This window comes from Miniopterus natalensis, chromosome 8 (assembly GCF_054644295.1).
Source record: "Miniopterus natalensis isolate mMinNat1 chromosome 8, mMinNat1.hap1, whole genome shotgun sequence".
NCBI classification, from domain to species: Eukaryota; Metazoa; Chordata; class Mammalia; order Chiroptera; family Miniopteridae; genus Miniopterus; species Miniopterus natalensis.
This window is the reverse complement of record NC_142088.1, coordinates 3193928-3254851: the sequence shown is the minus strand read 5'-3', so window position 1 is coordinate 3254851 and position 60924 is coordinate 3193928. Positions and strand designations below refer to the sequence as shown.

The window sequence follows — 60924 nt, the reverse complement described above, 5'->3', positions numbered from 1 at the left end:
GGGCCTGGGGCCTGGCATGAGACCCAACCCCCTGAGCCACACCGGGGGGCAGGTCCGGTGATTTTATTTTTAATATATTTTTTTAACCTCCTGGCACACCTGTTTTGCTCATATTTCTTATTGCACACTCGGCCTCTTCGTGGATGCTGTTTGTAGTGTTTTCTCTAAAGCACAGAAAGATAATTGTCTTTCCTCGGGTATGGGTGATCGAAATCCATGCATACTTTAGAAACGTCGTCTTTAACTTCATAACTTAGTGATATTCATGGGCTAGTGCTCATCCCATTACCATAGCATGCGATAGGGGGCTCTTCACCCCCTCAAGGCTTGCTCCCCAATCCTATCATGCCGGCCAGCAGAAGTTAGGGGAGAAGGGGGGAGTGAGAAGAACTTCAGGGCTCTCCTAGTGCGAGTGTCCAGGAAAAGGATTGCAATGGACTCGCAGATGTGCTGCCCAGATGCACCTTCACCATGCCCCGGCTGCTGGGAGGGCTGTGTGCAGGCGCCTGCTCAGCTGCAGAGAGCCCCTCAGCCGGCCTGCGGCCCCCGAGCTCCCTGTGGACTCCTCGAGGTGGCCTGTCCAACCCATCCAGTCTCGATTCCCTCCCTCCCTTCCACAGGTGCCTGCCCGAAGGGCACTTCGTTGTTGTTGTTGTTGTTTTTAATATATCTTTATTGATTTCAGAGAGAGGAAAAGAGAGGGAGAGAGATAGAAACATCAGTGGTGAGAGAGTCATTGATCAGCTGCCTCCTATAAGCCCCTGACTGGGGATCGAGCCCGCAACCCAGGCATGTGCCCTGATGGGGAATCGAACCCCGATCGCCTGGATCCTAGGTCGACGCTCAACCACTGAGCCACGCCCAGCCAGGCAGGGCACTTCTTAATAAACCTCCTACACACTACCCCTGTCTCAGTCTGCAACCTGGAGACTCCAACCTGTAACAAGGACCTGGCTGCAAGTGGCCACAGAATCTACACATTCAGTTTGTAGCTTTTTCAATTTTCACAAATAAGCTGAGGTTCTTTCCCTCCTGCCTCCTAGGGAGTGTTGAGAAATTGAACATGCCATTCCTTCCACCCCGTCTGCACACTCAGGTTAATTTTCAAACATGTAACTGCCATATTTAGAGAGGAGGCCTTGGATATCATTTTCTTATCTTTATGGCTTGGAAAACTTTCTCTTCCATGACTAAAAAGTTGATTGTGACACTTCTCAAAATTGGCCTCTCTTAGGTCCCGGTCCTTTCCCTTGGGAAACCAACTGCACCCAGGTTCCAGGATCTGCCTCTGTCCCAGGGGCTCACAGGCAGATTCAGGAGAAGGATTTCTCAACTTCAAGTTCACATCTTAAATTGAAGGTCCAAAAACATACCCGCGTTGACCAATCCTCCCTGAACCAGCCAACGCCAATGCATTGGCCCTCGTCCTTCCAGCCTGCTGGTCCCCCAGTCCCCAACCCATGGCTCAGAGTGGTGGCCCAGCAAAGGAAGGAGCCCTGAACGATGCTCCTAACTTGACATCATTCCCTACAACCCCTCCTCTCCCTCACACACACCTTAGCAACCAACACATGTGCCCCAGACCCACTCCCCACCCCCACGTAACAGGGAAGGATCATGAGTCAGCTCCTTCCCTGGCAGTGGAAGTGTCTGGGTGCAGCACCTTGGGGTCTAACGGGGTTCAGTGGCCTGCAGGGATGAGGGGTGCTCAGCCCAGCAGCAGAATCTCTACTTCTGGCTGTGCCTGCACAGCACCCTCTGCTGACCTGGGCAGAATTTTCAACCACCAAAATGCTGTTTAAAATTATGTACATAGGAAATAATTTTCACTAAAATGATTATATGTCTGCTCTCATAAAATGTGCCTGAATTTTATAAAATTTTATATAATAACTGGGGATTTGACTTTGGGTGGTGGGCACACCATGCAATACACAGATCATGTATCACCGAAATGAACACTTGAAACCTATATGACCCTATTAACCAATGTAGCCCCAATACATTTAATCAAATTTTTAAAAATTGGTACTTATTCTGCATAGAGTTTCCATGTACATGATTTTATGTTGGAAAGCTGTGAAAATGTCACCACCTGTCTGTGGTTGGAGAAGCACAGCTTTTGGCTGGTCCCAGTGTTGACATAGAAACGGCTATGTGACAGTGAAAACGTCCCTCTGAGATGAATTATCAACCACAGGCATCAAGCCCGCCAAGAAAAGGGCTCCCATTCTCTTCTGTCACCCCAGGGCTGATGGAAACAGAGGGACTGGGAAATAGCCAAAAAGCTGACCTTCCAAAAGGTGTCCATCAGAGCTCACAAGGTGTGTTTATTTGACTTAATGAGTCTCCTTTTTGACATCTATCCTGAGTAACCCAGGATGCTGGCAAGGATTTAGCTGCCGGGTCTGTTCTGAAGCATGTTGATAAAGTCCAATGTGAGGAGGAAGGTGAGTACATGGTGATACCTACCTATGCCCATTAACAATTTTGAAGGACTACATTGTCATCTTCAATGTATACGATCTTTAATTGGTTTAATGGAGGTTACAAACATATGTATTATACATCTGCATTTAAAAGACATCCATTGCATGTTTTAAAACTCTGAGTATGTACATATCCAAATGTTTCCAGTGTTACCACTGGGGTGTGTGTGTGCTATGGATTGTTTTTAGTATTAGTTTTCCTGAGCTGCACTTTCTGGAATGAACGTATATTCTGCAATTATGAGCGTGCATTACTCATGTAATAAAAACACAATGGAACCAGCCGTGTGTTTTTACCTTGGCTCTACTAAATTAGAGACCATTTACCCAAATAGGACACGCATGGCTCAAACACCCCAAAACTGCTATCGTACAACGTTTTATCATAATGATACCTCACCTCCCAGCTTTTACCCAGAAATGCTTTTTCCCGGGAAAAGTAGGGCTCTAGCTCCCCTGGTTGATGTTCCCACCTCAGGCTCATGTGGTGGGAAAATGCTTTTTATTCTCCACCTTAGGCTTTTTGCAACACAAATACACTCTTCGGGTCATGATTAATGTGTTTTAATGGGCTACCCATTTAAAAAAAAATCAATAAAAATAATTTACATTAAAAATAGAAGGCAATTAGATTGATTTGGATGACCTATTTTTAATCAATCCCATTATTTATGGATCTGAAAACTCTCAGGGCCTCTTTCTCCGGAGCCTTCAAGGATCAGCTCTTCTGTTATTATGTGTGGACAATTTTAAAACAGGAGGCACCAGGTTAATTGAGAATTTGCTAAATACTTATTTTAAAAAAATGACCTACCTTAGAAATGTTCCCGGATTGCCTCTCTCCCTTCTTTTATCAACCCATTTCAGTTCCTTCTTACTGCCTGTGGTTTTACCGGAGTAAGTTTGAAAAAAGATAGAAGAAAGTTTGTTCTTGAAAAGTTTTGGTGTATCCAGTCCTTACTTAAGATTAGATTTTATGTTTATAATGTTACATCTTTTCCCAACTGTCTTTAACTTTTTATATTCAACCAACGTTACTACTGCTTCTAATGTTCTTTTTTAATAAGAATTTCTGTGTCTCTCTCATTTATCACAACTCTTTAACATTGTTATAAAATGTGCAGAATTTAGTGCGGCGTTTCTTTGTGTTTTTTTGTGTGTTTTTTTTAAGGAATTCTCACTTATTTTCTAATTTTAATTATTATTATTATTATTTTACCTTTATTGATTTCAGAGAGAGGAAAGGAGAGGGAGAGAGAGAGAGAGAGAAACAGCAATGATGAGAGAGCCATTGATCGAGCCCTCAACTCGGGCATGTGCCCTGACCAGGAATCGAACCCCGATCGCCTGGATCCCAGGTTGACGCTCAACTGCTGAGCCACGCCCGGCCGGGCTATTTTCTAATTTTAAATGTCTTGCTCATATCCCAGATTTTTTCCTACCACTGAATGGAATGTATACTTTAGAGCTCTATGAATTCTCTTCATTCTATAGTTTTGGAAGTATTTGACAGAAAAAAAAATACTAACTCCCATTTCAACGCCCCATCCCTTCTATGGCCTATAAGTAGTATTTTCACCACATACTTGAATTCAATATCAAAATGTTATGTTCTTCCCTTGCAGCTATTCTAAAATTAATAATAAAATTTGCTGGTGTTCAGAGGAAAAGACATCATCTCTATGTCCCTAGAAGTCACAACACAAACAAAGCGGCCGCTGTGGTCACAGGGCGTGTGACTCGGAGAAGGCAAGGGCAGAAGTGGCCGGGGCCACCTTCAAGGCCAAGCGCAGGAGTTAGCCAGGCGAGGGGGGCCGAGAAAGCGCCCACGCAAAGCCCAGGGAGAGAGGGAGTGTCAGGTGACAGGGTAGGGACGGGGCCACTGGCGGGAACCCCGGTCCAAGGCCCTTGCGGAGCGGGAGATGTGTTGGGGGCCAGCTCGCCGGGGCTCAGGCACAGTGGGGGGGGGGTTTGTAAGGTGGGCAGGGATCCCGCAGGGATCCCGCAGGTTGAGCCCGTCTCGCCAGCCCTCCAGCTAGCGGGCGGTGCCCTCGAGCTCATCTCGAAGTCAAGGCGTCCTCCCTGCCGTGGCCACTGCCACAGCTTCTGCCTTCGGGCCACCTTTACCGTTTTCCCTGATTCTTGGTCCCTGACATGCAGAAGTTCCCATTCTGCCCAGAGCAGGCATTAGACATCGAAGAACAGAAAACAGCCCCAAAGTAAAAAGAGACCGTAATGAAGCGGCTGTGTGTTAACTGTCATCAGCTGGGCCTGAGGTTCGAGTCCGTGTTGACCGGATGTCACGAAGAAACCGGGAAAAGGTCAGATGTCGGCGCTATGGGTGTGGCCAGGACACACGAGCCATCTGCTCGGGAATATATCCGAGCTGGGACAATTCCTAAAATGCCCATCGTGTCCAACTACCAAGGATGTTCTTAAGATTAGCATCATCTCTGGAATCAGGGGAGCTCGAGGCAAAAGAGTGGAAAAAAAAAAGTCGTAAAAATTCTCACCCTAAGTTTAGGGGGTGGAAGGTGGCGGGGGGGGGGACCTCACTGTAAGCATCAGGTTGATTTCGATCCTAAGCAGCTTAGTCCGTCTTCCCATGTCAGCCACAGGCGAGAAAGAAATTCCCAAAGCGGAGTCTGTAACCCATCCCTCTAAAGAAACATTAAGCACCCAGTCCTAAGTGGTTGTCAGCCCAGGCATCACAGGACTCGCTAAATAATTGATATAAATTAATGGCCAATGAAAGAAGCATATCCTCACTGATCTATAATTACTGGAAGCATCCTCATATATTTTTCATAAAAGTGTCGTCTCATGGAAGTTTTTTCCCCCCTCTAAAATTCAGCATTTTTAGAATTTAAATTGCTTTCAACAATTACTTTCAACAGCTTTCACCGGCGGGCACGTCTCTGTCAATCTGGGCGTCTGTGATGTGGGTGCTCCCGGCCCGTCTTCTGATCCGGCCGGGCTCTCTGGCGATACCACAGGGGACTGCGATGAGCAGGACAGCCTGTGGGCACGCTTCAGCGCCCGCCCGTCCCTCACTCTGTCACCCGCGCCTTGGGGGACGGCCCTGCCTCAGGAGTCTGCGGGGGGGAGCAGGGTCCAGGGCCTGCGAGGGAGCGTGCAGCCGACCCGCCCACGGCTCCCTGCCCCCCCCTTCAGGGCGAGGGGTCGTGCTGTGGAGGGAAGTCCTCACTCGGCCACATTTCGAGGCCTCCTGCAGCAGGAGTGGGCCCGGGCCCGTGGTTGGCCCACGGTCGCTGACTTCCTCTTACCTGGCCCTAGAAGCAGAATTGTTTGCAGACAAGAGTGTGCGGATAAAGGCGGCTTCTTGTAGAGGTCAGGAGGGAGCTCAAGGTCCAGGGAGTTGGAGCTCAGGCCGAGAGCTCGTGTTTGACCCTAGTTCCACGTCACGGTGTGCAGTGTGGCCATTCGAAGTCCCCGTGGGACTCAGTCAACCAATTGTCACTGGGCACCGGCTGAGCAGGGAGCTGGGGGGTGGCGCAGGGGTTGTGCCGGTCGCCGCCTCCTCTAAGGCTGCAGGTTGTTTACACCTGAGATATCACGTCACAGGGACTTTTCATTTAATTTTCCATTTGTCGCTGGTCTGCAAGAGGCACTGAACATATTCGAGTCTGGATTACTTATCTCATTCCAGGGTTAGAGGGAGAGTCGGGAGGCCAAGGAGTGACAGCTCGCACCGCTGTGCCCGCAGTCACCGGGGCTCCGCGACGGTGCGCCTTCAGGCCCGGTCGCTGGCGGTTGTGACACTTTTTGTGCAAAGGCTGATGATGTATACACTGGAGCTGGCCCTTACCCCGCGGTCTGCAACTGACCTGAGACGGGGTATTCAAAAGCACGTTCAAGGCCCGCGTGGGTTTCGCGGGACTAAAATCAAGGTGTCGGCGGGGCCGTGTTCCTTTCTGGAGGCCACAAAGGAGAATCCATTTCTTAATTTTTTGGGGCTTCCGGGAGCTGCCCACATTCCTTGGCTCCTGGCCTCTTCCTGTAGCATCTCTCTGGTTGCACCCATTGTCGCATCTCTGGCTCTGGCTCTCCTTCCTCCCTCCTCCCCTTAAAAAGATCCTTATGATGGCATTGACCCCTTGGACAATCCAGGGAAGTCTCCTGCCTAAGGCCAGCTGTTTGGCAGCCTTCACTCCTCTTTGCCACGCAACCTGACATGTTCTCGGGTCCTGCACGTTAGGACATGGCCACCTTTGGGGGGCCACGGTTCTCTTTACTGGAGCAATCTAAACTGAACGCTTCTCAAGAGTCTACATTTTGGCTGCTCTTCCAGGAGACGAACATCCTGCCGGTTCTGATGGTTGGTGAGAGGGCTTCCATTGCGCAACGACAGTGAATGAGAAATGACAGACGTCACTCCCCAGGCCGGAACTAGACAGCTCAGTGGATTCCTCCCTTCTCGCATCCTGTCACCCAGGCTTTCTGATACTATAAAACCCAGCCCTCCTCTCTGCCATCTCCTGTTGGGGTCGAATTGTTCCTTTTTTACCATTTTTTTAAATATGTCTCTCTTTTTTTATTGATTTAAGAGAGAGAGAGAGAGAGACATCGATGATGAGAGATTCATCATTGATCGGCTGCCTCCTGCACGCCCCCCACTGGGGATTGAGCCCACAACCTGGGCGTGTTCCCTGACTGGAAATCCAACCAGTGACCCCCTGGTTCATGGATCGACACTCAACCACTGAACAACACTGGCCGGATCCTTTTTCTCCATTTTTAACCTGACTACTGGGGAGACTCAAGGAGAACCTTCCTAAAACACAGATCTGGCAATGACCCTAAGATAAAAGCCCTTTGATGCCCACGTGCTTGTGAGATAAAAGCCAAACTCCTCTACCAGGCTCGGGAAAGTCCCTGCCACGTGCTCAGTCTCGCCTCTTGCGTCCCAGTCCCCTCCTGGACTCCAGACTCCCTCTTCCCCTTAAAAAGATCCTTATGATTGCATTGTCCCCTTGGACAATCCAGGGAAGTCTCCCCGTCTAAGGCCAACTGTTTGGCAACCTTCACTCCTCTTTGCCACGCAACCTGACATGTTCTCGGTTTATCTATTTGCTGACTTGCCTCTGTGTTTTGGTTCCTAGAATACCTGGAAGGGCAAGAAATGGATTCTCCCTTGTGGCCTCCAGAAAGGAACACGGCCCTGCCGACGCCTGGAGCAGACAGGCGCTCAGTGAGTCAGCTGTTGCCACGTTGCACATAATTGTACTGAGTTTCTGGTTGTCAACTTGTTGAAAACAGGAAATCTTTACTGGGTGAATGGTCCGGTACTTTCCTACTTGAGATTCACCTGCATAGATAGAATGGCTGGAAGGGGAAAGCTGAGCAGAAAGCCTGGCCTTGGTCGTTGGGTGGAACGCCTCAGGCACGCAGAGCAGATCCCCACCATCGCAGCCCCGGTTTCCTCATTACCCAACGCGACTTTCACTGGACTGAATTCCTCACGCCTGTGTGATTTCTCAGCCCCCGGCCCAGGGACCGGCCGCCAGCCTGTCCCGGTTGCATGGATGGGGTGGGGCTTCTAGGGTCATCACACTGTGGTACCCACCTTCCCCTCGGAAAATATCCTTCCCGTCAGCTTACTTTGGGGGCAAATATTTCGTTATCATCTAGGGTCACTGGTCTAGGGCCTCTCTGACCTTTGAACCCTTCCCCACTCAGGAACCACTCTGTGGGCTGGTAATACTTCTGATGATCCTAATTGTCCGCCGCGGCGCATGGTCTCTCTCCATTACGCTCCCCACCCACAGCTGCCGCACTTTTAAGCCGCATCCAGGCGCCCTCCTGCCTGGGGGGTGTTTCTCACCCCCGAGCAAAAGGCAGGCGGGGCAGTTCTGCGAACCCAGGTGGGCCTGCGATGTGTTTCTTCCCGTCCTGTTACCACGGAAAAGCGGTCACAAATCACTCAGAACTTGTCTCCTCAAGCGAAGTTTCGGTAATTTGGATAAAAGGGAAGAAATGGGTTCTTATTGCCTGGACTCTAAACTGGGGCAGAGCGGGGTCAGATAAGCCAAATCGGCCGCTTGTGCATTTCCAGGGCGCTGAGTCTCTCCTTCCTCTCTGGCGCAGGAGCCGGGCCCTCTCGGCCGGGGTCCAGGCAGAATGTTGCCTCAAAGGACCCCCTCCGCTCCCGCCGGGCACCCGGTTCGCTTTGTCTATTTGAATTGCAGATTTTAAACACAGTTTCCTCTGAGGTGCCTTGAAATGACCTCCTTTAAGTCTCAAACCCTGTTTCTAACCCCTTGTTCGTCGACATGGCTGACGAGCTTGTCGTGGCGTCAAGGAACGTTCATGCATTGCTGGGAGCGCCTGGGCGGGTGCCAGGAGCCTAACCCCCAGCCCGCACACTCACCCACTCTTTGCTCTGTCCTGGCACCTGAGCTGAGAACTTCACAGCTGGTGCTCTTGTTTGAGGGGAGGACACTAGGCTCAGAGAGGTCCGGGGCCTTGTCCAAGGTAGCCCTGGAGGCGGGACTTGAATCCAGACCCACCCTCTAGAGATGGCATGCTTAACGCCTACAGTATTCTGCCTTATTCTGAGGGATTTACTATAAACGCACAAGGAAAATTGTCATTGTTTACATTTATATTAGTGCCTATCAAATACTTGGCCTGTGAGTCTGAGCAACTCTTGGTCCTTGTCACTTTAATATCTCTGTCGTCTCCATCTCTATCTCTGTCTCTCCCTATGCCCATCCCCATCCCCACCCTCATCTCTATCTTCATCTGTCATCCCCATCTCCATCACTACCATCTCCATCTCCATCATCTCCATCATCTCCATCTCCATCTCCATCATCCCATCTCCATCTCCATCATCTCCATCATCCTCATCTCCATCACCACCATCTCCATCATCCCCATCTCCATCATCTCTATCTCCATCATCTCCATCTCCATCTCCATCTCCATCTCCATCATCTCCATCATCTCCATCTCCATCATCCCATCTCCATCTCCATCATCTCCATCATCCCCATCTCCATCACCACCATCTCCATCATCCCCATCTCCATCATCCCCATCTCCATCTCCATCATCTCCATATTTATCTCTGTCTTTACCTCTATTTCTATCTTCGTCTCTATCTCTGTCTGTATCAACTATTGTTCATTCTTGTTTTCGGTTCCAGTGTGGGTTTTCATATGCAAAGAAACTTGGATACCTGACAGGAGAAACATTGAGGACCTTCCTTGAGCCCCTTATGTCTGGCATAACTGAGGAAGGTTCCCCAGGAGCACAAAAGAGTTTTGAGCTTCTACTTTCAAGTTCCTACTTCTTACCAAATCACTCAGTAAAACCTTGATCTCTAAAGAGGTGTCAAGCCCCACAGTTCTCTGGTGAGGTCACCTTCAGTGGCTTTGGGAAGATGTGAAGTTTAAACCAGCTGTCCAGGACAAGCCAGGTGGAGGCTGCCAATGCTGAGACACCTTGCACTCAGGGAAAGATCGGGAGCTTCTCACTTGAGACCAGAGCAGAGACAAGTGCCCAAAGGAACTGGCTACATCTGATTCTGTCAGGGGGAGCAGAGTTCCAGGGGCTGGGGAAGAATCAGAAAAGCACCAAATCTAGAGGGGCCTTTCTCCCCTGGGCAGTGATGGTCCCTGGGCTCACTAGATGGGCCTTCTTCAGGTGGGTGGCATGTTATCCTGACCACCTTTCTGGCTCCTGCTTTTTTCATGGTGGCCGGCCTTGGAGTTGACCATGGTGCTGGCAGGAATCTGGTTCTTCCTGGGCCCTTGCTATGCAAAGAGTGACCGTGGACCAGTGGCATTGGCTCACGGGGAAAGACCCCGTGAGAGATGCAGCACTCTAGGTCCCGCCCTATATCTGCTGAACCAAAATCCACATTTAACAAGATCCTCCAGTGATTCATGTGTACGTGAAAGTTTGAGAAGTGAGCTTTTTATCACTGCACTACAGATCGCCTGGGATGGGAGGTGCATGCAGCGTCTCTATTGCAGCTGCTGATTTTGCTCAGAGATGCCACATCCTGGCACTGAGAGGTAATGCAACAACCTAGCTGTTAAAAAAATCTTTTTTAAAAAAATGTCATGTTTGCCTCGGTAGAGGAGTTTGGGCATTTCGTTAAGTCTTGGATAAAATGGCAAGTCTGTAGGTTATACACCTGTACATCTATATGTTCACTTATACATCTCTCCCTATACCCGTATATCTCTGTGCCTCCCATTGCCTGAGGGCGTTTACTTAGAGCAAAGACAGAACTTGATGAGGCCAGATGATCATTTTATATAACGAGTTTGGAATTCGGGTAAAAATTGGGATAGAACAAAGTACTTGATGGTTTAATAGTCAGAAAACGAAGGAGGAAAGTCCACACTTGTTTAATTAGCCTCACTTAGAGACCAGGACAGGGTCCTCCGGCTCCTGATATTTCTGACAGTTACAGTAAAAGCCCATTTTGCTGCTCCTCAGATGGACCGGTGCGGTTGTGCGGTGCTGAGGATGCAGGTCTGGGGGGGGGCAGGGAGGTACCAAAGACTTTTGAGAGCGTTCTCTGCTCTTCCCTTGGGTATCCGTGGTGGTCCTGGCTGTCTCAAGGGAGGGGTTGACAACTACGCCCAATCTCAGGGGCTGTGTCAGTTGCTAGGCCTCCTGGAACAAATACTGCAGACTGGGGCTCAATCCACAGAAAGGTATTTCCTCACAGTCTGGAGGCTGGAAGTCCCAGATCAAGGTGTGGGCAGGGCTGGCTTCTGCTGAGGCCTCTCTCCTTAGGTGTACACAGCCGTCTTCTCCCTGTGTCCTCACATGGTCACCCTTCTGTGTGTGCCTGGGTCCCGGTCTCTTCTTCTCATAAGGACACCAATCATATCAGACCAGGGCCCACCCTAATGACCTCATTTTAACTTGATGACCTCTATCTAGACCTATCTCCAAATGCAGTCACATCCTGAGGTCCTGGGGGTCAGGACTTCACCATATGAATTTGGGGGGGAGCATAAGCCAGCCCCTAACAGGTGGGATCCACCCTTCTGGGGGCAGCAGCAAGGCTGACGCATGGTCACAGGAAGCATACAGTAGGCGCTCAGAAGCACCCGCTTCCCGAGACTTCACAGGGGCTGCATTCGCTCAGAGACTCTGCCCTCCGCACCACTGACCCCTCCACTTTCTGCTACATGTCACTTCCAGTGTGCGTGCAACTCTCGCTGTCCCTACTGAGGCCCTACAGGGGATGCCCCCCCCGGTCAAAGCCGAGGCCCCCAGCCTGGCGCTCAGGGCCTGCCATTCTATTCCGTGGTGCCACGGCATCCTGCCAGTCCCAGCTCAGGGGCTTCCCGGCCCGTCACCTGCTTCAGTCCCTAAGCCGGCCACCTGGTCCCCTGGGTCTTTCTCTCTAGGTGTATTTTATCTTTTTATTTATATTTTAATCCTCACTTGGGGCTATTTTTTTCCATTGCTTTTCAGAGAGAGTGGAAGGGAGAGAATGGGGGGGAAAGAGAGAGCGTGTGAGAAACTTCGATTGGTTGCCTTTCTAATGTGCCCCAACCAGGGCCGGGATAGAGCCTGCAACCGAGCTGAGTGCCCTTGGCTGTGCTCGTTTGACCGTAAAGAGACTTACCCTCCGGTCCTCGGGCCGACACTCTAGCAGCTGAGCCCAGCCGCCTGGGGCTCTCCAGGTATATTTTAGACGCAAGGTGAAAGCGTAGGCCTTGTTCTGCCACCTACGCCAGCCACTCGGCAACACGTATTTTTAATCTTTCCCTGTGAATACAGCTCTAAATCGAGGTGAATTGAATGTCTCTACAGAATTCCATCCGAGGAAGGTGTCATTCTTCCCCCATTCTAATCCCCCCCTCCACGCCCTTTCCCCTCCGGCCACCAGCTTCCTCCTGCTCGCCGGGGTCCTCTGGGGTCACTGCTCTGTCACCGTCCACAAGGGGTTCCTTCAGTACGCACTGTGTTCTGCTGTCTCTATAGTTTTTAGCTTTCTAGTTCTTTTTTTTCCAAACTAGATTTTAGGTTCTGCTTTGCAATTCCATTTTGTTTTCTGAAAATACCTGGAAGGCTGCTGTGTGGCCTGCAGGCTTAGGAGGGAGAGGACCAGATCCACTGGCTCTGCGTGGCCTGTGCATGGGGGTAGGGGAGGAAGTCAGGGGGGTAGGGGAGATTTTAGACCTGGGATCCACATTAAGGTTGATTTTGAGATTTCTCTGATTCTCTCTCTAGTTTTTTCTCTTTCTAGCTTTAAAATCTGATTTTCTTCAGTTCTTTCAGTTTCTGGCTAGATCTTTTCTGACATAGGTTCTCATTCAGATCAAGCACCTGTCATTGCCAATTTTCCACAGTCTCTACCCTTCCCTGTTGCCTTATACTCCATTCACTTTCATTATCTGTCCTAACCTTGGAATACTTGAGTTCGTGATCCTATTTTAAGTTCTTCTTTCTTTATATCAAAGGGGATTTCTCCCTGAATTGAATATGCCCTTGGCAGGAGTTACCACTGTAATTAATTGCATCTTATCTCTCCTTTCAGGTCTTCCTCAAATCCCTCTGCCTTTTCAAAATTCCCCTCGACACTCATTCTGTCCAACCCATTTGCATTTGTTTGCACTGTATAATCAATTTTCAAATTACGCTTTCTTATTTCTACTTGTGTGTAGCATAGACTTCACATATAAATACATAAGAGAAATAGTCACCGACACTCAGGAGCATTAGCTATCACAAAACTATTCCAGCGGTGTTTGTGGTGCATCGGTTAAACAGAACGACTGGGAGTTGCCCACTGGTCACCACTGCTTCATCTCTCCTGTGGAGTTTTCACAGAGACACAGAGTCGTCTCAAGGCGCGTGGGAATTACTCTGAGTCAATAAAGCTAGCCCCTCTGAGCCTCATGCCATGCCCACCACCCCTGCCTGGCTAGGCCGATGCTGAATATCTGACGGAGAAAGTGAACAAAGTCTGCAAAAACAAACAGACAAACAAACCCAAGATTGTTAAATTTCCTCTATTTAAGGTCCGCCCCCTTCATTAAAACCTTCTAATCTACTAATTATTCTTGTCATTACTTTCCATAATGAACGTTCCCTATTTTATCTGTGGTTTTAAATACACACCGCTAATTGTAGAAAGGAACTGTCGTATGTTTGAGGACTGTGGCACTGTTGCCAGCCAGGAGTGGGGGTTTCGGGCCCGCACTTTAGGAGCAGTTAAAATGCCCCCTTGGCACGGCTGCCCACCTCCCTCACGCGCCCTCTCGGAGCTGCTGCTGCGCCCCTGGCTCCAGGAGTCCTCTTTCAGACGCTTAATTTTTTCTGCTCCTGCTCCCGAAAGGACCTCGGAGAGGAAGGCGGGGCGAGGGAGCTGGGTTATAAAAGCCCGTTGCTCCTGCAGGAAGCGGGACCTTTGGAGTGAGAGCGACCCGACCCCACCGAGCCCCTCCACTGGTATGTTCCCTCCTCTGCGCGTCCTTTCCCGTAAGTGCTGTGCTGGCTGGTGGGGGGCTGGTGCGGGGTTAGTGCCTCTGGGCAGGGCATTGTTCCGTTTCCCTAAGAAGATCTGAAGCTAAAGGAAGGCAAAATTGGAAATTTCTCAACGAGCTGTGGGGACAAGCAAATGCTAGTTCCCAGATGTCTTTAGCAGTCATTGGGACTTAGTTAGAAATGGAGAAATCGCTGCTAGGTTTTTTTTGAATGATTTAAAATACAATTACAACTTTTCCCCCCTTCACACCCCCCCCCCCCCCCCGATTGACAGTTGCAAATTTCCTCAAAGGGGCTTCACTAGAAAATTCCCATCTTAAGGCTGCAGGTGACTATTTCATACCTAAGCCAGTTCTAGGTCCCGGAACCTACTGGGAACACAAGGAAATGGGTCTCCCTGAACCAAGACGGCGCTGAAACATAAATTCACACCAAGGAAGACCGCGTTCACATGTCTGCGCCTTTGGTGAGAGGAGACCGGTGTGTCTGCCTCGCCGTCCAGGCCGTGGTTCCTTCCACTGTCGCGGCTTCAGAAGCACACTCACCGCCTGTATTATTTAGGAGCGAGAAACACTGAGGAGCTGGATGAATAATTAAAGGTTTTATTTCTGTTTAATTTTGAGTCCATTATGGGCAACGCTGACTCTCAGTGTGAGGACTCTGAAGCGGAGAGTGAGGGCACTGTTATTTCTAGATGCCGTTATCTGGGTGCCGATGCGAAGGCACCCAGCACCAGGGAAGCTGGGGCTCCTCGGTGTCCTGAGAGTGGAAAGAGCTTCCTTTTAAAGCTGTGACTTTGGATTTTTAATTCTTTAAAATCTGAGACAGCTATCATCCCTTATGAAATGTTCGTCTTGCCTAAGAATTGCTGTTGTTCAGGACATCTGTGAAGACAGTAGGGTTCCGGGGACCACAGGGACCCCCTGCCTTTCCCCTGATTCTAGGGGAGCCTAGGGCAAGAGACATTGGGGTCAGTGACTTCAGGGGACTCCCTTGGCTCTCACCGTTCTCTCGGCATTTTCCCATGTGTGCAAACTTCAAAACCGTGCCTGATGAAGACGCGGCCGCTAGAAAAGCAGAAGGCCCGCGGCACCACGCGTCTCGGCCCTCCCGCAGGGAGCGAGGCGCGGAGGCCAGGTACACTCAGCCCTCGCGGGCCCTGGGCTCCCGCCTGCCAACAGGGGATTGCGGCGCTCTCTCTGGATGGCGTCATTTATATCTGAAGCTCCGCAAGCGTCATATTCACCATTAGAATGAATAATTGAAGGGAGAGAAGCGTGGAGACGGCTGGGGTTTGGATGGGCCCTTGGAGCAGTCTCACCAGAGCGTGCCTCTCTTTCAGCGTCCCAGGGGGAGGCTTTCTTATTTATTCGTTCTCATTTTTTCATTTCTACCGTGTAGAGACTTAGGACTGTACATCCTGCTGGGAAATGGCACGCTAGGACTGGCGTGGCTGTGACACTTGGCAGCCTCAATGCCGTTTTTAAAACATGCCCCATGCCATTCTTGTGTCACGGCAATAGCAGAGCAGGTTGATTTGTTTTTGTGTCTGCTTTGGGCTAAGAGGATGGAAGAGTATTGTGTTGTGAATGGGTGACTTCTGGATTATTTAAAATTATTCATGAAAATCAGTAATAAAAATAACATTGGGTCCATTTCTCCCCCAACCGACAGAATGAGGTTTCTAACCCTTTGTTTATATTTTGATAGTGTATTAATACAGCGAAAATGACAATCTATCCCTTCACCAAGAGGTGTTTGCATTAAAGTAGCACAAAGCAGCTTAAATTTGTGCTCTCGGGCCAGCCAGCTTGGGTTTGAATCCCAGCCTCCTCTACTTATCAAAGCTGTGTGACTCAGGGAACGTTCCTTGACCTCTCTGTGCTCTGGATTCCTCATTTGCTTAAGTGGGAAAATAATAATTCGTAGACCCTGTGGGAGGATTGGGAGTTCATATACAAGCGTGCGGCACAGTGCCTGGCACATAGTAGGCCTCACATAGGAACATTTATTCCTGGTGTTAGGACCATGCCTGGCCTGATGATGACGTGTGTTTCACACGCTGGTAGGACAAACTGCCTTGTTCGTGGATTCTAGTTGTGACCACAGAAGAGCCCTAAGCCACGATGGACGTAAGACTGCCTATGAAGCACCCGTCAGTGACATGCTTGTGCTTTTAAAAGGTTCAACTACAAGTTCTGAAAAAAAATCTGATTGCAGCCTGAGGCGAGGGAGGCATTGGTGTTGTTTGCAGCCTCCTGGTTTAGCCTAGTGGTTCTCTCATTGGGGTCCCCTGACCAGCAGCCCCCGGAGCTTGTTAGAGACGCAGAGTCCGGGGCCCACCCCAGGGCTGCCGGTACCTCCGGGGGCCAGTGATCTGAGTTTGAACGAGGCCTCGGGTGCTCAGCGTGTGGAGCAGGCCCGGGTTTCTCGGGGTGGTCAGAGTCTCCACGCTCCAGCGTGAGGCTTTGTGATGGTGCCTCAGAGCCCATCGTGGCCTCAGCGTCCCTGAGGCGACCCCTGCGGTTGGTATTAGTGTTCCGCTCATGTCATCAGACCCGTCTGCGGCCTTCGCGTGAGGACCGTAAATAAAGATGATTGAGAAACTGATGAAAATGCGAAAGCCGAGATTTTACGTAGTTAAACAGATACTGAAATCTGGCCAGACATGCGCATGGCTCAGAAGCTCCTAACACACGCCCCTCATGCGCCGCTCCCCTGAGACCACCCCAGGGACGCCCCCCGAAGCCGGAGGACAGACGAGCCCGAGGTGGACGGGCCGCCGCGAAAGGCCGCACGCGGGCACCGACACCGTAATGCGTGGACGGCGAGGTCTGAGTGAGTGTTGAAAACGTAGAAATAAAAATAATATGGAGATAAAACGATTCTCAAAGGTGAAAATAGAGAATCTGAAAAGAGCGGTTTAATGACAGCGGCCGTTGGGTGGGAAGCGCTCAGGGCGTGCGCCGGAGGCGGGGGCCCAAAGGCGGCTTTGAGCAAACCCACGCCGCCGGCTGGCCGTGTCCCCCGCGGCCTCTGCTCGGGGGCAGCTGCCCTCCCTCCTCTGGGGTAAGTCAGACCGTCCCGGGACCACCAAGGTGCTGGGATGGAAACCAGCTTCCCGCCCAGGGAGGGTTTCCAAGACTGATGGGAGAGAAAAAGACGGAGGCCCTCGTCGCACCCAGCACCTTCGCGCTGACTGCCCTGCCCTCCATCCAGTTTGTCCCGTTAGAGCCACAGCCTCACGGCTCCCGCCCGCCGCCAAGTCCCGCTGCTCCGGCTGCTGCTTTATATCATATCCGCCCGCTTTGGTCTCTTCCTCTCTACTAGTCCCCCGGCCCCAGGCCTTAAACAGGATCCCACCTCTTTAGGTGGAACAAGCCCTCTGTCGTTGCCGTCGGGCCTCTCCTCCCGTCTCCTCCCTTCGCTCCCGTGGAGGGAGAGGTTTCACCTCCGCGCACCTCCCCTCGCATGCTGGGCTCACCGGTTATCTTCGCCTCGCCCGGCCTCTGGACACGTTTCCTGTTGTTCAATATACTTTCAGATGACACATGCAATACACTTAACTTCGGTAAATATACAAAGTGAGAGAATAACACAGAGGTCACCCCTAGCTCCACCCCGCACGTTCGGCAGCGCTTGGCGCTGGGGCGTGTTTACTTCCGGGCCCCGCACACACCTTGTGCACAGCACATCGGGGTCCCCTGTAGCCACAGCTGCCACCCCGAGGGCACGTGCCAGCCGATGAGCCCCCTGCCTAAGGAAGCGGGAGGGTGCCGGTCTCACTGGAGGTCGCAGGGCTGGTGGCCGAACCCGAGCTCGCTGTCTAAAGCCAGAGCTCCCAGCCAGGGGGCTTTCTCCCTCCTGCCCTCCCCCCTTCACAACGAATCAGAGCGGTCTTTCCATGCCGTTAAAGTGCACCCCGTTCCTGGCACCACCCTCCTGCTTCTTTTGGGTGGAATGTTCTCCTATGGATAGAAATTTAGGTTATTTCCAGTCGTCCCCGCTATAAATAACAGCAGGGAGCCTCTTCTGAGTGCATTTGCTGTGTTTCTACTGATTTCTTTTATCTAGAGTCCCCAAGCCAATGCACGGGGTCAACAACGACAACATTTAAATGTCTCGCTATGTTATCGCCACATTGCTTCCCAGGCAGTGAAGTGATTTTGCCGCCACTTAGTCAGAGGAGAGTCCCCGCTTCGTCACCTTCCCGACAGCCAGACTGTCACCTGAAGCCTCTCCTCCGGGCATTTCGCTGTTGGACTCTTATTGTTTCATTATGGGGGGGGGGGGGACTGAGCGCGCTTTCGTGTTTATTAGCCGTTTGTGTTTCCTCCTCGGGTAGATTCGGATTTTGGCCCTTGGTGCGTTTTTCTGCTGGGTTTTGGACGGTTCTACCTGGGGGGGGTGCCTTTATCACTTTTCTCTAGCATGGGTGCCTGGGCGCCACTTTCACCTCCTCCCCCCTCCTGGCTGCCACCCTACTTTCCTGGTTCACTCCCCCTTCCTGGAGGTTCGCGGGAGTCTGCTGAGGACCCCCTCCTCTCTCCAGACCCCGCCCCGGGCCCCTCTGACCTTCCCCCTCGGTCCCGGGCCCCTTCTTCGAGGGCCCCAGCTTCCTTCGCAGCCATCACTCCTGAGTGTGTTTGGCTGGCTGGTGGCGGTAGACCTGGAAGACCTGCTGCGCGAGGCGTCGTAAACCAGTCCACGGGAACACCCACTGGCCTCCGAGAGCCAGAAGCCGGCGCCCAGTGAAGGCGCCTAAGACGCCAGGTCGGGCAGCTTGCTGCTCCCCTTGCCCCCCCCCCCCCCCCCCGCTGGACTGAATGTGATGGGAAAGCAAACTGCACTCCCCCTGCGAGGCAAATGAAGCCACCTCCTGCCCGGTGGCGCCCCACTTAGAAGCAGTCTGCGTGTGGGGATGGGAGCGGAGACCCTGCAGAATTGATCTGCGGTTTCACAATAATGTATGTAAAGCACCAATTAATCCTCCGAGCCGCCCTCCGGAATGCCTGGGGGCTGGAGTAAAAGGAGGCTCCTGGTTTTAACCAGCCGGGGAGAGGCTCCCAGTGTCCCTGGGGTGGGGGAGTCGGAGGCTGGCCCGGCCCGGCAGGCAATCTGGACGCAGGCATCGAGCCACGTGGCTGAGGCCTTGGGAACGGCGTGGCCGAGCGTGGCCCGCAGGCCTTTCCACCCCGGGCATGTGGAATTAGCCTGCCAACTGAAGGAGGCTTTGGAAGGTGGGGGGGTATTTATTCCATTAAATGGTTTGCTCAGTAAGTGTTGGAACAGAGCTGCTGCGCGCTCCCCCAGGCCTCGGGAAGGCGGTGCCGAACCAGACCGACCTGGTCCCTGACCTCAGCAAGCTGGCAGCCACAGGGCTCACGACACGAATCGGGATGGCCACGGCCGGGCGGAGAGGGGGTGGCCGGGCCCCTGGGCCAGCCTGGGCGTCACAGGGCGCCTTGCTGAAGAAACGACTCTCGAGAGAGGATGAACAGGAGATAAGCAGAAGGGGGGGCTGGGAAGAGGGCTCCAGCCCGAGGGTGGGGCTGCAGATGGGAAAGGGGGGCCCACGTGAGGCGCAGGCCCATGGGAGGGGAGCAAGCGGCTGGGGAGGGAGGCAGCTGTGGGGCCTGGAGAGGCTGGAGGGGGGAAGGAGGTGGAGGTGGCAGAGGGGGTGTCTGGGGTCTCCGGGGAGCGTGGTGCCAGGAGAGACTGGGGGAGACGGGGCACAGGAAGGATGATGCCTTCATCCCAGAGACGTGTTTACTGTGTCTGCCAACGGCACAGGGATATCGTGGGGTTTGTCTGCCGCCTGGGACATGGTCTCTGGGAGATGGGGGGACAGAGGGATCCTGCTGCGTGGGAGGGGAGGGTCTGAGCGTGAGAAGAGCCTGAAGGCAGCCGGGTGGTGTCTCCATGGCAGCCGAGGAGGCTCCTGCGATGCCCAAGCGAACGGAAGGCTCCCGATCCTGGGAGGGTACAGCCAGGCCCCTGGGGCCCACGGCTGCTCCGAGTCTCAGGGGGCCCTCCCACCCCCCTCTGCCAAGGTCCTTCTCCCCTTTCAAGGGCCAGGATTCCTCTCCCCAACCCGACAGCCCCATCCTCCGGCTGAGAGGAGCCCCTTGGGGCTGGGAGCGGGGCCTGGGCGCTCGCAAAGGGCAGGGCAGGGCAGGGAGGGCGGAGGGCCCGTGCGATGAAGCTCTCAGCGCACCCCTTTCCTGCCCGTGACCCCAACCCCGCGCCTCCGCCCCGCTCTCCACAGGAGAACAGATGTCGTTCGAGGGCGCCCGGCTCAGCATGAGGAGCAGGAGGAACGGCACGCTGGACAGCACGCGGACCCTGTACTCCAGCATGTCCCGGAGCACAGACGTGTCCTACAGCGAAAGCGTGAGTCGGGCGCCCGGCCCGCCACCCTCGCGTCGGAAAGCGTCGCCTCGGCCATCAGGGCCCTTTGGGGACCGATGCCCCTTCTTTAGAAAGATGATATCCGAACACCTAGGATATTGTCCCGTGGGTTGATTCTGTCGAGTGGAGATGCATTTTCTTTTTTTCTGGGTCGTTTCTCAAGGATCCTCGTTCAAGGTAGTTACTGCAGCCTCAGTAAGTTGCTAAATGATGCCGGAGGGGCTGCGTTTCTTTCCTCACCTTCACGGGGTGTTTGTGTATCTTCTTTTATCCAACGCCGCTCAAGCCTTGGCCGCTTTCCCACGCGGTTGTCTGTCATTCTTAGCGGTTTACGGCTCTTCAGATGTTCCGTTTACCGATCCTATGATTAACAGCTGTTGCAAACGTCTCCTCCCACTTTGAGGAGCGTAGGTATTTTCTAAGTATTTTTCATCTGTTTCCAAAGTTTGCTTCTGCCAATTGGAGGGAAGCCCGTGCACAGCTCATAAAGTCTTTTGGTTGCTCGTCAGAGCCAGGCCCCGGGGACGCCGTACAGCCCTCCCCTGGGGGAGCGGACGCAGCTATGGACCGAGGTTTTGGAATATGTCTCCTCCCAAGAAGCAAGCGGGAGAGGGATGGAGTCTGCAGTTCTGCATTCTTTGTGCTAAACTATCAACAAATGCTTAGATTCCCGCCCCCTCCCCGTAGCCTTAGAGTTGGAAAAATAGAATTTGTCTGTGTATAACGACATTTCTTACAAGATAACCCCAAGTAATTTTTAGAAAAATTCACATTTAGTTACAGAAATTTAAACAAATGCCTTTTTAAAAACGTTGTGCACTCTAGAAGCCTGACCCGGTGAGGATGCCATGACTAGGTAGCAAATTCTTAGAGCCTCGAGGGAAGCGCAGGCCCCGTTTAGTGATCGTCAGTCGCAGCCGGGGGAGAGTGAATCAGTAACGTGCTGTCCGATGTTCTTTCTCCAAAGGACTTGGTGAACTTTATTCAAGAAAATTTTAAGAAACGGGAGTGTGTCTTCTTTACCAAAGACTCTAAGGCCACGTAAGCAACCGTTTTCCCTCCGCATCTGCTTCCATGTTCGAAAGTCAATTATTAACCACCGTTTCGACAGACACACAAACGCTCGCGAGTTCGTTATTAAAGTTCTTCTCATCTTCCAGTTCTCAGAAGTGGTGCGCGAGCAGGAGGAGTTTGGCAAGGGGCTTGAAGCCGGTCCCTGGGGCGAAATCATTTGGCTTTATATTTTTAGCTTTGGTAAAGGCTCCAAGAGAGGCCGTCGCCCCCTTCAGCTCTGCCACGAGCCAGGGGGCCCACCCGAGCGGCCGTGGCGATGCATGTTGCCGCTCTCGAGCGGTCCGCCGGCGACCGTGCCCATGCATGCTCGCCGTCCCGCTGGCTCCCCGCCGCCCGCAGGCTTTGGGCCTTTCCCTGCAGGGGCCGAGCATGCCTGTGGACGGTGCGATGTAGATCAGGCGGCTGAAGGTCTTGGCACGCGTGGCTTCGGGGTGAAGTTCTTGGCGCCACCTGCCAGGGCGATGACCAGGTTGGGCGTTTTCGGGGGCCAGTGCTGGGCTGGCAGCTCACAGAGGGTTTCGGCGTCGGGGTCGCAGGACAGTCGGATGCAGTGTGGGAAGAGGGAACGCGGCAGGGTGGGCAGGTGCTCTCCTGGCCACCAGGGGTGAGCGCGCTTACCTGCTCCTACGGGACCCAGCCAAGGAGGGTCCCCACGGGGGAGTGGAAGGGGAGCAGTAGGCGGGGGGGGGGGGCATGTGGGTGCCACCAAAGGGTCCTCCGAGCCAGCTGGATAACTTGGGGCTTTATTCTGAAGGCAGCGGGGCACCTGGGAGGTGTTTTTCGCAGCGCAGACACAGGATGTTTTAGGGTTCCCGTGTGTTTTAGGGCCTCCTGCAGGGGTGGAAGTGACTACAGACCGGGGAACGGGGCTGAGGGAGGGGAGCTGTGGGAGAGTCACAGTCGATGACCTGCCATTGCTTTCCCGCCTCTTGGGACAGATCTCTGTTCTCCTTGGCCCCCTGGAATTCGTAGCACCCTTCTGAGTCTCCTCTGAAGGCCGGTGGGGGAGGGAAAGGGAGACTCGGGTGGGAGGGGCAGGCAGAGGGAGCCCGGAGGAGGGCGAGCGGTGCCTCCGGGGCCTGGCTTTGCCATGTGAGAGTTTTCCCTGGGGTTGTTCATCTATCAGGAGACCAGGGTCCTCAGGAGACAACGCAGCCTGGACAGGGGAGCCGAGTGGTCATGGATGTGTTTTTAGGTTTTGTTTGTTTGTTTTAGTGCCTTTTTGCTTCTTTTGCATTGCCACTGCCTTTGCCACGCCTCGATTTGCATGTCTGGCACCCCCTAACCAGCAGGCATCGGCCGCCCCACGCGCCAGGTCCAGCCGACGCCTGGCTCGCTTCCAGCCCCCTTGGCAAGCCCCGCGGAGGGGGTGGTGCTGGGACATGCCCGCTGGCAACCAGCTGTGGTCCTCAGCCACTCCCGAGAGGGCACCAGCAACCTGAGGGCAGGAGTCCCGCCCAGTGCCAGCCGATGTGCGGATGCCCGGAGCTCAGCCCAGGCCGACTCCGAGTGGGCTTTCGATCCCTGTGCCACCCCCCGCCCGTCTTGCCACTCTCTGCCATTTCCTGCCCTGCACACGGACCATTTAGCAGACGGTTCAGTTCAGTTCTACTGCACTTTTCGTGGGAAGAGCTAGTGCTCATTCATTGCACAGCTGACCCTCTCCAGCCCAAATTATTGAAAGTCCCCCAAGCAGCTGGTTGATGCCCGGTACGGGGGAAACCATGGTCCTGTAAATTCGGGAACGCGCTGGGCACCTGCTGGGCAAGCAGGCAGGGTTGGCAGCGTGTCCCTGAGACTCACCCAGGGCTCCTGCGTGCTGTGAACCACGAGGGAAGCTGAATATATAGTCTCCAGATCCGTCGGACCTGTTCCCATAATAACCCCACGGCTACTTCGGCAGCGGCTAGACTCCAGGAGGGCAGGTCTGCTCTCCTCAGGCCCCGGCTCTCAGCACAGAGCCAGCTTTTTGGTGGGTGGACAATTAGACAGCAGAGAGAAAACACCAAGATCATTTCCTCCTTTCCCTGCATTGATTTTTAGAGATAGTGGAACGGAGGTTGGGGGGAGGAGAGAGACACATCGATCGGTTGCCTTCGTACAAACCCCAACTGGGGCCCCGGATCAAACCTGCAACCCTTTGGTGCGCAGGACGGTACTCTAACCACTGAGCCACACCAGCCAGGCCCAAGATAGTTTCTAAACAACCACCTGAGGTGCTGGAAAGAGTCTAAATAAAACATGACCGTCAACCCTCCTTTTGTGATCGTTTAAGCTAATAACGTGCGGTGTATTTGAAAAAGCGTGACGGGCTCCTTAAGCAGGTTGATGCATCCTTTTCTCTCCACACGTCTTCCCACCCAGGGAAACCGTGTGCAAGTGCGGCTACGCCCAGAGCCAGCACGTCGAAGGCACCCAGGTCAACCAGCACGAGAAGTGGAACTACAAGAAGCACACCAAGGAGTTCCCCACGGATGCCTTCGGGGATATCCAGTTCGAGACCCTGGGGAAGAAAGGGAAGGTGAGCCGTGGTTTCCTGCTCTTAACCAGTTAATTCCGAGGCTGACACAGCTCAGGTGCCTCCAGTTACCTCCAACTGGCTCATAGGACGGAGGCGGGAGAGATGGGCGGGCGGCCCAGACGCGGTCACAGAAAAAGCTAATCCGAGCAAAAGTGTGAAAGCTGTGACTGGGTTATGCGCAACCGGAAAACTCCGATGGTGGCCGGCTGGTCACCCGGCGGCCTGTCTGCGCACACCTCGGGCGCTCCGGTGACACCCACGCTGACTCACTGCTGCAGGAGGACCGATGACACTTGTGTGAATCATCCTGTTTTGGCACGTGGCTTTCTCGAGCACGCACAAGGCCCCGAATGAGGCCTGCACACACCCACCGCACCCCACACTGCAATCTCACAACGACGTCTCAGCCTCTCCTTGAACCCTCCCGAGTCCCCTGCCTCAGTGACAGAACAGGCAGTGACATTCAGAGGCAGCGGGAAGCCTGGGCCTTGACTCCTCGCGCCCCTAAGCCCCTTCGCCGCAGCCCTGGAAGGTGACCCCGCTCCCCGGGAGGGGCCCGCACAGCTCCCCTCCCTCAGCCCTGCTCCTCAATTGGCAGTCACCTCTACCCCCGGAGGACACCCTAAAACACAACGGGAACCCCGACCTGTGTCCGCACTGCTGGAAACACCTCCCAGGTGCCCCTGCTGCCTTTAGATAAAGCCCCAAGTCCTCCAGCATGGCTTGGGGGGCCCTTTGGTGGCACCCACATGCCCCCAGCCTACGGCTCCCCTAGCACTTCCCCGTGGGGACCCGCCTTAGCTCCCTCCACGGGCCCACCCTGCCGCGTTCCCTCTTCCCACAGTACATCCGCTTGTCCTGCGACACCGACGCCAAAATCCTCTACGAGCTGCTGACCCAGCACTGGCACCTGAAAACGCCCAACCTGGTCATCTCGGTGACCGGAGGCGCCAAGAACTTCGCCCTGAAGCCACGCATGCGCAAGATCTTCAGCCGCCTGATCTACATCGCACAGTCCAAGGGTGCGCGGGGCCCGCGTGGGAGGGCGCCCGGGGCCCATCCCGCCGTGCAAGGTCCTCGGGCACGGAGCGGGTTCTCCTGCGCGGAGTCCGGATGCTCTGGAGCCGGATGACCGACCACGATCTTATAAAATGCGAGAACCTCAAAGGAGCGGGCAGGGAGCTCTGGCAGGCGGGAGTGGGGCGGCTCACAGAGTCGCTTTAAAATCAGCCTCAAGGTGCTTCCTTGTGGGTCATTTAATGCTTCTTTGCATCATCTAAGCTTTTCCTTTCCTTATTTCTACATATAAAGTTGTACCCAGAATATCCTGGCAAACCAACCAGGGACGTTTAATTCGTTTGCTCTTTACATCAAGGATGTGCTTTTGGAAATAACCCCCGTGCCTGGTCGTGAGCACCTGTGAGGGTTTGGCAGAGATCGAGACAAATAACTGCCTTGTTACTTGAAATATCAGCTTCGCATTTTTTCTTTTTAAAAAAATATTTTTATTGATTTTTACGGAGAGAGGAAGGGAGGGGGGAGAGCAAAAAAGAATCACCGACGAGCCGCCCGCCTTCCCCAGCCGCACCCCACGCACCCGCCACGGGGCATCCAGCCCGCAATCCAGGCACGTGTCCCGGCTGGAAATCAAACCAGCGCCCTTTTGGTGGACGGGGAGGACACCTGAGCAACTGAGCCACACCCGCCAGGGCTGCGTTTTTTTCTTTTTAACTTTTTATTATGAAAATTCCTTCAGAAGAGTTACAAGAATAATAAAATGAGCGTTTATAACTCTTCACTTACACTCACCAATTACTAACATTTCCCCACAATTCTCTTTCCATAAATATCTACATATTATGATTTTTTTAATCATCCGAGAGTAAGCTGTAGGCATCATGACAACACCCCTGGCCTGGAGCATCTGCTGAGATGCAGGGAGGGGCTGGGGCTGGGAAGGGGGTCCCCTTGAACTCTGCGTGGGCCACATGGATGCTACGTGGCTTCCCGTGGCCTCATTTGAAAGGGGGGTGTTGCCAGCAGTGAGCACAGGACAGGGGCCTTCCTGAGAGCTGGCTGAGCCTTTGCTTTCTCCCTCGGTGGCAGGCGCTTGGATCCTCACTGGAGGCACCCACTACGGCCTGATGAAGTTCATCGGGGAGGTGGTGAGAGACAACACCATCAGCAGGAACTCGGAGGAGAACATCGTGGCCATCGGCATAGCGGCCTGGGGCATGGTCTCCAACAGGGACACCCTCATCAGGAGCTGCGATGTTGAGGTACGAGCGGGACGGGAGGAGGCCTGTGAGGTCACGAGGGAGAGAGGCCATGGCGTGGGGCTCTGGCCTGAACGTTGGGATGGAGTCAACTCGTGGGAAAGTTGGCCTTGCAGGGAAGGCCTTTGGGACCTCAGGAATGAAAAACAAAGAACTCCTGGGGAGGAGTTGCCAACGGATGTGTTTGGTTCATTAAAACCCGTTCCCGCCAGCTGTGACCGGGTGGCTCAGTGGGTTGGAGCGTTGTCCCGTACTCCAAAAGCTTGCAGGTCTGACACCCAGTCAGGGTACGTACCTAGGTTGCGGGTTCGATCCCTATGTCTCAGGTGCTTACAGGAGGTCACCAATAGATGTTTCTCTCTCTCTCTCTCTGCTCCTCCCTTCTACTCTTTCTAGAAAATCAATGGAAACATCCTCAGGTGACAATTAAAAAACAAAAACATATTCATTTTCTAATCCCTAGACCCTGGCATAGGTCTTGCCATGTGATAGATTGCAAACAAATATGCATGTGTACATATCAATGTCCACCTCAAATATATGTGTGTGTGTATATGTATATACGTGTGAATATATATGTGTGCGCATCTGGATATGCATATATACATGTGTGTGTGTGTGTGTGTGTGTGTGTGTATATATTTAGGTATATATGTGCTATTCTTTCCTGAATGCTATCAGTTTCAATATATTTATTCAAAAGAGCACTCGTGATGGAGCAAGAACTGGATTGGGAATCTGATCCTTGCACTGTCACTGGTCACTTCTGTAAGTGACCCACCCATTTCGAGCCTTCATTTCTTCGTACTGAAATGAAGGCCTGAACTGTAAGATCTCTAAGACGTTCCCAACTTAGGACTCTGGGAGGAGGCATCGGTGTAGTTGAACCCAAAGGGTTAGCCTTCCTAGAAGCCTATAAAAATGTCACCGCGCATCTTGGCCGACACACAGAAGAATCTCAAAGAGCGGCTTCTGTGTGCTTCCCAGGGCTACTTCTCAGCTCAGTACATCATGGACGACTTCAAGAGGGACCCGCTGTACATCCTGGACAACAACCACACCCACCTGCTGCTGGTGGACAACGGCTGCCACGGGCATCCCACGGTGGAGGCGAAGCTCCGCAACCAGCTGGAGAAGTACATCTCCGAGCGCACCATCCAAGGTGAGGGCTCAGGGCGCGGGACGCTGGACAGACGCGACCACAAGCGGCCGCAGCAGCACCGACGCAGTGGCTGCCCGTTAACGAGCGAAGCGCCGCGAACCCGCCCAACCAGGCGTCCTCTTGCCAGAGAAGAGCTGCTGTTTCTCTTCTTTCTTCAGCACGCTAGGAATGCTTGGCCAGGATCCCTGTGACGGTGCCCTTCAGCGTCCCCGAGCGAGGACACTCGCTGCCCTGTGCCCCTCTGCTGTGCCAGGACAGGAAGCCTGCTGCCCCTTCTGCTAGACACCACTTTAGGACAGATAAAACCCACGGTGGCACCTATGAGCTCACGGCGCAATGCAGTGAGCATCGTGGAGAAACCGTAAAACCAACCCGCGAGTTTAACAGCGGAATGCTTTGCTTCTTTGCGCCTTGGCTATTTCTATGTAATAGAGCCACCTAAATAAGGGGAGGGCACAGCAATCGAGTGAAAGCCTTTATTTGCCCCAGAAGGTGACACCCCCTCTTTCCCTGTCACTGAGCTGTGTCCGGGGCTGGAACCGGATTGCTGTAATGTAACCAGGGACTCCACAGGGGGACCTGCCGGGGGTGTTCCCAACCTTACACCTGCATCAGGGGGCACCCAAGGGAGGAAGACCCCCTTGAGAGAACACGTAGTTGTACACATTTTTCACCCACTCGGGAAAGCATGAAGGGCGATGCAACTGAGTGAGTGTACCTGCCATGAGGATAGACTGGAACCTGGCCTACTACATCTTAGCAGGTGTAAATCATTGACGGACTTGAGCACTTTAAATACCAGTAAGCAGTTGCAGCATGGCCTGTGCCATGCTGTTAGTGGTTAGGGACACAATGACACATCTATGCCGATGAAGGGATAAATAGTCCAGTCCATGAGGCCTGTAGCCGTGTCACCCCACCCCAGGGCTCACAGGGCAGGAGCTCCTGTCCCACTCCCCCTTGACGTAGGTGAGTCTTTCCTTAAAAATAAAGAATAGGTGTAGTTTATTTGGTTAAAAATATTTTTATATGTATATCATCATTTTTAAATGTGGGATTATGACCAAACCCCGTAGATGGTCATTAAGAATTTATCAAATAGGTTATTCTACGTTGAGTATTTCTAATGAGCCCCGAAATAAGTTCTGCGTTCATGTTTTCCAGATTCCAACTATGGTGGCAAGGTCCCCATTGTGTGCTTTGTCCAAGGAGGCGGAAGAGAGACGTTGAAAGTGAGTCTTGGTTTGGTTTTCTAGAAGACTGGTTAACAAACTCACTCATCCAATTTGCATTTTCAGGGTTTGGGGGCTCACCTAACCTAACCTGATGGATTATTTTTACTACGGCAAGTAGGTAGCATTTTCCCAACCACACAATGTTTTCCTAACAGGCCTAGGCTGTCTCCTCAGCTAAGATTTAGGAGGATTTGCAGCGACATGAGTAGCCTGAAAACTCAGTGTTGGCTTTGGCCACCCACCTGCCAAAGAGAAGGGTTGGCATGAACTCATGAGACTTAAGGATCGTAATCAGCGTGTATTTTCGTTGCCACCCCGTCTGCGTGGAGACGAGCTGCGAGCAGGCACACACAGAGCCCCTGGAGCCCGCCCACCCACGCGCCAACAGCAAACATTTGGTTTGCTTCTGATTGAAAATAAAACCCCAGAGAGAAAAGCGCAGGGTGACGTGTCGATGTGTCTGGCTCACCACCTTGACCTAGAACAGGGGTGGGGAACGTCCCTTTGGTATACGGCCCGAGAAATCATTTGGTCTGGCCCTGCCAAGGCAACCGCAGGAGGGACTTGAAATTCAGTAAATCGAGGAGCTTTTTGCATAGCTCATTTTTAAGTTGATAATTTTGTATGGCCCATGAATGATGTTATAAATACCCAAATGGCCCTGGGCAGAAAAAAGGTTCCCTGCCCCTGGCTTTGAACCTCGGTCCCGAGCTGGCTTTCTGGTTGTTGAGAACATCTCTCCCTCGATCCCAGGCCATCAACACCTCCATCAAGAGTAAGATCCCCTGCGTGGTGGTGGAGGGCTCGGGGCAGATCGCCGACGTGATCGCGAGCCTGGTGGAGCTGGAGGACACCCTGACCTCGTCCATCGTCAAGGAGAAGCTGGTGCGATTCTTACCCCGCACGGTGTCCCGGCTGCCCGAGGAGGAGACCGAGAGCTGGATCAAGTGGGTGAGTTGTGGGGCAGACTTCTGAGGACCAAGAAAAAGGGGAGCCACGTTCACGGGAAGGGAGAGCACCTTCCCTGCTCCCACCTCCACTAGCAGCTGTGGGTGTTTCACACTTTCTCAGCGACTTTGAAACTGGGCTCTGGCCCAAACCAATTTCTTGGTGGGGCTGGAAGTTAAACGACTCTCCAGGCCTCCGTAAGGGGAAGGAGGAGCACACGGGTTTGCACTCAGGTCTGTCTGTTTGCAAAGCCGGCCGGCCCTCTTTTTTTTATAATTTTTTTTAAATTCTCACCCAAGAATATATGTTGTTATTAATTTGAGAGAGAGAGGAAGGGGGGAGAGAGAGAGAGAGAGAGAGAGAGAGAAACATCGATGTGAGAGAGAAACATGGATCGGTCGCCTCCCCTACGCGCCCCGGCTCCCTTCCTCCTCTAGAGGGAGCACTTCCTCCCCAGGTTCCCCCTCCAAGGCCTGAAACCGTGGAATTCGGGGGCTCTGCCTGTCCCCCAGCTCTTTGATTTTAAAAAATGTTTTACAGTTACAATCACAGAAACCCCACAAAGGATGTTACGGCAAATCCCTTCTCTCTTTATCCAACCATGGAGTCTTCTGGGCTCTTGTTCACGTTGAACCCTCCCCGCCTATGGTTTAAGTCCGTATGACCACACGTGGGTGATTTCTGTGGTAGCCTGTTGCCCTTTCCTCATTTATTCCCTTGTTCAACAGTTGAGCACCATGTGCCAGGCTTGGCCAAACACACACACACGCACTCCCCTGGCTAATGGGTCCCTCAGCTTTTTGATATGTGTGCCCTTGCATAATCTTTATTCTCACTGTGGTCAAGGACTTCTCATCCCAATTTAGAAATTACACTGTGTGGGCACAGGAACGGGGTGGGGGTGGGTCTGGAACTCCCTTGTAGATGATATTTTTCTAAAAGTGGAATAAAAGATTTCTCACTGAAAGAGCAAACTTCATGCTGCTAATGCTCCCAATGTCTAAAACCAGTTGGCCGACAACCCTGTGCTTTAAATGTCACCAGCTCAAAGAAATTCTCGAAAGTTCCCACCTGTTGACAGTTATTAAGATGGAAGAAGCTGGGGACGAAATTGTGAGCAACGCCATTTCCTACGCGTTGTACAAAGGTGAGTGAAAACAGCCGCTCCGGAAGCCTCCGCTCTGCGTAGCTCCCTGTGACTTGCTTTCATTTGTTAAATGGCTTTATTGAAATGCAACCTTGCGCTTAGTCTTGATTATTTTAGATTGGGAGCTAGAGTAACCACTGTCGAGCTGCTGAGTTAAATCTCCTTGGTTATGTATTTTTAAGAGAACAAAAATTTTTATGTCATTAAAATGCTGGTCAGAGCCGACCACAGGACTCTTCGAAGACCTGTCTCTGACAGTGGCTTAACATTGTTTTCTGTGTCTCAGACGCCTCTGAGGGTGTCACAAAGCCACGGGCGCTTGTCCCAGGGTTCCGCATACATGCACACACATGCACGCACATACGTCGCACACGTCGATGATGCTGCATCAATTTCAGGGTTTCCAAAACCCCTGAAGCCTAGGAGTGACGCTCAGGTGAAAACCTCTCACCTGTGACCTTTGCTGCCTTCGAATCTCAGCAGAGTGGATGTTACCTGAAGTAGGTAGAACCTGGGCGGAGCCCAGCTAGAGCTGAGCTGCCTGATTGCAGGGGGAGGTGCGCAGAGCAGGGCAGCCACGTAGGAAGATGCGAGTCACACATTTCCCATTTACTGGAATCATTCTTACTGTGCTTGCCAGGAATCTGGTTGTAAGAATATCTATTAAAATAGGATTATATCTGTAGAGAAACATAGATCAGGATGTATTCGCTCTGGGAAAGACAAGCAGAACGCTATTGGAATATGGGATCATTTCGTGGATGTAGATATAGTGTGAGTCAGATACGGTCCCTGGGAGACAACATTCGTGGAGTCTGAATCTACGGAAACAGGTCCACATACCACAGTTACGTGGTTAGGATAGGAAGTGGGAAGGTGTTATCCCCACCTGAATCGACCCTATCGTACACTTGGGGACATACAGAATATTGATAAGAATGGCTGACAATTAAGGAAAACAACAGCTGTGAGTGCTTCTAGGAGGGCCTGCTGAGGACCCCCCGGGGGGTGGCTCTGATAACCGGCCGGGCCGCGAGGTTCTCGCCCTCACTTCCAGGGCTTTGGTGAGCTGACCCTCCGCTGTCCCCTTGCAGCCTTCAGCACCAACGAGCAAGACAAGGATAACTGGAATGGGCAGCTGAAGCTTCTGCTGGAGTGGAACCAGCTGGACCTGGCCAACGACGAGATTTTCACCAACGACCGCCGCTGGGAGGTAAGGGAGCCGCTCTCCTGGGTTGTTCCAGTGTCAGGGCCGGTCCATTTCTGACACGGTCTCCGGCATCGGCCCTTGTATGGGGCCCTCTCCCGGGCCATCAGAGTCGCCACGCCTCCCTCTCCTCTTCTGAGGTCCCGGACAACAGAGCTGACCTAGTAGGTTTGCTGTGAAGAGAGAAAAATAAACTCGCCCGTGGGAGGCAACCTCGGCCACGACGTGAGAGCTGCTTCTCCATCCGGGTGCAGGGGGCAGCTCTCCTGGGAGCCGACGGGCAGGAAGATGGGGAAGGTACGCGCCGGATGATCAGAAGGAGCTCAGCTGCAAACGAAGTCAGCCGTTCCCGGTTTACACCCGGCCCCGCCTTCCCGGCCAGGTTCCGATCAGAGAATCGCAGCAGCGAGGTGGCGTCGGGGGAAGTAGCGCAACCTGGCTGAAGACGCTCAGTGCATGTCTCAGAGCTGGAGCATCAGGGCTCCCAGGCAAATGAGCACCTGCCACATGGACGCTCCACGTCCGATAAACAGGATTTTTTCCAATATAGTGACTTTTCTCACTTTCAGTTTGATCAGAGTCGCAGAACCACACTTTCCTGCGCCGTTCTCTTGTGTAAACTGAAGTGGAATCAGCCCCGGGAGCTCTGTCCCGGGGGAGCAATCACGGGCCGTCACACTTGCACCCGCCAGGCCGTGTGGGTCTTTGTTCTCAGCTCCTCTGAATGGATTGGAGTCTCTCGTGAGCAGCTGGGGCCTATTTCGTTTTACGCACGTGTGCATAGATCTGAAGGCGCACGCGTTTCATAACCGCCATCCCTCGCAGCCGGGTTCGGAAAACGCTTCTAGGCCTTCTGTTGTACGATCAATGACGAGGACTTGATTTATATTAACAGGTGATCAATTTTAATAAGGGAATGCAAATAAAGTAATGGCTTATGGATTTTTAAATTATTCATTCCCGCAGCAAGCGTTCTCTTGTGTTTGGTCTTTGCATTTAATCAACCCTATTGCACATCGCCAAGATTTAGTCAAGGGAAGGTAGAATTATAAGTGGATGTAGCTAACTGGTCTGCGGATGGATCCCTGTGTGGGAGATGCTCTATGTAAGTAAGGTCAGACGGTGCAAACAAACATAAACTCAGGCACGCATTGAACTGTGCACTTAATCTTATTAACTCAGCCCGAGACAGGGAAGGGCGAAGGGCAGGACTGTTAGCTGTACGGGTGGGCTCTGGAGCCTGCCCATCTGCATGACCGGCTTAACCTCTGCCAGTCACTTAACCTCTCTGCGCCTCAGTTTCCTCGTACCGTGGGGGGTTGGAGCGTGCTCCAGCTGGCTTGCAGAAGCGGGCTGCTAAAGTTTTAGAGATTTTGGGAGTCGGTAGTTAAATACCACCATTATTAAAAATTCAACTATAGCCTGGCCGGTGTGGCTCAGTGGATTGAGCATGGACCCATGAACCAAGAGGTCAGTCGTTTGATTCCCGGTCTGGGCACATGCTGGGGTTGTGGGCTCAATCCCCAGTAGGGGGCGCACAGGAGGCAGCCTGTCTCGTCGATATTTCTATATCTCTCCCTCTCCCTTCTTCTCTCTCCAAAACAAAAATCAATAAAAACATTATTTTTTTAAAAATTCAGCTACATAAACTTAGAATGAAATATATTTTATTAACAAAGGTAACAAATAGTCAAAACTCATTGCTTTCTAATTATTTTACTACATTTATTATTATCTAGGCTCTGGGCCTTATTTCTGTCTATCGTGTCTGCATGCTGGGAAAACTGCGTGTTGCGCTCCTCCAGGTCTATTTCCAGTTCTGGGTTCAGTGATGCTGCTCTGGCAGCTGGAAGTGAGCCGTAGTGGCAGCATTTACACCACAGGAATTGGCAAGGACTACAAAGCGGGGTCTGTTATTTCCTCCCAGAGAGCTGGTCGTTAAACACGGACCAGCCACGAGCCTAGCGTTTCCTCTCTTGGGCTCAGGGCGTGAGCACTCTCTCTGCTCTTTCTCTTTAGTCCGCTGACCTTCGGGAGGTCATGTTCACGGCCCTCGTAAAGGACAGGCCCAAGTTCGTCCGCCTCTTCCTGGAGAACGGCCTGAACCTGCGGAAGTTTCTCACCAACGACGTCCTCACCGAGCTCTTCTCCAACCACTTCAGCACCCTTGTCTATCGGAACCTGCAGATCGCCAAGAACTCCTATAACGACACCCTCCTCACCTTCGTCTGGAAGCTGGTGGCCAACTTCCGGAGGAGCTTGAGGAAGGAAGACAGAAACAGCAGGGACGAGACGGAGGCAGAGCTTCACGTACGTGCTGGGAGGACTGTCTGCTTGAGGGCTCTGGTCTCCTGAGTCTTCCTTCGAAACAGTTTCTCTGCCTCCCCCTTTTCCACTCCCCACCTCGTTGCTGTCAGGTAGCGAACACGGTGGCGTTCTTACTTTTTTCCACTGCCTTTACTTCAGATAACAGGCCTCCCTGGTGAGTTTTCGCGTGTCTGCTTCATGCTCTGCGCTATAGTTCAAACTGCTTGCTGCAGCTTTTCTTTTTAAACTTTTAAAAAATACGTTGTTATTGATTTTAGAGAGAGAGGAAGGGAGAGGGAGAGAGATAGAAACATCGATGAAAGAGAGAAATATCATCCATCGGCTGCCTCCTGCACGCCCCCTACTGGGGGTCGAGCCCACATCCCGGGCATGTGCCCTGACCGGGAATCGAACCACTGAGCTCTTGGTTCATGGGTCGACGCTTAACCACTGAGCCATACTGGCCGGGCTACGGTTTTTCTTAATCTCAAAGCGCAGGGCATAGGGACACGTGAATGGCTGCCTGCTCCCGTCTTAGCCTTCTGGACATGATCTGCCTAACGTTGCATCCCTGTGCTGGGAGGGTGGGTCCATCCGCCGAGTACAGAGCCTCCGGACACGGGGCTCTCTGCTGGGGCCCCCCGGCCCCCGTTTCTCTTCCCAGAGTATTGCAGTTAAAGTGGCCCCCCCTTTGCACTGCTGACCACATGCTCTGACCCCCCAGGACGTGTCCCCCATCACTCGGCACCCCCTGCAAGCGCTCTTCATCTGGGCCGTCCTGCAGAACAAGAAGGAACTCTCCAAAGTCATTTGGGAGCAGGTGAGTGCACGCCCGCGCCCGTGTGCCTCCCTGGGGCCGCTCCGGCCTCTGCAGGCCCTCCCTGGGGCCACTCCGGCCTCTGCGGGCCCTCCCTGGGGCCGCTCCGGCCTCTGCGGGCCCTCCCTGGGGCCGCTCCGGCCTCTGCGGGCCCTTCCTGGGGCTGCCCTGGCCTCTGCAGGCCCTCCCTGGGGCCGGTCCGGCCTCTGCAGGCCCTTCCTGGGGCCGCTCCGGCCTCTGCGGGCCCTCCCTGGGGCTGCCCTGGCCTCTGCAGGCCCTCCCTGGGGCCGGTCCGGCCTCTGCAGGCCCTTCCTGGGGCCACTCCGGCCTCTGCGGGCCCTCCCTGGGGCCGCTCCGGCCTCTGCGGGCCCTTCCTGGGGCTGCCCTGGCCTCTGCAGGCCCTCCCTGGGGCTGGTCCGGCCTCTGCAGGCCCTTCCTGGGGTTGGTCCAGCCTCTGCAGGCCCTTCCTGGGGCCGCTCGGGCCTCTGCAGGCTCGCGCCTGGTCTAAAGCGCCCTCTGTGCGAGGGAACGTCTGCGGTCGGGTGAAGGCGGCTGCGCCTGTTCCCGTGTCGGCGGAGGTGTGTCTGGGAGGAGAGGTCCCCGGAAGGGAGCTGTGCTTGGTGGGCGATCCCACAGGCACCTGCTGCCGATGAGGGTTTCTTTTTATTTTATTAGTGATTTCTTTCTTTCTTTTTTTTTAACCTTCACGTGAGGATATTTTTTTCCATTGCTTTTCAGAGAGAGTGGAAGGGAGGGAGAGAGAGAGAGAAACATCGATGTGAGAGAGACACATCAGTTGGTTGCCCAGGGTTCGGGCCTGTAACCGAGGTACGCGCCCTTGACGAGAATTGAACCCGAGGCCCTTCGGTCCACAGGCCGACACCCTAACCATTGAGCCAAACCATCCAGGGCCACATGAGGTTTTTAAATTTAATTTTTAAAATCAATTTCTAGCCTTATTGCATCATGGACAGGAAGTAGGGCCTGGACACGTCTGCTTTGGGAAACTTACTGAGATTTTTCTTTGTGATTTAACACCTAACGATGTTTTGTAAATGATTTATGGACGGCTGGAAAGAAGCAACGTTCCCCATCTTTAGTGTGTAAAGTCGGGTATTCAATACCGAGCTCACACACAGCCTTCCCGCCTGCACCATTGGGGGTCCGTGGCCTGCTCCGCTCCCCATCTTTGGGCTGTTCAGTTGGTGGTGGGTCATCAGGCCTCCCACTGTCACGTCTCACTGTCAATTTCTCGGGCACTCATCTCACTATTTTCCTTCCATGTGCTGATTCCACGTTCAAGACGATTTTCTGCCCATTGCAAATTTTGCTTTAAGTCATAACAAATCAGTGCAGGTTTGACCATCTCTGCCTTTGCCGTGAGTCTGTCCCCATCTGAGGTTAGTGTGGACGCGACCGCTTGAAGGGCTTACGCATTAACCTTGACCTTCTCCGCCCTCCTCAAAGACCAGGGGCTGCACCCTGGCAGCCCTGGGAGCCAGCAAGCTCCTGAAGACCCTGGCCAAGGTGAAGAACGACATCAACGCCGCTGGCGAGTCCGAGGAGCTGGCCAACGAATACGAGACGCGCGCAGTGGGTAAGGCCCCCGAGCGGAGCGACGTGGGCGCAGGCTCCCCGGGAGCTGTGCTGGGGATGGTGCGGAAGGGGGATCCCCGTGTTCAGTAAAGAATTACGTCGTCCCGGCATTTTCCATGCTTTTCACAAACCAGGGGGCTCCCGCCCTGGCTCTCCTTGCAGTCGGTGATGGCTGGGGGATGGGGGAGGACAGTTTGGGGTGTCGGCCGGCCCCGCCTCAGCCCCCCTCTCTCTGGTGCTGATGTGACCGCAGAGCTGTTCACGGAGTGTTACAGCAGCGACGAAGACTTGGCGGAGCAGCTGCTGGTCTATTCCTGCGAGGCCTGGGGGGGCAGCAACTGCTTGGAGCTGGCGGTGGAGGCGACCGACCAGCATTTCATCGCCCAGCCCGGGGTCCAGGTAAACAGCGCACGGCCACGGCCAGGAACGTGCCTTTACGTCAGGTGCTATTAGCGACATCGAAAACTCTCAGCGACCAATGGCACCTTCAGTGTGAAAGCCACGGCAGGAGAAGGCGGGTGGTGCTACGGGAGACGGAGGCGTCTGAGGCCTGTGCTTCGGGGGATGGGGCAGGATCGGGGACACCCTCTGAGTTTCCGCAAAGCAAACAGCACAGCAGCTCGGTTACCGGCTGGGTCTCGACTCGGCGCCTGGGTCTCCACCCACCGTCTCCCTAACCGGGTGTGTGGTGATGGGCCAGGTTGCGCAAGCTCTCGGGCCTCGGTTCCTCACCTGTGAAATGGGCACACACAGGGGTTACAGGTAGGGGATTTGGTGAGATAACCTCTGGAAGGTGGCTGCTGTTTCAGGGGTGCCCCGTCAGTAGGAACAGCAGTGGGAAACGGGTGTGGAAAGGACAAGGCCGGGGGAGAGGTTTTCTGCACCGATTTAAATTCCCATCGGTTTGCACCTAGCGTCTCCGCTTGCAGGGGGAGGCACAGTCCCAGCGGGCGGGGTCTGGGTGGGAATGACGGACGGGCTAATGCTCGCCTGCCCCCCACGATCACCCTTCACCTTCACCGCGCGCTCTGAGGTGAACGTCGCCCCCCTGCACCGACGAGCATTCAGGAGCCAGGGGAGGTCCCGGAACATTCTCTGGGTCGCGCTGCTGGGACGTAGAAGTGGGATTTGATCCATGTTCATTGTCCACGCAGCCAGTAGCTAGCAGGGTGCCTATGGAAAACCGCCCGTGACGTCAGCTAAGCTGGGCTGGGAAAGAGCCCTATTTACTTGGGGAGGCGCAAGGGCCGGGGAGGAAGGCTGCGCACCTTCCCGAGCGTCACTGTCCTGATAAGGACCCGCGTCCCTTGTCTCTGTTCCCCGGTAGAATTTCCTATCCAAGCAATGGTACGGGGAGATTTCCCGAGACACCAAGAACTGGAAGATCATCCTGTGTCTGTTTATGATACCCTTGGTTGGCTGTGGCTTTGTATCATTCAGGTATGAAACCAAGACACGTGGTCGTGCGTGTGTGTGCGTGTGTGCGCGTGTGTGCGCGTGTGTGTGCGTGTGTGCGCGTGTGTGCGCGTGCTCCCGGGTAAAGGGCTATAAGGCCGGGACCTTAGCTGTTCACTCTGCCACCTGTTCGGTCATCCCTGGCTCTCCCCGGGTTTGATCTCAGACGGGTGGAGGTGGGGCCGTGTCTCCCTCTCGCAGGCGGAATTTGGGTTGGTTGGCCACGAAATGCCACGGGCTGGCTTTCGGCCGGCCCGCCTCAGATGGGCCTGACCCCGCCCCAGCCACGGTCTGGGGTCCGTGTCCGGAGGGAGGGCCGCGGCTCACGCGACGCAGCGACGACGCCCTTGGCCCACCTAGGAAGAAGCCGGTGGACAGGCACCGGAGGCTCCTGTGGCGCTACGTGGCCTTCTTCACCTCCCCGTTCGTGGTCTTCTCCTGGAACGTGATCTTCTACATCGCCTTCCTCCTGCTCTTCGCCTACGTGCTGCTCATGGACTTCCACCCGGTGCCGCGCCTGCCCGAGCTGGTCCTCTACGCGCTGGTCTTCGTCCTGCTCTGCGACGAAGTGCGACAGGTAGGAGGGTCCCTCCGGGGCCCCCTTCCCTCCCTCGGGGGCGGCGGCTTCCTCACACCCGGGGGGGGGGGGCAGAAATGCTTCTGAAGTCCCAAAGGCATTATTTCCCCCAAATAAATGTGCCCGTTCGGCGGTGGCCCGTGAACTTCTCGGCGTCTCAGCCCTCGGGAGGGTGCTGAGCACCGGGCGCGCCCTTGGCTCGGTAACGAATGGTCACCCGGCGGCCAGAGCGGGTCCCAGGAGCGCAGGGACCCCGGGCTGTGGGTCACTCCCGTCCACCAGCAGCGTCGGTGCTCTGGCCAGTGCCCGTCGCCAGGGGAGGCAGCGGGAGGAGTGGCAGGGCAGTGGGAGGGCTGTCAGCTCAGAGCTTCTTAATGCCCCACCCGTCGGAAAGTCACGGAGACCCTGTGGACTTCAGTGGCTCTGTGGATTATTCATGGCGATTTTCCGCAGTTTCCTGGGATCTGTATTTTTTTTTGCACCCTCTCTCCACCACCGAATCCGAAATGTTAGCCCAGGCCTGGCCCGGAGCAGGTGCTCAGCTCCTGATTTTTGAATAAATATCGATGGGGAACAACAGTGCTGTCCCCAAACCTTTATAAAAAAAGCAATCCCAGCAAATCCATTTAGGTGTAGCCATTTACAGACGAGCCCAAACCCTACATCATATCCATTCGACACGTAGGGCCCAGGTGCCATGTGCTGCAAGAGATCTGGGGGGTCGGAGAACGCCGCTCTCGACCTCGCAGAGCCTCTGCCTCGTAAAGGAATGTTAAGTTGGTTTCAACGATCATGTCGCCTCTCGTAGGCTTGTCTGCCGGCCCCCAGGAGTCCTGGAAGGACTCCGAGGCTCTGTCTGTTCTCAGCAGGAGGGGATGTGTCTCGACCAGTTAGTGGTCTGCCCTGGGTGTGAGGGGTGGGAGGCGTCCGCCTTCCCTTGCCCAGTAGGTGGGACGTGCAGATGAGGGGTGGACACAGGGTGGAGGTGGTGGAAGAAGGTAATGACACAAGTCGGTGTTGAGCGTGGCTTTCTGTCCACCAGAAACTCGCCCCCAGGACAGGACCTGCTGACATGCAGAGATTTCTGTGACCCCAGATGGGCCCCCTTAGAGCCCCAAGCCCTGACTCACGAGGCCGCAGCTCAGTCCAGCTTGTGCCTTCCTGTAAGTGGGCTCCGGCCACTGTGACACGGCACCCGCAGCCGGGTGGCTCACGCGGCGGAAGCTCAGTCTTGTTTCTGGAAGCCTGAAGCTCAAGATCAGGTTGTCTGAGGCTGGCTCTTCCCGAGGGCTGTGAGGGAGAATCTGGGCGTGCCTCAGGCTCTGTGATTCCTTGACTCACAGAGGTGTCCCCGGAACCCTGTCCTCAGGCCCTCGGGGCGCCCTCCCTGTGTGCGTGTCTGTGTCCACACTTTCCCTGGGCACAGGGACACCCAAATCCGGGGACCGATCCATTCCCGCATGCTCTCAACACTTCTCCGCCAGTCCCGTTCCCGACCCCGCCTCCCCCAGGGCATCAGGACCCGGAAGCTGCGCAGTGACAGTCCAGACACTGTTTGCTTCCTCCGGGCACCTGAAGGAGCCACGAGGTCCAGAGGGAGGACTGGCCCTGGGCTGCCTTGGAGGGCAGAGGTGGCCTGGATGGAGGATGCCGGGAGACCCTGCTCATTCACGCATCCTGTCTTTCAACACCTATTTACTGAGCCCCTACTATGTGCCAGGCGCTACTTTAGAGGCTGGGATACAGCAATGAAGCAGCAGATATCTCTGACCTTCGGGAGCTTTCTATCAGTTAGAGACAGTCGGGGGGGTCCCCTCCAGGAGCCGCCAAGGAGAGGAGGGCCACCCCCAATGAGCGAGTCTTACATTTACTGGGGCCTTGGCCCAGGGGACTGGCAACAGTGAAACTCGTCCTTAAGTCACAAACACGTATGTACAAATTCAGACGTACATTTAACTACTCAGCCACTCATTCGGGTCCTGCAGGGAGGAGACTCAGGACAGCTGGGTTTGGCTGGGAGAAGGGCCCTGGGCAGGTGCTGTGCGAAGTGGTGCCCAAGAGAGACCCTGGGTGGGAGCAGATGGTGGGCAGGTGGGGGAACCTCAGGGAGGGAAGTGGGCCTCGGAGGTGCTGGGTGAGCAACGCACTTGCCACTCCTGGGTCCGGAGGCGGGGAGGTGATGCCCACAGGGCCTGGCTGAGCCCCGGCCACTATGCCTACCTTCAGAATGGGCGATGTTTGATCCGGAGGGGGATAACCAGGACCTATAGCTCTGTGCAGGTGTTTTTTCTCTTATTTACTTATTTATCCTTACCTGAGGATATTTTTTCTATTGATCTTTAGAGAGAGTGGAAGGAAGGTGGGGGGAGGGGGGGACATCGATGTGAAAGAGACACATCGATTGGTTGCCTCCTGCACAGGCCCGGACTGGGGCTGGGGATGGAACCTGCAACCCAGGTGTGTGCCCTTGACCGTGAATCGAACCCGTGACCCTTCGGTACGTCGGCCCACGCTCTAACCACTGGGCAACACTGACCAGGGCTCTTCTCTTTATTTTTACAAGTGGCATTTGAGGGGGGCCGCGTCCATGCAGCAACACCGTGTACTGAGGCGACGGTGTGGCTGGGAGCGTGGGTTCAAGGGCAGCCCTGCCCTGGTCTGAGCGGAGTCTGCAGAACACAGCCGGGAAGGGCCTTGTCGTGAAGGGAGTTCGCCACTGGGGGTCGCTGTTTCCCTTCGGGCCTGCAGGCTCCTGCCCTGGGCATCCTCCCCTGGGTTGGGTCCCTCCGACCGGCCTGCCGTTCTGAGGGTCTGGTGCAGCCTTAATTAACCCCATTCCCACCTGTTAAAAAACCAAACCCAAGGAGGACGTGACTGTTATAGATTGTGTCTGGGTGTCAAGCCCCGTGTATCCCCACGTCTCCTCCCCCGGGGACAGATGCCCCTGCGCTAAACTGGAATTTTTAACCGAGGCAGTCACTAAGCTCCAATACAGTCACTAAATAACTCTCGGGTCCACGAAACTGATCGTGGCTGTTTGTTTAAAGTAGTTCCATTGTCCCCTGGTGGAGAGCACTGTGCCGCCTGGGGGCCCTTTGAACCCCCAAATCCCAAAAGATATGATGAAGTAGGGCCCCAGGACTTTATGAATACAGCCCAGACCTGGCGTTCCGTTCAGAAAAGAGACCTCTGTTCGTTTTTTAAAGTGTTGTATCACTGCAGCGGCGCCCCTGAGCCCGGAACCGATCTACTTAAGGCTTCTCCCAGCACCCAGGCCGAGTCTCAGGGACAGAGGCTGAGCTGGGGTGGCTGGGTCACCCACCTGCCCCGGGCCAGGTACGGCCTGTTCTGACCACTCTCTTCTTGTAGATGGTTCTCAGTGGGTGGTACCCGGTGTCACTGAGACCACCCAAGTGGAGAGGTCGAATGTCATCTCTGAGCCTGGTTAACCCCAGGGCTGCTCAGACCTGGGAGACTTGTTAAGTCTCCTCGGTGCTGGATTTCCTAATGCAGTTACCTCCTTTGTCCACGAAAGTCACCATTTGTGTTTATAAATGAGTGGAAAGAACTACTTCTTGGGAGACCAGTGATGCTTTTATAACACCCCAAGACCAGGGCCCCTGGGCCCCTGTGGGATCTGAAGAAGCGGGGTCACGTAGGGGGAAGAATCTGAGAGTCAGGCCCCCGAGGCTGCCGAGTGCTGGCCGCCTGCCCTTGGGCAAGTTCCTTACACCCACCCCCCACCCACCCCCAGGCCTTGGTTTCAGCTGCAAAACAGGAAATGCAATATCTGAGTATCAGACAGGCCTATCTTGGTGAGCTCATTCTCTAAGACTGAAAAGTGCCCTGTTCCCCTGGGGACAGGTTTCCTGCCTTCCGGTGGTTTTCTCATCTGAGTTGAGCTCTCTGGGGCTCTGGTCTGACCCCCCTCACCCTTTATCACGTTTAAAATAAAACGTTTAATCCCTGTTTTTCCCAGCGGCACTGCACCTCGAACCCTGTCTCTGAGTCCTGGGAGCCTGGCACAGCCGTGTGGAGCCTGCGGGCTCTCAGTCACCATTTCTGAGCAGATGGTTGAATGGGGGGTCAGATGACCACCCTGGGATCACCCATGCCCGGCGCATGGGTGGCAGGGAGGCTGGCCAGATGCTGTCTTCTGAAGGACGGTCTTGTCCCTCTCCATCCCTGCGTAGTCCCGACGGGCTTTCTTCCAGGAGACCGTGGCCAGTTCATGCCAGCTGTGCCAGGAGGGCGCCGAGGCACATGCCGTTCCTGTCGTTCATTCCTGTGGCCACAGCTGTCCACATAGATGCCGCATAGAGCACCTTTGCGCATTTTTTTTTTTAAAGGTTCCTTTTTTTTAAAATTCTCACCCCAGGATATTTCTCCCATCGTTTTTCAGAGAGAGTGGAAGGGAGAGACAGAGAGAGAGAGGAGAGACATCAATTGGTTGCCCCCCCCCCATGAGCCCTGACTGGGGCTGGGGATGGACCCTGAAACCAAGTTTGTGCCCTTGACCGGAATCGAACCCGGGACCCTTCAGTCCACAGGTTGACGCTCTAACCATTGAGCAAACTAGCCAGGGCAATGGCTCCTTTTTTATCAAGACGCTTTACTGCTACACGTTAGAAAGTTCTTACAATAAGTACACAGCTGCGTGTTAGGAAAGCCTTACAATAAATGCACAGATCTTGTCCTGGGAGCATCGCTCCGGAGCTGCGCAGTGCGCGTCCTGCGCCGTGGCCTCAGGGGCCCGTGATCCCGCGCCCACCCCACAGGCTGTGCTCACTCTCTGTGGGCTCATTTTTCAAGAGCCGTGAGGATACGCGAGTCCCTCCCGTTGACTGTCAGCAACGTGAGTCACAGCAGCGCCCCTGCCACTGGCTCCGGCCCCCGGAACAGCTCCGGCACGTCGGGCTCCCTCGGCCCGCCGCTGGCTCATAAAGGAGCTGGGGGGGATGTGTGGCCACGCGCAGATCTGGAAGCCGGGGTGCAGGCCGCTCACGCCCCGCCCTGTCCCCGCCTGTCCCCTGTGCTGCAGTGGTACATGAACGGGGTCAGCTACTTCACCGACCTGTGGAACGTCATGGACACGCTGGGCCTTTTCTACTTCATCGCAGGGATTGCGTTTCGGTAAGGAGCCCTCACGGCTTTTCCCAGCTGCGGGCGGCTTGGGCTTCTCTCGGAAGAAGGGGCGAAGGAAAGATCTTTGACGCTCGAGCCCAGGGTTAGCCTGTTCCCCAGCCCGGCAGAGGTTGTTCTAGAAGGCCGCTCTCTCTGCTTCTCGGAGACACGGCGCCCCGGCGTAGAGCTGTCTCCTCGCTCCCCTCCTGGGGACCTGTAGTCGAAAAGGGGCTCTTCACGGTTTCCCACGGTGCGCTCCAGCCCCTGGGGAGAGAGAATTAGAAATTGAGGAGAGTGGAGAATGGCGAGGATCTCAGATATCGCACGGCGTGTGCATTTGGGGCCAGGCAACCTTCTAAGACGCCCTCGATTTCAACTTGCACGCTGGTTATGGCGCCTGCCCCCCCCTTCCAAGCGTATTTCCAATCTAAACGCAATCACGTTGGGAAAACAATCTAAAATCACGGTCAGAGGCAAAAAGCAATGGGCAGTCGCAGAATAGAGAAATTGGGGCCCACCCGGCACCGCTTCCCTCCAGGGCCGCCCTCCCCACATCGCTTCAGGCGGAGCTTGGGCTCTGCTTGAGTGGCACACGGATGCCCCTTTGCAGAGGAGTCTGACCATCGGTTACCCCCAGAGTGAGGTGGTGACAGTCGCTGCTCCATCTACAGTGTGAAGGGAGCAAAAGCTCAGTTTCCTCCCCCAGGAACCTCCCTCTCTGCTGGGGTTGAGGCCCAGCATGCGAATCACGGTTGGCTGGCTGCGACTTCTAGAGCATCCCAGCGAGAAAGTGCACACGGCCTTCAATTCACACACTAGCAGGCAGTTAGCTAATCGGATGACTTGGTGCAAACGGGCTAAGTTTCGTCAGGGGGAACCCGGCAGGAGCAAGTCCCAGGCAGCGGGGCTGGGGTGGGGACTGGGGTCCTTATGGACGAAGGGCAGTGATGGGGGGGGGCTCCGGCGGTAGTGTCTGAGCGTGAAGGACCGCAGCGGCCGGGACCTCTGAACGCTCTGTTCCGTGTGGCGTCCTTGCTCTGCCGGAGCCCATGGCCTTTGTCTCCAGCGAGTGACAGGTGGGTGTGGTCTCCATGTCCCGTCTCTCCTCACTCTCAGTCCCCCCTGACTCCCAGCCGTTTCTTCACCTTTGTTGGGTTATTTTTAGAAACAAAGCTTAGAAATGTCTCGTCAGCGTCTCACGAATGCTGTTCCCCGCCTTCCTCAGGCTCCACTCCTCCAACAAAGCCTCTCTGTACTCCGGACGGGTCATCTTCTGCCTGGACTACATCATCTTCACTCTGCGGCTGATCCACATCTTCACGGTCAGCAGGAACCTGGGGCCCAAGATCATAATGCTGCAGAGGATGGTAAGCGGGGGGGGGGGGGGGCCTCTGGGGGTCACCGCGCTTGCTGTATCCCGACGGAGTTCCTTCCGTCGTCCACGGGGGGGGGGGGGTTTGTCCAAGAGGGACCGTTGCATCTTACAGTCAGTGAGGTTTGCGCTTGCACCAGGGGCCTCTCCGGGTAGAAACTGAACAAAAGATGACCGTTAGGAGGAAACGGCCTAGTCCAGTGAGCCGCTACTGAGGATCCCTATGTAGGTCTCACGCTTCCTCGCGTGTCTTCAGGTCTTCATTCCCTAAGCACACAGGCAGGAACGGGACTGCCACCCCCATTTCCCAGACGTGGACAGCAGGTCCTAGGAGGGCGTTACGTTTGTCTGGAGACGCAGGGGCGGGAACAAGGCCAGGGCTGGAGCGTCAGTCTTCTTACCCAGCGGAGGGGTTCAGTCTTCTTACCCAGTGGAGGGGTTCAGTCTTCTGACCCAGTGGAGGGGTTCAGTCTTCTTACCCAGTGGAGGGGTTCAGTCTTCTGACCCAGTGGAGGGGTTCAGTCTTCTGACCCAGTGGAGGGGTTCAGTCTTCTTACCCAGTGGAGGGGTTCAGTCTTCTATCGGGGTGGAGGGGTTCAGTCTTCTGACCCAGTGGAGGGGTTCAGTCTTCTATCGGGGTGGAGGGGTTCAGTCTTCTGACCCAGCGGAGGGGTTCAGTCTTCTATCCGGGTGGAGGGGTTCAGTCTTCTGACCCAGCGGAGGGGTTCAGTCTTCTGACCCAGTGGAGGGGTTCAGTCTTCTGACCCAGCGGAGGGGTTCAGTCTTCTGACCCAGCGGAGGGGTTCAGTCTTCTATCTGGGTGGAGGGGAAGCTCCCTCTCACCACTCAGCAGAGGGAACCAAGCAAGACAACGCGGCTGTCCCGGGCGGGTTTTCCGGATGACCTGGGCCCGTCCTGCCACTGTCTGCATGTCAGATGGGCGTTGGGATGAGCTCATCCGGAGGTTCCTTTCCAGCGGGAGGTTCTCCGAGTCTGTGGTTTCCATTCAAAGCATGTCTGAGGCATCGAGTCACCACAGAGTCATGCCACGGGCGCAAAACGTTTCAAAGAAATCAAAGCGTGCGTTCTTGTTGAAGAGGATAGCTTTGATTTTTCTCCAAAAAAACAACAAAAATCCCCACAAACACGAAGGGGCTAAGGTAGGGGTTTAAAGAGTGTGAGCATCGTGAGAGGGAGGCAGAGGAGCGGTGCCCCAGCTCCAGCTCCGGCGGGCTCCTCACCAGAACGCTTCTGCGGCTGAGCTGGTCTGGGGACCTGCAAACAGAAACGCGCCCGTCGATTTTAAGCCTGGTCCGCAGGCCCAGGGGCGACAATGGCCCTGTTTAAAATCAGTGAGCAAGCGCTGGGTGGCCCGGGTCCCCGGGGCCCTGGGACCCCGCGCCCCCCGAGGCCAGCCGAGCGGCCTGCCCTGACTCGGCCCTGGCGTCTTCCCCGGCAGCTGGTCGACGTGTTCTTTTTCCTGTTCCTGTTCGCCGTGTGGATGATGGCCTTCGGCGTGGCCAGGCAGGGGATCCTGCGGCAGAACGAGCGCCGCTGGCGGTGGATCTTCCGCTCGGTCATCTACGAGCCCTACCTGGCCATGTTCGGCCAGGTGCCCAGCGACGTGGATGGTGAGCCTGGCCGGGCCCGGGCGGGCACAGCGGGGGCCAGGCTGCTGCTTCCAGAGCCGGGGCTCCCTAAGCACTCATTGCACAGGAGAGCCCGGCTCCAAGGCTTGCACCTGGTCCGGATGAAGCGCCTTAGAGCCGCGCCCGACACGCCGCCTGACCTTGTCCCGCGTCCCCCGGGGGGCCCAGCGCTGCCCCTCCGGCGGTCCTCACGCGGCCTCCGGCTTCCGCCTCCTCAGGGACCACGTACGACTTCTCCCACTGCACGTTCACCGGGAACGAGTCAAAGCCGCTGTGCGTGGAGCTGGACGAACACAACCTGCCGCGGTTCCCCGAGTGGATCACCATCCCCCTCGTGTGCATCTACATGCTATCCACCAACATCCTGCTGGTCAACCTGCTGGTCGCCATGTTTGGGTGCGTGTCCGTGCCCTGCGGGGAGCTTACGCGGGGCCCCAGGGGACAGGTTGTGCGCAGGGGGTGGGGCCTCAAAGGGACTCTATTAAAAACACAGCGTGTCCCCGTTAGCTGTGTCGGAAGACCAGCGCCCGTGACGCCCTCTGGTACATCCAGACTCTGGGTGTTTAGCTTCCGTTTAGTAACGTCCCAAGCGCCGCGACGTTGGCCCGGCGGGGACCGTGTGCAGTTGGCCAACCTCAGGCTCGTGTTCTCTGTGGGACTCGGGCGGGTGGATTCTGGAGCTTCAAGGACCCATCCTGTATGTAGTTGCTGCTTTAGGAATTTCAGTTTCAATACAAATACGAAGAGTCAGGGGGGTGGCTCTCCTTCGGGGTGTACGTCGGACGAGGCCGAGGGAGAAGGCGATGGTGGCTCTAAGTATTTTTGCTGCCTTTGGCACTTCTTCTTCATTCACTTAGAAAATCACGGTTTTCAGTTGCCCTTCCTCTTCCTTAGGAGAGTTTCAAGGAGCCCTGTGTGGTAGTTTCCGTGGGAGGACCTGGGCTTCGTGCTGTGGCTTTAAGGGAGGTCGTCGTGAGTACCTGGCACAGACAGACGGATTCGCAGCAGAATACAAATTGAAATGTATTTGTCACCTTTGAGGTGGACTGAGGCCCTTAGTTGGGGCCGGTGGAAGCTGCGAAAAGCCTCGGGGGGGCCTTACCAGGTTGCAGCCTAGCCGGCGAGTTCCTCGTATTTCAGTTTCTTCTAAAATCCGGCCATTGTTTCCGCGCCTACTTTTCCTCTGTGCCGTTCTTGCCGACGTTTCATTCTGGTCCGCTGAGCGAGCTTTCTATTTTGGTTTTTACTACCAAATGGCTTTAATTACTGCTTTTGAAAAAAATCATTTGGACATCTGCTGTACAACCCCGCGTTACTCTTACTCAGGCTCTCCTGGCGTTTCGCGCGAATTTCATCACATGGAGGCGCTAGGCCCCGTCTTCTGAAATCCTTTTTCTGTCTCCTTCAAAAACAATCTCGTGACTGTTATTGTCATGATGTTAACTCTGGAGAATCATTAGGGGAAGCTGGCATTTAGACAAATGGTATCTCACCACCCGGAAAAATTGGCGCGAGCCTCTGTTGGTTCACTTATGTGCTGTTTCTCGGTGACGTTTCGTGGTTTTATTTGTATGGATCTGCAGGGGGGGGGTCCTTTATTTTTTTTCTAGCCATTTGTCTTGAGATATTTTTTCTAATATATATCCTTCCAATAGCCACTTTTCGAATCCCAGGAGGCAACGTCGCGCTCATCTCCCCGGAGCGAGCCTCCTGGCCGAAGCCCTGGGCCCGCGCTTCCTTTTCGGCCGTGACAGTCCCCCCACTCCTCACCTCTTACCGCTTTGCTTCTTCTGTCTTCCTAATCAGAAGGGCCTCGCGACTGTCGCGATCCTACGTTTCTCTTTGACCTGTGGCGGGTCATGACGATGTTGAGTCCCGTAAATGTTCTCGGTACGTGGCCGTCCTCTGTTCTTCGGCCACCGGGCGGAGCTCCTTCAGCGAGCGGCTGGCTTCCGTTTCTGTCCAAGGCTCTCCGAAGCCTCGACATTCGGTATCTCTTGATAACATTTTCAGTGTCAGCAGATTTTTTTTTTTTTTAATATGTTTTTATTGATTTCAGAGAGAGGAAGGGAGAGGGAGAGAGAGAAACATCAGTGATGAGAGTCATTGATCGGTGGCATCCTGCATGCCCCCTGCTGGGGATCAAGCCGGCCCCCCGGGGAATGTGCCCTGTCTGGGAATCGAACCGAGATCTCCTAGGTCATGGGGCGACACTCGACCACTGAGCCACACCGGCCGGCCAGTGTGGGGATTTCTGAAAGCGTGTCTCTCCGTGGGGCCGTGCGAACTCCCCCTCTCCTGCTCCCACGAGGGTGCTCACGTGGTCCCGGGAGACAGGGCTCGGTGATCACCACAAATCTCCCTCCAGCCCGGCGGGGGAGCCGAGGACAGGGTTTCGCTGGAGACGCTGAGTCAGAAGGAGCACTGTAGGACTTCTCGCAGGGAAGGTGCTTGGGCGACACTGGTTGGCAGAGGGACGGGGCAGCAGGTGGGTCGGGGTGGGTGACAGCCTGGGTGGGAGAGAGGGTCCTGAGCTGCTGGGAACGTCCGGCTTGCGGCAGTGGGGGGGGGAAGGGGGTACGCGAGGCCCAGACCCCACAGAAAGGGAAAAGTGTCTCAAGAACATCGAAGCTGTCTTAGCAAAGCAGCCTGCAGCCGGGCCCGATGTTCAGCCTTCCCCTGAGAGCCCTCGTGTCCCTTCGGCTGGGTCTTGAGAGAGGAAGAACCATCCGGAAGCCTCGACATTCGGTATCTCTTGACCTCAGTGTGTAAGCAAACCTTACACGGGCCAACCCCGGAAAGGTGTCCCTTACGCAAAGCAGCTTTTGGGTGTTCGCGTCCAGTCGTCAGCTAGCTCGCCTGCACCCCCTGGGACGTGACGAGGGTTTTTACCGTGTGGCCAGGAAAGGAAGCTGCTCTCTGGACCCACCTGTGCCCTCAGGTGCAGAGGAAACGGAGACCCAGCTGGAGGCCCTTTGCTGCCACCTGGGCCCTCCCCGGGGGCAAAGGAGCAGTGGCAGGAGGCAGCCCGAGAATTGTGCGCACACAGAGCCTCGTTTCACGGGCACTGGCCCGAATCCATGCGAGCCAGGGACGGGGGACTTTTTCTATAAGTGCAGCTAGGGCCTTCACTTTAGCCAGATGTGATTCTACAGCGAGACGACGTGCTAAGTACAAGTTCAAGCCTAATTGTTATATATGATGTGTTTTCCTAAAATACAAAAACTAGTCATACACATAATTTTTAAAGGGTGCCTGATGTAATCATATGGATTAGCCACAATGTGTGAGGCATATTTTCAGTTGAACATTTCTGTTCCCTTCTGTTGGGGCGGGAGGTGGGGACAGCTGTTACTTAGGGTGTGTGTGTGTGTGTGTCTGTCTGTCCGCTCACATACTGTCTCTCCTCAGTACCCCTTAGTGCTGGGCGGAATTCCCACAGGTAAAGTCACTGGGTCAGAGGGGTGAACATTTTTAAGGCCCTTGATACACAGGAGGGCGCAGGATTCCCGAGAGAGTCGGCACCACCTGGGGCCTCTTTGTATCTAACATAACAATAGACGAATGAAGAAAGAGACTCCTTGAAAGGTCCTGAAATAAAAATAATTTTTGAGTTCATTCGACTTTTGCATGTGTGTGTGCGATTGAAGAGAAATAAACAGAACAGACACTAAAAGCCAGACCCCCTTCTGGCCCATCTTGACCTGGAGAGTGCCTGGTGCTGAGCTGTTCTGGCCACGATGTCAGTGTGGCCTTCTGCCCAGTCCAGACGGAAACGACCAGGGTCATAGCTTACGGTCAGTAGCACCGTGTTGGGCAGCGAGTGACCGTGTTGGGCAGCGAGTGACCGCGTGCACCTTGAGTGAGGGGCGCGGGGGCTCAGGCCTGCCCTTGTCCCGCCAGCTACACCGTGGGCACCGTCCAGGAGAACAACGACCAGGTGTGGAAGTTCCAGCGCTACTTCCTGGTGCAGGAGTATTGCAGCCGCCTCAACATCCCCTTCCCCTTCGTGGTCCTCGCCTACTTCTACATGGTGGCGAAGAAGTGCCTGCGGTGCTGCTGCAAGGAGAGGCCCGTGGAGCCGCTGGCCTGCTGTGAGTGGGGCGGGGCCGGGCCGGGCCGGGGCGGCGCAGGGTCAGCCAGGGGCCTGCCGGCCGCGCTCCGAGGAAGGGCTCGCTCAGCCGCCGCCCCGCTCGCGCCCGTCCGTCCCTAAAGCGTGGGCGGGGGGCCAGCCCAGGAATTCACGAGACCCCCTGTTCCGTCTGCCCGGGGCCCCTATTTGGGGGAATGGCCTCGGGATGGACATGGTAATAATGTAAATAGTGGGTCGAACAAGCGTGATTTACGGGATGCTCTGCCGTCGGCTGCTGTGAAATCTAGTCTCTGGGAAACGTGAGCCTCGACCCCGGCGGGCAGGGCTCACGACTTCTCTGGCCGCCCTTGAGGAATTAGAAAGCCCACAGTGACGTCACTTGGTAAAACAGTTTCAACCTAGAAATCAGAATGTACAGTCCAACATCGTCACCCGGCCCGTTAATGCCATTCAGGGGGGAGGCCACCCCCATGTGCTCACCGCCCCTCAGCTGGTGGAGTTGTTGGGAGGGGGGGCCGTTGGCTCGTCCTGGCCTTTCTGACCCCCTCTCCCGCTCTCCAGTGGCCGTGGCTGACCCTCCGCACAGGACGGAGGGAGGGGAAGGAGCAGGAGTCGTTTCTAGAAACAGTGGTCTCTGGCCTGGCACATGTTTGAAACTGACCCTCTGCCGTGCGGGCACTTTGTGGGTCGCCCAGCGGTGGCCTGGCCGCCCTCTCACCACAGCAGCGCTCTCCCTGGGGGCTGCTCCCCCCGAGCCTCTGGTTTCGGGGCCCACTCGGCACACTCTCCCTGCTGGGGCCCCCTTTCCCCCGGAAGGCGGGAGTCAGCGTGTCTGCAGGTGAGTGAGTTCTGTCCCCCACGTGGTCATCCACCGCCTCAGCCCTGACAAACCCCGGTGGCAGGCGGGTCTCCGCCCCGGCCTTCTCCCTCCCCTGCTCCGGGAGCCAGGGCCTCTCACCGCTGGATTCCTGGTCGCGCCCCGGCCACCGGCTCCCTTGCTGCGGGGAGCAGGCGTCCAGCTCCCGGCTGCAACAGGCTGGGTGTCCCTGCCGAGTGGCTTCTCCTTTGCCACTCTCCTCCAACGGCTGCGTTTCATGAGTAATTGCGGGGGGGGGGGGAGAAACATTGATGTGAGAGAGACACAGCGATTGGCTGCCTGACCGGGGCCGGGGATGGAACCTGCAACCCGGGCACGTGCCCCTGACCGGGAATCAAGCCCGAGGCCGTTGGGTGCGCCGGCCGACGCTCTAACCTGTGAGCCACACTGGCCAGGGCGCCGCTGCTCCGCCTCCGCTTGCCTGCCGTGGGAAAGGCGCGGCTCTGCGGGACGCTGAGCTGAGGCCCCGCGGGAACCGCCCAGGCCCGTGGTGCAGCCACCCAGGCCGCCCTCGGAGGGAAAGGTGCTACCTGAGAATCTCCCGGAGGTCTGCGCCCAGGCTTCACATCTCGGGGGGTGGCCTTGATGTCAGGCCCTGTTTCCCTCTCCTTCAAGCTTCCTACCCCGGCCTTAGGCGGAGGGCAGGCAACCCATCAGTAATTATTTAACAGCATGATCGGGGTGGCACTTTTACGTCACCCAGACAGAGGAGGAACACAAAGAAACAAGAACCGAATTCCCTGGCGAGACCGTTGTGCTAAGTCACAAAACACAGGGGCAGGCTCTGCGTGGCCCTCTGTTCAGAACAGAGGTTGGGTTCCCGTTTCACGCGGCGGGGAAATCCGTTAGTACCCCATCTCCCTGCAGCCGTCACTAGTGAGTAGGTAGCATTAGTGGCGTCGACCCGCCCAGGACGAACCCGATTCTCCTGGCGCCGCCGCGGTGGAAAGCGGGCCGGGGTTGACTCAGGAGCGAGGGGCAGAACAAGCAACTTAAATGCTTTTCTCTGTCTCGTCCTTCGAGGTTTCACAAACGAAGACAACGAGACCCTGGCGTGGGAGGGCGTCATGAAGGAAAATTACCTCGTCAAGGTCAACACGAAGGCCAGCGACGCCGCAGAGGAGTATGTCTGCCTTTCTGCCCTGCACGGCGCCCCTGTGGGCCCAGCCGGCGGGATGCAGGCCCCCCCCTGAGCGGCCCCGTAGGGAGGATTTCAGCCGAGAGCAGTAGCACCCAAAGATAGTACCCGGGCGTTTGCGGGTGACACAGGGAATGTGGGCCAGCCTTGCAGGAAGGGGCAAACCTCCAGCCTGCCGTCCCTATTGCCCTTCTAGGCCCTGGGGGCAGGGAGGAGTATTTGGAGCCGGCAGGGCAGGGCCCTGGCACCAGGTGCCAAGAGCATAGGTCCCTCTGCCACGGCTGCAGAGGTGGGTCCAGGAAGACCCTCAGGTAACCAGCACTGGGCATCACCTGGCAGGTGCCACACATGCGTCTCTATGATGGAGTAGAGACATTAGAAGCTGGGAAAGCCATCTGCTTGATGTGTCTCAGCCTGTCCCCAAGAAGTCCTGGGCGTCCTTTATGGGTCACACGGGGCAGTTCTAAACGTCCCACAGAACTGGCCGAGCCACCGAGTCCACGGATGGTCCGCACACCACGTGCTGTGCAGGGCCGGCAGGAGCGGACCTGCCTTTTCGTGCCGGTTGCAGGGCTCATGGTCAGATGTCACAGATACTGAGCGCTCCAAACCCACCTCAAAATTCGCTCTAAATGAGCAAATACAAGCAGCGCCCAAATCCGTGTGTGAGATTCAGCACGACCACTGGGGAGCAGGGACACGTGCTCTTTCTCTCTAACAAAACAGGAGCCCCGAGCTTTCTCCATTTCCAGACTCAGAGACCCTGGCTTCGGGAGGGAGGGAGGGAGGGGGGGGACCTCCGGGGTCACCTTCCGGCTCCCCACCTGCACAGGTATCACCTATGTGCTGCACCTCTGACTGGGGTGAGGGCAGGGTTCCGCTTCCTTTGGGTCTTAGGGAGGACGTTTAATAAGGTAAATGCAGCTGACGCTGATTTAGTTGGAAATGAAAATGATGTGTATTTGTTCTTTAAAAGACTGGAAATGGAGCCTAATAGCCCTCTCTCTCCCTCTCTCTCTCTCTCCCTTGAAGAATGAAGCATCGGTTTAGACAGCTGGATACAAAGGTACAGGTTTGTTTGTAGTTTAAGAAACACTATTTTCATCTCTATTATCTTTGAGCTTTCAGTGAGAGGCCGGTGGTTATCGTCCAAAATTAGAGAAGTGTATTATTAAAAAAAACAGATGGGACTTTGTCCATATTCAGCGCATCAGGTCTGGGCGGGGGAGCGGAATTGCTTCTCCGACGCTCCAGCCCACAGGGCCCTGAAGTCCTGTTCCCACGCTTTCCAAAACCTTGTCTGTCTCACGGCCCGCCTGTCCCTCGCCCAGCTGCAGAGGCAGGTGTAAGATGCTGGCAGTTAGGGGAGGCCTGAGAGGCCCGAAGAGAGGCTCCGGAGCCTGAGAGCCTCTGCGCTAGGCTTCGATGCCCCTCTCATTTGTTACCTATTTAATCTGAAGGGCACTGCAGATGCGTGAATTCACACGTGTGAACATTAGGCACAGGGAGAGCAGGACTGGACCTGGCACCCGTGTCCCTTCCTCCAGGGTCTGTTGATCAAAGCAGCCCCAGGCCGGCCCGGATCCAGGTGGGGGAGGAGGACCCCCCTGCGTGGCGTGGGAGGGACACGCGTGCTGGGGGGGAGGGCCTGGTGGCGGCCGTTTTCAGAGACACACTGTCGCACGGCAGTGCCTCTTGTTCCTGCTACTCTCACTCTGATGTTGTAATTGTTGCCAGCCAGGGGAATCCTCTAACTGTATTAGTATCCGTTACATGTTACATTATTTAAAAGTATTATCTCTCAGTGTTGTTAAAATTCATTATTTCTATGTAGGAATCACTAGCGATTTGCATTTGAGTAAAGCTAATGCTAACTGGTGCAAAGGATCCTCTGCTAGTGACGGGATCGCGGAAAGTCAGCGGTGGGCGGGGCCTGAGATGTACGTCATTCTGGTGGGCGGGGCCTGAGATGCGCGTCACGCAGCGATGGGCGGGGCCTGAGGCACACGTCACTCACTCTGACCCGGTCCAGGCAAGCGCCGCCCTCGCTGTCTGCTCTGCGTGTCTGTGGCTCGGAAAAGCTACAGAGCGATAATTTAAGGTTCAACGTTGGAAAGTCGATCTTGAGACCCGTTCTTTTTCTTCCCCCCTCCCCAAGCTAAATGATCTCAAGGGTCTTCTGAAAGAGATTGCCAATAAAATCAAATAAAACACATGAACCGTAATGGAGAAAAATCTACTAATAATAAGGTAAGTCACTGGAATGGCTTTTATTTATTTTTATTTTTTGCTCTGAAAATGTATATATTTTAAGACTAATTCAAAATAACGATATTTCTCGCAGTTATTTTATTTTCACATATTATCAGCTTTGAAAATAATGCCTCGTGTAAAAATCATAAAATACTGGGTTGCAGAAGGACCAAGGGAAGCCCTGGTCCGGTTACTCTCTGCACCAACTTCACACCCAGGCCAGAGGCTGGCACAGCCAGCAGTGGGCACACGTAGTCTTCTGGGCATTTTAAAAGCACTGGCGACCTGGACAGCTATTTTGGTATTCACTGAATCAGGGTCACACTGTTCTGAGACTTGGTGTTTTTTTCTTACTTAACTCTGTATTGCTGATGCCCTTAGAGATTAGTGCCTAAAAAGTGTAGCTCCTTGTCAGGATCCATCATTTTTGTTTATCACTCTGGGATATGAAATGTCTGCTTGCGTGTTTGTTCTGCTATCAGCAAATAAATATCGGCCTCCTTTTACTACCACACGTGCTTTAGTAAGGCAGTCACAGTTTTCAGCAGCAGCTCATTTGCAGAATAAAAATGTAATTCGATTAACCGGCGAAGTTAAACCCAAGGATTTACTCCCTGGTCTTACCCTGGGCTTTCATTATGTTTCCCCATTACCTGTCCAGATTCTGAAATGGATGCTTTAAGTGGTGTTGGGGACACAAAGAGCTAGGGGGAAAAAAGCCATGGGCATTCCAGTGGAGTGGATATTTTTTGAGAAAGTGAATTGCAAGGAATGAAAATACATGACTCCCTCCCTCCCTTTCTCTTTTCCCTTAATATGTACGAAGTGCCCGCTCAGTGCTGCAGGAACTGTGCGGGCTTCTGCCACGGCGCAGACACCTGAGTCTTCCTGTGCATCAAATCCACTGTAGAATTTCTACCCACCGACTGAGTGTGTTATAGGGTCACCGTGACCATCAGCTTACTTCCGATAGATCTGGACACTCAGTCCTTTCCCCTGGGTTCTGACGACTATATGTCACGTTAATGATCCCTCTAAGATGGAGGGTTGTGTTAGAATAAGATTAATGCATATTTTATATCATTGGAAAGGCCGGCATAGCCTCCTGAGTTGCTCAAGAAAATAGTGTGCCTCAACTCTTTAATAGTGGTGTTAAATGAAAATGATATTTCCCCTAACAATAAATTATAGTTTGGGTTTTGGAACATTTCCCATTTGTTTAAGTTATGAACTGAAATATTTTTTTAAATCAGGAAGAGAGAAAACAATTATAATGATTTTTAAAAACCGTAGAGGTGAGTTAATCGGAAGAGATTCCAAACGAGGTGGTTATTCACCGCCCACGACCCTGGTCTCCACACCTTGCATTCTTTCCCAAACGTGTTGACTTGGGAGTGAAATGAGGGAACAGACTGGCTCCTTGTCAGCTTGCCCTTATTAACTGGTGACTGACAGCAAGTGTCCTTCGTTTCCATGGGACCCTCCGTGAAAGAAAGAGGCCTGGAAGCTCACACGAGGAAACAGAGGCCCGCCCATTCCTGACCACCTGCGTCTTTAGGAGCAATGAGTTGGGTGTGTCCAGTGTTTTGTTACACTTTTTTCTTCTGGATGTAAGACCCATTTTCATTTGGGGATATAATCTGTCTGGCATAACCTTAAGAAGTTACTGAAAAGGCAGTTTTCTGGGCAACCAACTCCACGCCGCTAAAATGTGATTTTCGTGTCCCTCCTTGATAGCTCTCTCCCTACAGGGGTGACAGTGATCTCTCCTTGGTCGGGGACAAGGGGAGAGGCCCTGACGCAGGTGGGAGCGATTGACGGTGGAGGGAGGGCCGGAGCCACACCTGCGGCAGGTCTTTACCCCTCGGCCCGCCTGGGCCCTTCCTCCCACAGCCAGCCTTTGGTCCAGTGACTCGGGATGGAATCAGCAGACGGTTGTATAAATATTTCTTTCTCCTGCACTGAGGTTGAAAGGAAGTGAGACCCGGGGTGAGAGTAAAGCCATCTGTTTTCTGAAGCTTTATACCGAGTGCCCGAGGATCACGGGAGGCTTGGTCCCTGGACGTGGCTTAGCCCCACGGACTAACCCATCGATTCTTGCAGTGGCTGCACTGAGATTCCAGTTCAGTGAAAGAGCTTGATGTGCCTCTGGGAGTTCTCACTGGGCATCATTTCGATAAATTTCTGCAGTTCTTAACTGTATTATCAGCTCACCCTTCTCTTCATGCAGAAACCGCCCAGCGGGTGCAGCACTCGGGGGCTTCCCGGGTCTCCACCCACCCGGAGGGGCCTGAGCATCGGCCGTGGCCACGCTGTTCCCACGGGCAGACTGGCCAGAGCTCCCGGAACGGCCTCAGAGCCGCTTCAATACCAGAGAAACCCTCTCAGTGCTTGGTGGTATTTGCACCCGCTACCAGCATGGTAGCAATGTGTCTGGAAGCAAATGGATCCTGAGGATGAACATGGGGATCCCTTCGTCACAGTGTTTTCTTTGCTTCCACAGGTGACGTCAGACCTTGGAGTGGGAAGGGCACCAGGAGGGCTGATGAATGACTTTGTTACCGAATGAGAACTGCTCAGCCTTGGTCTTCATCACCCTGTGTGCTGGGACCTGAGAATGAGACGGAGATGAGGGAACAGCGCCTCCTACAGGTGCTCCCCTGGAGCTGCCTGTTACCTCTGGGTCTCAGTGACCAGCACTTGCCGTTGATAGTTTTCAAGTCTGACCCCCCTTTGCCTCACTTCCCCCACTTTGGCCCAGGCCGGTGGGAGGAGTACATCCCTCCTGGAGTGGGGGCCTGGCCATGCTCCCTCCCTATCTGTGCAGCTACTTCGCTGGTCTCCAACCAATCACCCCTTATTTAACTTTTTGTATCTTGTGACTAATTCATTGGCGTGTTGTTAAAAGTCTCCCAAGTCAGGTCAGATTTTAAAACATGCTGTTGCAAGAGGGCCCCACTCTCCTCAGGAGGAGCGGTTTCCTCTCCTTACTGTGCTTTTTATCCCAAAGGAGGCGGCAGGCAAGCGTCCTTCCCTCTCCCCCAGCAGGATCTCCCACCTAAGGGCGCGCCCCGAGCTGACAAAGTGGAGCCTCGAGGGGCGCCTCTGCTTTTCACTGGGTGCTCCCCCCTCTCCTCTTCTTTACTGTTTTCCCATTAAAAATAACTCCTGGGTATTACAGAAAATTTAGACTACATGGGAACGTAGAAAGAATATAAATAGTTCTACTATCTAAAGATAATCACCACTGGCATTTCAGGCGCTTCCCCAGTGTGCTTGCTCCAATGCATGCGTGTCCCTCTCTCTTAGAATTTCGCATAATGTCATCATATAAAATTTCCTGTAAACTTTTTCACTTAACATTTTATCAAAAATGTCTTCTTTATAGCCGCGCTTTCTTAAACATCATATTAAGAATTGCATAATATTTAGCCTCTAACAGGTTTCACAGTGTGTGGTCATCGAAGGCTGTCTCCAGTTAGTCAGTGGGATGAGCACCTCTGTTCGTGAATCTTCCTGCCCTTGGGGAAATTCCCCACAGCTGGGTTCCCACGAATACGTATCGAGGACCCAACCACTTACAAGGCTTTTCCATAAACGCATAGCAAATAGGAATTACTAACTTGACTGTAAGATAGGAGATAGGTGAACCTAGAACTCTTAACATAAAATAATTACATTTAACCCTTAGCTTAGGAAGAGGCCAATGTGCTTATTTAAATATTATGGATGGTGAGATTATCTCATTAAACACTCCTGGTCCCAGCTTTCTCTGGAACAGGGGGTGTCTTCACCCCCAGGGGGTGGGTGGGCCGTGCATAAGGCAACGGGAGTGTCCATAATGAGTTTTCTCAGCTTTGAACAGGCTATAAACTTGGTGGCTGAAGAAGAAAACCTTAGAAGGAAGCTATTAAAAGATAATCCAATTAGAAAAACTACAAAAGCATGAGCCCAATGAAGAAAACTTTTTTTTATCTTGTCTGGGTGATTAAAAAGACCACTCACAGCATTCATGGTGTTTTCGGGGAATGAGCACAAATAAAAGCTGTCTTCTTAAATACCATGAATGGCCTAAAAGGGATGGACTCTGAGAACAGATGGCATCAAATTCACATGACAAAGATTGTCAGTGAGTGGCATTTTTGAGATTGCTCCTCGAGAGAATGTCATTTTCATTTCTCCATGGCAACAAGAGCGTCTGCCTTTTCTGAAGCCACCGGGGAGAGGCTGGTGTCATCTGCATACTAACTGGGAAAATAACGCACACGGCACCGCCTAAGATTGTGCGGAGAGAAACCGCAGTCCCGGCCTTACCCTCAGTGCAAGTAGGAGTTTTGAATTTAATCAGTGCATTCACATGAAAACCTCCCAGAAGACAAGATTTAGCCTAACTATTGGCTGATCCCCTTAAATTAAGCATTTGCCCATATTTTCATACTTCCACTGGCTGTTTTTCTGTGAGTTCAAGACACAGGCCTATGTGCACACCAGTGTCAGCAGCTAAAGGAATTCTCATTGACACAGACACAGAACGGGGACGGTACTCGGAACGCACACGTGCTGGAGGTAAGTGGTCGACGTTCCGACTCGGCCTGTCGGGGAGGTGGCTTTTGGGCGGTTACTCTGTGACTTTTGCATAAAAAGTCGTTCCTTTAGGTGTGGCTCGTGAAAATAGAGCAGGTGTTGAAGTACCTCTAGTCCAAGGTGCTGTGTCTGTGTGAGGCCCCAAAAGCGCCGTGCCCCTGTCCACGACCACTGATAATCCCGCTGCGTGGTTTCAATCAGTGTTAACGAATTAAATGATGGAGGAACTGCTGTGTGTTGCTCTTGTCATTTGTTGGAGAGTGCAAACAGAGCTCCTCGGTCGGTCGATTTATTTTCTCTCCGCGGAGGACTGGAGCACCCTGACCGGAGCGGGCCGGAGGGGCCGTGGGGGCCTGGTTCCTGCAGCAGGGCCCGGTTTGCCCATGGCCCACCTTTCATGGCCCGGAGGGGGCGCCCAGCCGAGCCTGGGGGGGCAGGAAGGCGCCCAGGATCGGCGCAGGGATGGTGAGGAGGACTGGCCTCAGCGGGGGGCTGCCTGAGGTGGAGAGAACATTGGGCGAGAGCGCGGGAGCGCGAACGGGAACCGGCTGGCCGGGGTGCAGGTCTCGACTCTGGTGCGGCCTGGACCGCGCCCGGCAAGCAGTCCCCTCGCACAGGTCACCTGTCGCCTCTGTGGGTCGCTCAGCAGCGTCGCTCACATGCTGTGCTCTGGGCGAGGGGTTTCACCATAGGGTTGTCCTGTAGAGTTTGCCCTCGCACGTCAGGAAAGGTTTTAGCCGGGAAAAATGAAACCAGCCAACCGCGCCCTGGGAGCCGTCCTGGTCCAGATTAAGGGGGCAGGGGCTTCTTGCTGGGGCACAGGGGGGGTGTGTGAGCGTGTTGGGGGGCATTGAGGCGCATCTTCAATGGCTCCTTCCCACTCTCAACCCCAAACTACATTCCTCGCCCAGTGGAGGGCTTTTGATTTTAAAAATAAGCCAAAAAAAACACCCCTCCCACATTAAGAGCTTTAGTAGTTTTTGGTTTCATTTTTGTTTTTTTGTTTAGTTTTGGGGTGGGGGACTGGTGTTTGCAGTGATCTTGCGAGGATGAAGGGAGACCCACGGCTCGTTCTGCCTCGTGGCTTTTAAATAAGATAGCGATGCTCCTCCCGAGCCCTGACTC

General features: G+C 54.4%; 1 protein-coding gene across 1 annotated transcript; it reads left to right on the top strand.

The window, feature by feature from the left end:
* Positions 1-20252: 20252 nt before the first annotated feature.
* TRPM8 (transient receptor potential cation channel subfamily M member 8) lies at positions 20253-55171 on the top strand. The gene is made up of 24 exons (XM_016204624.2): positions 20253-20369; positions 21355-21428; positions 23826-23982; positions 24827-25004; positions 26089-26261; positions 27246-27420; positions 28585-28652; positions 29409-29606; positions 30648-30750; positions 31845-31963; positions 33977-34267; positions 34989-35084; positions 36549-36678; positions 36931-37076; positions 38005-38117; positions 38493-38709; positions 43751-43842; positions 45059-45200; positions 46665-46836; positions 47073-47250; positions 50758-50948; positions 52848-52947; positions 53995-54028; positions 55121-55171. Exons 1-24 carry the CDS (start codon positions 20253-20255, stop codon positions 55169-55171), a joined length of 3315 nt encoding a protein of 1104 aa, XP_016060110.2.
* Positions 55172-60924: the final 5753 nt, after the last annotated feature.

Coding starts and splice junctions, on each gene's coding strand:
- TRPM8 (XM_016204624.2), top strand. CDS start 20,253: ATGTCGTTCGAGGGCGCCCGGCTCAGCATGAGGAGCAGGAGGAACGGC. Junction 37,077..38,004: donor TCGCCCAGCCCGGGGTCCAG/GTAAACAGCGCA, acceptor GTTCCCCGGTAG/AATTTCCTATCCAAGCAATG. Junction 52,948..53,994: donor GCCAGCGACGCCGCAGAGGA/GTATGTCTGCCT, acceptor TCTCCCTTGAAG/AATGAAGCATCGGTTTAGAC.